The 72,089-nt window shown below is 39.4% G+C and overlaps 1 long non-coding RNA gene across 1 annotated transcript; it reads right to left on the bottom strand.

The window, feature by feature from the left end:
• Positions 1–30,029: 30,029 nt before the first annotated feature.
• On the bottom strand, positions 30,030–52,305 carry LOC137151330 (uncharacterized). Its single transcript, XR_010919258.1, has 3 exons — positions 52,186–52,305; positions 39,307–39,404; positions 30,030–30,317 (listed from the first exon to the last, which is right to left on the bottom strand). It is a non-coding gene; the product is annotated as an uncharacterized lncRNA (long non-coding RNA).
• Positions 52,306–72,089: the final 19,784 nt, after the last annotated feature.

A 72,089-nucleotide genomic window follows, 5' to 3' on the forward strand; every position in this document is an offset into this window, starting at 1 on the left:
ACTCTGCAGCCGAGTACTGTACACCGGTATGGACCAGAAATAGCCATACTCGGCTTGTTGGTGTCCAACTGAACACTGCAATGTGGTGCATCACTGGAACCCTCATGTCAACCCCAACACCTTGGTTGCCAGTGCTATCAGACGTTTCTCCCTCATCCGTTCACCACCATGTCACAACCCTTCGGGAATTCCAGAGGATTGTGGAAAATGAATATCTTCCCATCTACCAGGACCCTAACAATGTCCATGGTCTATTACAGTGGAAAGGGAACTGACTATTGGCAGCTCTGTACATCAGTGAGCATTGAAATTAATGGAACTATATCAGGGATAAAACTAGACCGATTTCTCTATTATGTGCTGATAGAACAGCACTTTAAACCAAAACTTTGACTTTAATTATCATGCTATCACCAATTAATTCATTTTGTCCATTGTTTATCCATTTTTATTACAGATGAGCTAAAAGCATAGTACAACTGAATAAAATCAACTCATGTGGGGTGTCTGCCAGTTCCTTGGTTAAAAAAAGGGAACAACTTTCACTCCATTTCTATCCACACTAATAAACATGGGTGAAGTTCTTCTATATTATCTGGAATGAAAATATATGTACAGCAAAGGTGTTCAGAGGAAGCTGTGCTTCCAGGGAAACAATTTCTCAGGCAGGTTCAGCCTGTCTGTATGTGTGTGTTTCTCTCTTCCTCAGGGACGGAGAAAGCTCTGGGAAAATGGGTGAAACACAGAAAGGAAAACTGAACGTGAAACTACTTTTAATAGGAATAATAAGCTATTTGAGAGTTGTTGCTGTGTATTTTAGCTATTCTTAAACTGAGCAGAATTTTCAAGTGTGGTTATATACCTTTAGAATGGAGGCGTAGGTTGATCCCTATGTCTGCCTTTCTAAACAAGAACTGCAACACTCTATCAATATAAGAAGAATCAGAACTACAGATTGACAAATAAATGACGTGTTTGGTGTTCTGTCACTTACTCAAGAGATTGATGTCATTTTGATGTGACACCTGTTTGGTGGTACAAAGCAGCCCTGAGCCAGCCACAGGGACAAGGTTTCAGTGTGAATCTTCACAGAGCAAATGACTTCTCCACCTGTTCTTCACACCTATGAAGAGGGTGAATGATCTACATTACTTGTTACTGTTTGATTTTTATTCCATATAGCAAATTGCTGTGTGACACCTTAAGTTCCTTGGCTGGGGTAAGGTGCCTAAACAACCAGGGTCCAGCACCTCAACTAGTGCAAAGTGGCAGAGCTCTGCTGAAACCAGTTTATATGCTCCCTTTAAAGTCAATGCAAGTAAGATCAAGCAAGATGTGAGTAAGAGTGACAAGATCTGACCCTCAGTATTAAATGTTAATATATTAGTCAAATGTTCTGTGTTTTATTTTATTTTATTTTGTGGAAAATGTTTGCTTTCCTCGAAACTTTTAAATTTTTGTTGGAAAACCAAAGCCCAAAAGTTTTCAGCTAAAAAACTGAAAAATATCTGTTTTCAACCCAAAAAACTCAGGTTTTCTCTGTGAAGGGGGTAATTTACATAATGTCTTTTCTTGTGATTTTTACTGTTGTTCATCTTGAGTTTTATATTACTCTGGATTGTTGTATGTTGATAAAATGTATATAAAGGGATAAGTGGCCTAAATTTGCCCTTCTTCATAATACACTATGTAAAAACACTGTTATAGCAGAGAACTCCACATTGCTATGAAAAGCTATAAACAGTTGTGGAGACACAGTAAACATTAAAGACACCCTCCAAAGAACCCTTTGTTACAAATAAGTTCCACAGTTATGGGAGAAATATTGAGTATTTCACGTACGATGGTTATGAGCATGGTATACATCCATCTCACATAAGGATAAAAAGCAGAAGTTAAGGAAGGGATAGGTAGTGAGTATGGAAGAAAACTAAGTCATGCATTCACCCAAAGTAAAAAGCTGAGTTATGATCACGGGTCTGATGTCCTTCACTATGTGGAGGATCAAGTCCAATAAATATAAATATTTAGTTTTACATCATAGGGGCCTGTTCTCTCTTTTTGCTCAGAAACCTCCTGACCTGAAAAGCAAAGTGAGTCATATTAAGGCACTGAGACAAATTTATCCCTGGTGCAACTCAGTGGAAATACACCAGGGCTAAAGCTGGCCCATTGTGTACAAACAGAAGTAACTAAAAATGTACAAGTGTTACTCACAGAGCTAGATACAGCAGCAAGTCAGAGGAGAGCAGAGGGCATAAGCTTGAGAGGTAATCAATATGAGTGGGAGGTGGAAAGGAGAAGCAACACCAATGTCGACAGAAAGTCAGAGGAAAAAGGGCTGTCAAAGAGGAAAGCAGTAAAATAAAAACTTTCAGGTTCTCTATGGATCAATCGGTGCATTTTGTCTTTCTTTAATTCTTTAATTTTTAAGGATTAAATCATGCAGTTGGTTGCACTGGTGTGCAAGGAGGGAAGTGATCAGGAAGGTGTTGGACACAATCCAGGATGAGGAGAGGCACCGTCATCCAGCCTTGTCTTAAGAGTCTGCTGGCAGCTATGCCCACACAGCACAAACCGTGGCCTACAGGTGTGGTGGTGTAAAAAGTGCAGTATATGGATAGTCACCCAGCTGGAAGCACATATGCTGCCCTCAACAAGAACTTGCAAGTAGAAGATTAGGAGTACACATTGCTCCTGCTCCAAGAAACAGTAACAGCCTGTGGGGTGGCAGTCCCTTGAGTCGAATCCTGCCTTCTGATAAAGATATAGACAAAGAGAGAGAGACAGAGACACACACACACACACACACACACACACACACACACACACACACACACACAATTGTCTGCTGCTCAAGGGAGGATTGACTTTCATGTAGAGTGTGCAGGGCTATAAATAGCAAGATTCTCAGCTGGTATGAATCAACATAGTTTCACTGAAGTCAGTGGAACTTTGCCTATTTACACCTGCTGAGGCTCTGACCCACAATATCTTTCCAAAACATTTCTAGGTGAGAAAGGGCCAAATTATAAGAACACTTGAGGAATCTAAAACTGTGTGTCCTGATCCTCCTGCACTTTGTGCTGTCATTTGCACCTGTAAAATGAATGAGATCTGGGTGTAAACTCAGGTGGCAATTATTTCACAGTGTGCAGGGCAGTGGAGAAGTGGCCATAAGCTATTAGGGTAATCGTAGAGCCAGCCATATTCTACAAGGGTTAACCTGTGAAGGGGGTGAGTTACCTACATTATTGGTTACTGTGTGATTTTTATTCCATATTGCAAACACCCTAAGTTCTTTGAATGGGGTAAGGTGCCTAAACAATCGGGGTGCAGCACCTCCTTCATTGCAAAGCGCCATAGCTCTCCTGAAGTCGATTTATATGTTGATTTATACCAGCTGACACTCTGGTTCAAAATGATTATAAATAGTAATTAATTATTAGTTAGTCAGCTCTTACTCAAGTCAGTACTAGTGCTAACTTGGTTCTTCTCTCCAATTCAGAGCTCTTCTTGTGCAAAGGGGTTCTTCACATCTGCTTGAACTGTCCTTTTAAAACATGAACTGTAATGTTTTAGATCATGTAGAATGATCGTTTAGAATGTGCTTCAGAGAATTGCTCAGAAATCAGACGAGAGCCAAATTCGCCATTGTGTTATTCCAGTTTTAAGCTGGTGCAGCTCCAGTGAGTTTAATCTATACATCAGACACATAGAATCAGCCAAGATGCAGGATTTGTTGTGTCTAAATCATCCAAGACAGATGGCTATCCAGCCTCCCTTTGAGAACCTTCAGTGAAGGAGCTTCCACAACCTCCCTAGGCAGTCTGTTCCATTGTCCTACTGTTCTTACAGTTAGGAAGTTTTTCCTGAGATTAAATCTAAATCTTCTATGCTGTAGTTTGAACCCATTGCCTCTTATCCTGCCCTCTGTGGCAAGAGAGAACAACTTTTCTCCATCTTTTTTATGGCAGCCTTTCAAGTATTTGAAGACTATCATCATGTTCCCCCTTAATCTCCTCTTTTCCAAACTAAACATATCAATTTCCTTCAGCCTGTGCTCATATGACTTGCATTCCATCACTTTGATCATCTTTGTTACTCACCTCTGGATCCTTCCCAGTTTCTCTACATCCTTTCCATACATTGGTGACCAAAATTGGATGCAATACTCCAGGTAAGGCCTAAACAGCACTGAGCAGAGCAGCACTATCACCTCCCGGGACTTGAATGCTATGACTTTGTTAATGCAACCTAAAATTACATTTGCTTTTTTTTTGTTTTGTTTTTGCAACAACATCACATTACTGATTCATGTTATGGTTGTGATCTACCACAACTGCCAGATCCTTCTCAGCAGTGCTGCTGCCAAGCCAGTTATCCCCCATTCTGTACTTGTGCATTTGGTTTTTTCTCCTCTAAGTGTAGCACCTTACATTTGTCTTTGTTGAATTTCATTTAGTTGCCTACAGCCCAGTTATCCAATTTATCAAGATCCCTCTGAATTTTAGTTATATCCGCCAAAGCGTGGGCAACCCCCTCCGCTTTGGGTCATCTGCAAATTTGATTAGTATTTTCTCTATTCCTGCATCCAGGTCATTAAAGAAAGATATTAACAACACCAGACCCAGAGCAGATCCCTGTGGAATCCCACTTGACAACTCCCTCCAATCTGACATCATTTAATTAATAGTTATTCTTCGTCAGTTGTTGTTTAACCATTTATGTACTGTATCCAGTGTTGGCAATAAATTAATAGAAAAGTTAACAGTACAAGTTCCTTTTACAGCGCTTCTCCTCACCAGAATCTACTTTACTAATAGTTATGTATGTCTGTTTCCTGCAGTTTATTATTTTTTCACATATGGAAAGAGTAAGGGATTTGCCCAAAGTCAGTGGTAGAGTGAGTATTGCAGGGATTTCATCAATTTACACCAGCTGAGGATCTGGCTACATGTTTCCTCATTTCAAAGTGAAATGCAATAAACACAAGTGCAAAGTACTACATTTAGCAAGGAGAAACCAAATGCACAACTATAAAATGGGGAATAACTATCTAGATGGTAGCACTGCTGAAAAGGATCTGGGGATCATAAATAGAATATGAGCCAAAAATGTGGTGCAGTTATGAAAAAGGCTAATATTATTCTTTGGTGTCACATGTAAGATATGGGAGGCAATTTTCCTACTCTACTCAGCATTGGTGAAGCCTCAGATTGACATTAGTGTCCCATTCTAGGTGCCACACTACAGGAAAGATGTGGAGAAACTGGAGAGAGTCCAGAGGCGAGCAACAAAAATTATGAAAGGGTTAGAAAACTTTACCTGACCTATGAAGAAAGGTTACAAAAATGAGCATATTTAGTCTTGAGAAAAGAAGACTGGGGAGGATCTGATAATAGTCTTCAAATATGTTAAGGGTTGTTATAAAGAAGATGGTCATCTACTGTTCTTTATGTCCACTGAAGGGAGGAGACGAAGTAATGGGCTTAATCTGCAGCAAGGGAGAGTTAAGTTAAATGTTAGGAAAAGAGTTTTAACTCTAAAGGGAGAAAAGCTCTGACATAAGCTTCCAAAGGAGGGTGTGAAATCCCCAGCACTGGCAGTTTTTAAGATTAGGTTGGACAAACACCTGGGATGGTCTAGGTATACTGGGTCCTGGCTCAGTGCAGGGGGCTGGACTTGATGACCTCTCAAGGTCCCTTCCAGCCCTACATTTCTATGATTCTATAACCAGACCAATAGTTCCCCCCCAAAATGTCCTTGTTTAGTTATTTAAAAAATGAGCTATCTTGGATATAAGTGTGTGTAAATACTTATGTAAACAAGAAACACTACACAGCCTTTAGCCTTTGTTTGTCTCGGCGTCCTTACCTGTAAAATGGGGGAAATGATACCCACTGTTCTACTACCACACACTATCTCAAAAGTAAATCAGTCATAAATAAAATAAATGTACTGAAAACAGTGGCCAGCACAAAGCAGGGAAGAGAAATGAGGGATTTATGTTATGTAGCTGTTTCTGGAAAGTTCTATCTGGGCATGTCTGGAGTCCTACTTCAAGCAGATGGAGCCAGGTGCTGGGCAAATGTGTGAGGAGAGGGAGGAATAAAGGAGAAATCCTGTCTTCCGGCCTGTGAAGTGGCTACAGAATGGCCCTTCAGAGACTACTGCAAGTTGTTTGTTGGAGTAGTGTCTGTGGTACCTTGAATGCAAGGGTGAAGATCCTGCATTCTGATCCTGCACCTCCCCACATTCACCCAGGTCCTGCCACAACCTGCACCCCACTAGCCTCATGCTGGTGCACAGAGTTCTTGCAAAACAGGAGTCTCCCCCACCAAATCCTGCTCCTCCATATGCAATGGAACAGGATTGGTTTTGCTGCTCATGGACCCACTGCGGAGGCAGAGGCAGTGGTTGCCCTGCTGAACCACTGTATTTCGTTGCATCACCATAAGACCTCACAACTAACTCAGTGTTCGTGCTACTCTTATCAACAGCCAGCAACCAGCTATCTTTGTTATTTAAGGTTTGCAACCTTTGTTATTTAAGGTTTTCACACGTTTTCTTCGCATGTGTCTGTTTGCTATCTCAATCTCAAACTAACACATCAGAAGAAAAAAAATAAAAGCAACACCACAAAGGGCCGCTTCCTGAAGTCACTCCAAAAAGTTGGATTCTCATAGGATTTGGATACCACTTTTGTCACTGCTGCACCCTCTCGCTCGCTCTGTGCTGTCACTTGGTACCATCCATCAAAACAACACCTCCAGAAGAACAGCATAGTGTCAGTGCTGGCTGCCAACCTGAGAAAATCAGCCATAATCTTGAACATCAAGAGCCCTTTGCTTTCCTTATCTGTTACTAAGCAATCTATACAGGACACACTAACATTATGGCGTTCCTTGTGGGGATGTATAAAAGCACACATATTTTGGACTGAAGCCTGTGCAAGTTTAGCAGAGCAGTTTGATTCAGCTGCCTCTTGAGTAACACTATCTGAGTGAGTCCTCATGAGTATTCAGAAGCTTCGTGGCTGGATATAGCCTGTTTCTATTGTCTCTCACATGGGAATGCTTCCTTCTTGTCTGGACAACAGAAGATGTTGGAACAACTGGGTGAACCTGATTAGGGGATTTTTGGTTTACAAGTTACACCGGACATCAGGAAGTAAAAAGGTTGTCTTTGAAGAAAATGGCAGACTACTCTGAGGTCTCTGGAGACAATAGAAAACAGAACTCTCCTCCCTTTGTAGCAAATGTGCTCGTGATGGGCTAAATCCTGCTCATCGTCACCGCTCACCTGCAATCACTTATCTGCACGAGGAAGGTGAGCAGGATCTGGTCTGTTGTAGTTAAAGATAGCTTACCTGTGCACGCTCCTTCAAACAGCGCTCCACTTGTTTGTCTTGTATAGCGCTGTTTGATCAAGTGCTTGATTATTCACAGCACAAGTGTGGCTGTTGTGTGCAGGGCATGCAGGGGAATATGATCCTGAATTAACCAGAGATGTGGGTAGCCATCAAGCTATGAGTCCTGTCTAATATCAGAAGAAGGCCAAAGAAGAGACTGAGTAACTAAGTGCTTGCTAACAGGCTGAAGATTGCACTTAAGACCTATGATAAAATGTTCTAAAGCACCCGAGGGTACGTCTGCACTGTGAAAAAACCCTGAGATGCAGAGCCTAGGACAGCTGACAGAGCTCACGCTGCAGAGCCATAGAATTGTAGTGCAGATGTTTGGGCTCAGGCTGGGCTCTGAGACCCTCTCCTCTTGTGGGCCTCAGAGCACCAGGCTTCTGCCCAAGACTGAACTTCCACACTGCAATTTTATAGCCCCACAGTCCAAGCCCCATGAATCTGCCAGCTGCAGCCATGCTGAGGGCCTTTTATTGCAGTGTAGATATACCTTAAGTGATTTATGAAAATGGAACTTGAGATCCTAAGTCAGTTAGACACTTTTGAACATTTTACCCCATCACTCTTCAAAAACACCTACTCTACACTCACACATCCCCTTTTCAGTTAGTTATTTACTATTCAGTATAGTAAGAAACATTTGTACAGTGCTCTCCAGCTTAGACCTAGGGATCCTGCCATAAAGGAGAACTGGTATAGGTATTACTGGTAAAAGGAAAACACTGCCAGAAAGACGTCAACAGGGTACATTATTGGTGGGTTTTTCAAAAGCACTCAGCATTGGTCTAACTCTTTCCCCTTTGAAGTCCTTGAGATTTTTACCAGGGACTTCAATGGGAAAAGAGCTAGACTTTGGAAATCTCACTTCACATTTTGTTTTTTCCACCTTCTAAGAAGTTGTTGATCCCAGGCAAGTGGCCTGAGAAAAAACTGTAGATTGTATCCAGAAAAGCACATGTCTGAACCCTGCTGACAGTAGCTCAGCAACACAGAACTTGTTACATTAGCATTATGTGCTGAATTCAGATTCCCCATCGAGGTGCTTGAGAGTAGGGAGCAAGCAGACAAGGAGCTTGAGACTGACTTCTGCTCAGTGTAGGGGACTTTATTTGTGCTCATGCATAATAGATGCTTACACTTGCTCTGGAGCACAATAATCCCGTGCACCCTGCTTTGAAAAATCATTTAATATTCAAGAAGTACAACAGTGAAATTCATTTCACAAATGTAAATCAAACAGGACAACTCTAAAATGAAAGACTCAGTTAGTACTTGCTTAGTGCAAAGGGAAAAAAAATAGGTTTCACTGGCTTTAGCCTTATAATTAAACCAGCTGAGTTCTTAGAGTTTTGCAGAATTACTCACATATTGATCTATTGGAAAAAGGTAACACTTCACGGAAATTCTTCCACTTCACAACCTTTATATTAGTGTGTTGTGTGATCCAATAGGCTTTACACCCACCAACAAATTTTTTCCTTCTAATTCATTATTTTAAAACAGAAAATGTACGTTTACAATATGGAATTAAATTTTGTTCCACCTTAAGAGAGTGGAATTGAGACATTTGATTGCAACTTTCCTTCTATTTTTTGCAATAATATTTTTGTTTAATCTAAAACTCCCTGTTTGAAATATTGAAAATGGGGAAGGTTTCACAGATGCTGACTCTGTTTGCAATGGCCTAAAAAAGCAAAGCACAAGCTTTAATCTGATGTCTAGGCTGCATTTAAAAAATTGGATTGAAAAGGATTAGATTAGATTAGACCTTCTGGATTTAAAAATGTTAAAGCTCCATTTACGCTTTAACATAATCTCTTTCCATTCTCTGGAGCCATCAAGCTGAGCACTGGCCCTTGCTAGTATTTTTATAATTATTATTAAATTTGCTCCTTTTTTTCATTTTAACATCCTGGTTTCATATTTATAATAGCAAGAAATCCTCTGAGACAGATCTAAAATTTCTTTTTGACCTGGTGAATGGAAGGGCAGGCACTTAAGCCTCTTTCTTTTACAATGATTTTATGTATTTGTGCACAGTCACAAATGTAAATATTAATAGCTAGTTTTTAAAACCGAATAAGAGTGAGTGCTTTTAAGGACTTTGAAGGTTTGTGAAAGCATGATGATGTTTTACAGCACAACAATTTATTTATAATGCATTATTATGAAGAAATGCTCAATTTAAAAAGCAATCATACACTTTACTAAACCTGAAGTACCTATTACCTACAGCATCTGTAAATATAAAGGAATTATAATATTTGCTACTACCTTGTAGTTCAAAATGCAGATAGGACTGTATTGCTCAGAAAAAATCTGAAAATAAAATACTATTTGGGGTTTTAGGACAATGTGTCTCAGGAGGAAAATTTGATAATAATAATAATATATTTTACATGATCAATATGATATTTACAAAAGCAATTATAACACTTCAGCTGTATTTCTGAAAATTCCATGGGTTGTATTAGGCTATCAGTTTTTCATCAAAACTCCCCACTGATAATGGCCCATAGGACTCAGCACTAATCTCTACAATCAACTCTTGAATGTTATGGAACAATTGACTCCTACTTTTACTTTGCTGTTGTTGCCAGTCTCTCTCACATGCTAGTCCAGTTTTTCCTTGAGTACCTTTGTGCTTTCTCCTCCATAAGAGGAGCTCCCTGGAAAGATTTGTAAGGTCAAATCTCTTCTTAAAACTCATCTCTGCCTGGAAGACTATAAATCATTTGACAATAGCTGGGCAGTCAGTGTTCTCTGAGTGCTGACTCCACCTGTTGGTTCTTATTATCTACTTGATAGCATTTTGGGGCAGGGACTGTCTCTTTTTTTATATATGCATAGTAACTTACACAAGGCGCCTCTAGGTGCTACTGCTATACAAGTAATAAATACACATAGACGATCAGAAAAGCTGCTGTGGAATGTTAGCAATATTTGTTACTGTGCGCTAGCTGCTGTGTACAGAAATATTTAACTATAAGCTAGTTTATAGTATGGTATACACACTCAGACTTATACTACAATTTATGATTTGTCCTGGATAAGTCAGAATATTTTTCATTCTGACATGCGACATAAATAAATCAGAGAAACCCATAGGACAGTATTCGTTTACTTAAGAAGCTATTAATTAATTGCATAACTAGTAAACTAGGAAAATATAAATATAATCTGAGCAGTATTTATGGTATAGAAGCCTTGGTAGCAATACTTCAGTGTGAAAAGGAATTTCTCATTCAGTCCCTGTTTTCAGCTGACCTTGTGGGTTTCTCAAACATTTTCTTTTGGGGCTGAAATTTCAAAAGTCTAAAAGTTTGTGGGTTCTTTTATACATTCTTTTACTTTTTCCTTCGTTCTTATATGTTGTTTGAGAAAAATTGTCTATCATTCCTGAGTTAGAAAAAATGGGGGGGGGGGTGAATGTATGCACTTTAAACATACTTTTTCCAGAAATTTTGGGGTTCAAATTACTTTAAAAAACCTTGACACTTGCCATATTCTCCAACAGCTTTCAATGAGTAATGCAACTCATCCATTTTTTTCAATTTGTTTGCTAATTTTAAAGATTAAGGCACTGATTCAGCAATCTGGATACCTAATTTTATGCAAGTGCATGACGAGGCCCATAGAGTATAGGGGCTTAAGGTAAGGCTCATGCTTAAATACTTTACCTAAGGCCCTGATTCTCTTCTGTAATCCATCTTCTTTGCACCACTCTAGTTGCGGCTGAGAGCTGAGCTCTTTTCAAAATCAGACCCTTACTTTCGGTCAGGACTGGAAATCAAAGTTGAAAACGCTGTAGAAAAAGTTGTTTCAGGTGTGAAATTCACCCCATCCTCAGAGCTAGCAGAAGGCTGATGACATTTAAACTGAGTATATTGACAAACAGATTTCCCATCCCATGGGGAATTCCAATATTTTGACAATTATTTTTTTTTTCTTGAATTGGGACAAAAATTCAAAGTATTGAAATTTAAATGGAACAAAAAGTTCAGAAAAATTACAAATCAGAAACATCAATATGTTTCATTTACATGTTTTTGATCAAAATAGAACATTTTGACATTCCTGCATATTAACCTTTTTTGTTTCAGTTTGTCAACCCAAAATGCTTTCAGGTCAGGTCTCAGTGTCTGGCTGATCCATCACAGTGCCTTTTTGTTATTGTAGTTCTGGGTACCTTGTGCTCCAGTTCTCCCTGATCGGCACTGTGCCCCAGCTGAATTACATCTCCCATCATGCTCCATGGTCTCATTTTATAGCAGAGGTGCCATAGTGCATCTTCAGAATCCCATGATAATGGTGCACCATGTGGGTTTCAATTTTGAAAACCAGTCCTTTAGTATCAGCCATAGCTGGAAACAGGAGTCACATATCACTATAGGAAATGCTATTTCAGGGATAAAATTCCCTTCTGTATTGAGGGTCAGCACAAAGTCTAAGCAATTTAAATCCCATTTTAGATTGAGTGGGATTTTCACCCTGATTTCCAGATGGGATGTTTGGAAGAACTTTGGCTGTACATTTCACTGGCCAAACCCTCCGCTAGTGTAAATTAGAGTAGTACCATTGGAATCAATGGGTCTATGCGAATTTACACCAAATAAGGATCTAGCCCATTAATTTTAAGGTGCTTCAGCACACTTTAGCATATTAAGATTCAACCATCACTAATAAAAGCTATTATAAAATTAGTGACATTCACAAAACAACTTACAGAATGTTCCTGTTTCTCACATGATCTGAAATTATTATACAGCTGGTCATAATGCCATGTAATTTAAAAGGTAGAATACAATGAGCTTTATTATCTTCTCATTTACACTGATGTAAATCAGGAGTAACTCCTCTGGAAGCCAGTAGAATTATAGTGGCACAAAACAAATGTAAGTGAGAAGGACTCAGACTTACTATACTTAAATTAAACATCATTCTAAAGTGTGGCATATTCTTCATAGTGTTTACAATATTAAACAATAAAAAAGCTCATCTAGAAAGTTGTCATGGGTTGGATTTTCCTAGTAGATAATGTGTTTTCTAGTCAATTTCACAGTCTTTTTTTTTCCCTACATGTATGTTCTGGTCAATTGTACAACCTTCTCTTTACATCTTGTACTCAGAGTTTGCTAACTGATATTGATTGACTATATTCAAAATAAATACTTAGAACAGAACCTGTATAAAATTCCAACAATGGGATATGATTACTATACATTTACAAAAAACAACACTACTATCTTTATTCTGTTATTGATTGCTGAAATTATAGAACTGTATATGTTTGAATGATAGGGTTGTATTTATTATATTTAAAGGATGTTAAGTTAAAACCTATAAGCATCAGCTTTCACTATTGCTCTCTGTTTTGTAAATTAACATACTTCAATAACCAAAAAACAAAACAAAAAGCAAATTGAGAAGAAAACATTCCAACCTATTGATTTTACATATTTCTGATGTCCATGGAAAGTTATATGCACACTGCAACAATTGCAAAGGGCATATTGCTTGTAATTGAATAATGCTATATAAAACTATTTTGATAATGATTTAGCACAGCCAGTAGCTCTGACAATTTACTTTTCCTTAATCCTGAGACAGTTTGTCGGACAGCTGGACTGTATGAATTTGCAGAGCTATTCCTCTGACTCACCCTGGCAGTAAGACCAGTTGGCGGTGTGTGTGTGTGTGTGTGTGTGTGCATTTCAAGGAGAAGCCCTGGAAAAAGCCAACCTGTGAGGAAGCTAAGGTTTAGGACAATACTCCTAAATACAATTGTCACTCAGAGCTTTGTGGCTTAAACTAAGTCTCTGAAGAAGCAAAATAAAGAGAAACCCCATGAGGTTGGTGAGTTTGGACAAAAATCTTTCATGTGTTGGAAATGATTCAGTAAACCTGCAAAAACACAACCATATTTTTCTATTATTCTTAAGAAAATAATCTCTGAGGGGTTATAAACCAGCTAGATGATTTTTCTGAGAGATGGAGCTGTTATTTCTCACTCCTAGGTCACCTGATTAGCCTTGCCTCAAATTATTCCAGTGACCAGGGGACAAGAATGGTGTGTGGATCAACCCCAATTGCCCTAGAGATATAATGTCACTAGCTGTGTGTGTATCTAAATATTGTCTTAGAAGCCATAGGAGAGTAAAAAGCTGTCCCCACAGAAAGCAAATTTCATTTTGAAACCAGTAACAGAGATTAGAACATAGCATAATAGAATGTACCCAAAATATCTATATATACATAACTAGGTCCCCAATTCAGGAAATCATCCTTAGTCAGGAATGCACTCAAGCATGTGTTTAACTTTACGCAACACTTTCCTGATCAGGAACCGAGTTTTGTGTACAATATATTACAAAGAATCTAAGATTTGGTTTGGTCAAAAATTTTCTATCAAAACTATTTTATGACAGAAAGTTGGATTTTCTTTTCTTTTTTGTGTGTGAAAACTCTGTGCTTTTCATGGACATTTTCTATTTTTGGTTGAAAAAATGAACACTCAAACACCAAAATATTTTGATTTGGATCTGCTGATGCTGTGCCTCATGGAAGTTGTAGTTCAGTTGTCTCATGTCCCCATGATCCACGATGGGCAACTATGGTGCATCATGTAAGTTGTAGTATGACCCAAGTCTCAGCCATAGAGGAGAATAGGACCATAAGGTTCTGCAGCAGCATTTACAAATAAAAAATGTTCAATATTTGAATTTTTGCCAAAAAACTGAAATTTTCCCCAGAACCACATTCCCTCTATTTTTCAACTAGCTGTAAATGTAATTCTCTACTGCTCCCCATATTTAGCACTTCTCTCCATAAGATAGTTGCAATTTGAGTGGAGTGGCTTATCTTAAATCAATTAAAAATAGAATTAACCAAAATAAGTGTGTTCATGCAGTCTTTTAAAATTATTTAATTGTATCGGTTTAAAAGCAGATTCAAATTATACTGGCATAATTTATAGACAAATCCTTAGTAATATTACTTCCAGATGCAAACTACTCTTAGATGCAGCCTCCAAAAGTCTGATATTATACCACACCTTAATTTTTTTTGTATATATAATGTAAATGGTTTACCAAATGATTCCTGTAAATTCCATCTGTGACCAGTTTATCATGGGTGACATTCACAGCAAAAATTAAGAGTAGTTAATCATTTTAAATTAATTGCACTCTAAAAAGATAATGAATCAAGAAATATCTGTATCATTTACACACACAAGAAAAACAAAAGAAAACAAAAAAACCAGAGGAGCCCATAAATGACCACAGTGAAAACTATAACTTATATTTTGACCTATGACTCACTCCTTGACATTAATTCTTCAGTGTAAGGGATTAATGTACTGGAGAATCAATATGCTTTCAGAGAGATACTACATCAGTAAGTTTTTCTGCTGGTCAGTATTTCCATTATTAACAATTTATGTTAGAAGTATCCTCTGTTCATTTGGTGGTATTTGAATTTATTTTCTAATTGCACCATTCTCTGCTGAGCAGTACTATGTGGAATCTCATGTAGAAGACCAAATTCAAACCATGTACTTTTCAACCCGAGATTTTGAAATCAGATTGCATAAACTGGTTGTTGGAGTTAACTGGATCAGTCATGAAACACAAATGTATGTCCTCATCTGCTGTTGATCTGGTGACTAGGACTGAGTGCTGTGACCCTGACACTTTCCACCACTGATCTTCCCAGCCCTAGTACATTCCTACACAGGGTCCTATGAGAGAGGCAGAGTTTGGCTGCTTATATTGATTATTAATCCTGCTATTAATCCTGGGCTGAGGTAATTCTCCCTATACCCCTTGCAGCTCTTTTATATTGCTTCTATACATCACAGAGCTGGGATGTGTTCAGATTTGAGATTCTGATTCTTCTATAATAATGGCTTTGACTACTGTAGCATCCTTGCTAAAATCTTGGCCATTGATGCGACCACTGCATCTCCACTGGTAGTAGCAACACTGGGACTGCTAGTATGGACTGCCCGCCAGGGTTATAACTACTCTATTGCCTAGACAACCCTGGGCAGGGTTGGTCAACATAGTAGTTAAATCTGCAGTGAAGGCCAGTGGGTAGTTCTTTTTCCATTACTACTGTTGGTGATTGTGTCTCGGTAGAAGAGGGTAACAAAATTGGTTTTGTACACTAAGCCTGTGAGGTGTGCTAAAATATAGCACATGAGAGGCTTCCGGTTCTGATTTAAAAATCCTTCTTTAAAATGGACCAAGACTGACAAACGTAAATACATGGGGCCTGACCCTGAGCTCACTTACATCAGCTTCATAGCAGTGTAATGTTGTTAACTACATCCGTCCACCCTGATTTACATGCTTCCCGGCTCATATTTTATCTTCCATTTACACATACAGCTTTCTGCTCATATTCTGGGCAGGAACAACTCCTCAGAGAAGTTCTTTACCTGAAACTAAATTAAACAACTTTAGTCACAAATACCTCCATTGAAATAGGCGATATGTTGGGAGGGGCTTCTCTTTGCTGGGGGCTCTTTGGTTTGTTTGGATCAGGGCCCCATTTAGTCTTATTAACCTGTCACTGATTGCTTAGACTGTACTTAATACAAAGGATTGACAATAAGGATAGATTGTCACAGCTTAACTTTGCCACTCAGGGGAGTAAGAGAATGTAATTGATGTAATTGACTGATTTCATTGATCACATTGGGACTCCAGGCTTGTTCTTGGAGTAGGGGGCTATTACCTCAATACTCCCCACTCATCCATCCTCTACCTTAGGAGTGGTGGGAGCAGGAGGAGTCTGAAGGGCAATTGAGCCACTCCACAAAACGGGTGAAGGTAATTTACTCCTCAGCACAAGGGAGGAGCGTGACTCTGAGACATAATTCAATCCCTGGTTTGCTCCTGGGAGTGTCGATTTGTACTGCCCCTTACTTGGAGCTGATTAAAAAATTACAATCTAACTCACGTAATTCTCGTCACTCCAGGGAAGAATCCTTTACATAATGTGGTTCTAAAATGCATCCAGCTGCTAATTCTCCCAGATGTCATGTCCACACTCCATACAAACGTTCTGACAGATGTTTTTCTTGCATATTTTTGGTGTGGCTCTTCGATTGATTTTTCTGCTGCATCAGTTAAAGTACACTTCTTTCCACCACCCCATCCCCGCCTTGAGTTTATTATCCTGGATCTCTTATAAGTCACAATTTGGTGAAATTGTCCACTATATACAGCTCCTCATGAAATAATATTTTTCTACCATCTCCATCAGTTTTAATTTCTCAGCCTTTATGAGGAGAACAATGGATTGAACCCCCTGTGTCACAAAGACTACCTATCAGTTTGCATTTTGTGAAGATTTACATAGTGGGAAATTAATTAAGCAATCTTGAGTTAACAGATGCAATTTTGTTTTTTCTCCTTATTCCAACCAGATTTGACAGGGAGGGGGGGGGGGAGAGGAGGTGTGCTAACGAGATAGTGCACTTCTCAAATCTATTCCATTGGTAAACCAGCTGGTTTTACCTTTTCAATAGCAGCCTGTGTTCTGGTGTAAATGCTGTGAACCGACATCGGATTATAAGATTAATAAAATGATTCTGCATTTTTTATAACTCCTACAAGGCTTGCATTTTTTTCCTTATAGGCAGCATGACATATTACTAGGGGATTTGTATAAGTCTGTTGGCTTTCTCCCTGTTTCCACTTTATTTTGAGTTTACAAAAAGCACAGATTGCAGATAGCTTCTTCGATGAATTCCACTAAGGCCTGGTCTACACTAGCAACGTAGGTCGACATAAAGTCACTTACGTCGACTTATGTACACTGGCCTACGTACACTGTTAATTTGAATTAAGTCGCCTGGAAAATTGACTTAATAAGACCACCTCTGCAAGTGGCGTAGCGCCTAAATCGAATTTGTCAGTGTAGACACAACATCACTTAAATCGAATATATTGGCCTCTGGAATGTATCCCAAAATGCCCTGTTTTGACCGCTCTGGATAGTCACACTGTGCTGCTCTTTGGTCATGCTACCAGGAAATGTCCCCTCCCCTCAAGCCCCGGGAAGATTTAAATTTTCATTTCCTGTGCTGCCATGACTCCATGGATGATGAGGAGGAGGAAACTGAGGAAAGCATGGTGCAGGAGAGCAGGGTGTCCGTTCTTCCTGAAAGTCTGGACATATTCTTGACCCCCGAGCAGTTCAGCAGCACACAGGACAGCACTAATGATCCTGGGGAAGACACATCTGGTGAGTTTTTTTTCTTCTTAGCAGTTCTGTCCTTTTACATTGGGGGTGGAGGGCAGGCAGGGGATTTCAGGCATTTCAGTGACTGTACTGTGGGGTTACCCAGGGAACAGTTTATTTATGTGATGAGAACCGCTACGTTTATCATTAGTTGATATCTCCCGGAAACTTTCATGTATGTAATCTGTTATCCTTCGCAAAACTTTTCATGGGAGGGCTGCCTTGTTCCTCCCTCCACGGTAGGATACTTTGCTGCAATCAATGGAGCCTGCATCATGGCGGAAGACTGCTGGTTCCCCGCTGCATCCAGAAAATCTTTGTTTTAAGCATAGACTTCCCCCCCCCACGCTGTCCTCAGATCCTCTCTGTAAGGGCACAGTGAGCAGACCTTTCTGGGACATCAGGAATGGAATGAGGCTCTGGGTTTGCCCTGTGCACTGCATGGCAATTGTTGTCTATACTGTAGCAGGGGATCATTTTCTACATTGTTTCAGGGGATCCTTTTCTACATTGTTACAGTTGTATCATTTTCTTCATTATGCTAACAGTGGCTACTTTGTTATTTTTCTTTCATTCTGTAGATACCTCTACTTTGTACCAACCCTCAAGAAATGCTGCAGAAAGACTATAGCAGATTAGAAAAAGGGTAAAAAAAATCCAGAGGTGACATGTTTGGCGAGCTCATGAATGCCTCAGTGGCCACAGAGACAGAGCAAAGAGTGTGGCGGCTGACCTTGTCCCAGAATATGGATATGGACATGAAGAGTTGCAGAGAAATGATGGAGCATGATTGCAGTACCACGCAGGAGATGCTGCAATCATGCAGGACCAGGCAGACATGCTCTGGCAGTTTGTGGAGCTTCAGGAGGAGCGGAGGCAGGACAGAGTCCTACTGCAGCTCCTCCATAATGCTCCTCAGCTGAGGGCTTTGCTGCCCTCCCTCTCCCCCGCCCCCAAGAAATCTTGGAGGAGACTGTCCAGGCTGCAGTACGTGCTCGCCTCCACCGGGGTGGAGGCAAGCAGAAAGCAGCGGTGGCCACACTGACAGCTGTCCAGCAAGCTACCACCCTACCCCTTGAGACAGTGAATGAACACTCTCTCTCCTCCCCCATGACTTCAATGTTCAGAAATAAAGTATTAAATCATATCTTGTTCTGGAGGGATTTGGCGGGTACAGATATCGATAGGGGGCGGGGGGTGTCACCAAAGGTAAACAACAGACAGGAACAGAAATCAGTCCTGCATCTCATTGCAGAACTTGGTTTTCAAAGCTTCCCTAATGCAAAGCACTACGCGGTTAGTTCCCAGTGTAGTGCTGGCATCTGGCTGCTCATAATCGGTGGCCAGTCTTTCTGCCTCCACAGCCCAACCCTGGGGGAACCTCTCACCCTTCGCTTCACACACATTATGAAGAACACAGCACACAGATATCACAGACAGAAGGTTCTTTTCACTCATGTCCAGCCTAGTGAGGAGACTCCTCCATCTACCCTTTAAACTCCCAAAGGCACATTCTACAACCATTCTGCAACTGCTTAACCTCTTATTAAAACACTCCTTGTCACTGTCAAGGTGACCGGTGTATGGCTTCATTAGCCAAGGGAATAAGGGGTAAGCAGGATCCCCCAGGATCATGATGGGCATTTCCACACCCCCAATTTAAATATTTTGGTCTGGGAAAAAAGTGCCCGCCTGCATATTAGAGAACAGCCCCGAATTACGAAAGACATGCGCGTCATACACCTTTCCAGACCACCCCACATAGATGTCGGCGAAAGGACCCCTGTGATCCACAAGCCCCTGAAGGACCATGGAAAAGTACCCTTTGCAGTTTATGTACTCGGTTGCTAGGTGTGCTGGTGCTGAGATAGGGATGTGCGTCCCATCAATGGCCACCCAGCAGTTTGGGAACCCCATCATGGCAAACCCCTCCACTATGTCCTGCACATTTCCCAAAGTCACTATCCTTCATAGCAGAAGTCCATTGATGGTCCTGCATACATGAATCACTGCGATGCCCACTGTAGATTTACTGACTCCGAATTGATTCCCAACTGAGCGGTAACAGTCGGGGGTTGCCAGTTTCCAGAGAACGATGGTGACTCTCTTCTCCACCATCAGAGCTTGTCTCAAGCAAGTATTCACGCACTTTAGGGATGGGGCCAGCTCCGAGCACAGTTCCAGGAAAATTGCCTTTCGCATACGAAAGCTTTGCAGTCACTGGTCATCATCCCACAACTGCATAACGATGCGGTCCCGCCCATCTGTGCTTGTTTCCCTGCACCAGAACCAGCAGTCTACGGACTGCAGATGATTCGTTACAGCCTGCAGCAATCAGGAATTGTTCTGCTCACTGGCTTGTAGCAGAGCAGCCTCGATGGCATCACTGTTGTCTGTGCTTCGGCTTCTTGCTCTCCTTTGAAAATACTCGATGATAAGCCACGATGTATTTGTAATGCTCACAATAATAGTGCAGAGTTGAGCTGGCTCCATGTCTCTGCAGCAATGGCAAGCGCGGGGAGTAAAAAAAATGGCACGAAAATACTTTTCCTGTTTGTTTGGGGGGGGGGGAGGGAAAGAAGGAAGGGGGAAGCAGCGTTGCATCATGGGACGATAACATTCATCCCAACAGCCACCACGGCTAGTTGCACTGTGGGATAGCTACCCCCATTGCACTGCTTTGCAATTCGAATTAAGAGTGCTCAGTGTAAACACAGGAGACCTGCGCAAACAGCGTAGTGTATACACGCTGCTGCGACTTCTAAAAATCGGCTGCTGAAAGTCGACAAAGTAAGTTGACTTCCCTTGGCAGTGTAGACATGGCCTAACAGTAGAATAAAGGGTCGGATTCTGTTCGAACTGCAGGCAGCAGAAAACTTCTGTTGATTACAGTGGTGGATAGATTGGGCCCCAAATTTTCTAATATCTATCTTTTTTCCATCTCTGCATGACAGTGGTGCTCTCACTGATATCACTCTTTACTTTCCCATGAGCTTCTGAATATTCTTTCTGTATATCACTGTAGTTTTCTTTCAATTAGATCCTTTCAGTCCGCTGCTCTGATAACACTGGACTTGAAACTATTTATAAGGGAAGTTTAAAAGACCTAAGTAGAGAAAGGAAGGACTAGAGATGACATAATTTTCTACAAATATTGTGTTAAGGGTATAAGAGAAATTGTTTGGGGTGACACAAGGAAAAATAAATAAGATGGAAGACCTTTTATTTGGGTCATTTAAAATTAGACCAGACAATGCCCTAGCAAATGTACCGTAGGGAACAAAGCTGCCCTAGACAATCCTGACCTAACAGGTCTCTCTCATCGCTAATTTCTATGGGCCCAATCCTGAACTCCTTACTCGAGTAAAACTCTTGTTGATTGCAAAGGCAGTTTTCGCTAAGTAAGGAATTCAGTATAGGGTCCTAACAGAAAGATACTTGCATAAATCTTTGCAACACCATGACTTCAATGAAGTTACGCCAATTTACACCAGTTGAGGATCTGGACCTAAGATTCTAAAATCTAATTGAATTATTCTGATGAATTTTTACAGGAATATATCTTTGCATTCCCTTTCACAATAATGACCAGATTCATAGAAAGGATCACAATTGGATTTTTTGTTTTAAAAAAAATTAAATCAGACAAGCAACATTTTTCTTCATTATTTATTGTTAGCCCAAATCTACTAAATAGTTCTATCAATTATATCATTTCCATATGCAGAGAAAACTACTGCTTTCAACAAATCAAACTGGATTCTTATCTACCTGTGATATTTTGAAATAGAAACAATTTGGAAATCACCATTACCACAGCTTTTATATTTCAGTGATAAACAATGAACAGAGCTGTTCAAATAATTTATAAAAAAATGAAAATGCCCTGATTTGGGCACCAAAGCATTAAAGTTCACTCCCTGGGAATCATGGTATCATCTCATGTGTGCATATTTGAATGAGGACTGTTAATTCATGAAAATGTTCCCAATTCATGAAAGTTTCATGAAGTTTATCACAAATGTGTATTCATTCAAAAATTCACAGCAAAATTTCATTATTATTCTGTTTAAAATGTTTCTCAGACAGGGACTAGAAGCAATAGCATTAGGTGACATTCACCAAACATAAAATCATAGAAATGTAGAGCTGGGAGGGACCTCAAGGGGTCATCTAGTCCACCCACCCTGTGCTGAGGCAGGATTAAGTATACCTACATGAATAATGTATACCAAACACGGGAACGGTTCATGAACAGCCACAGGCTGAAAATGATTTGTCAAAACTATTCACCCATTACTCATAACAAACATAGTTGCACAAATAAGGACTAGTTTCATGACACACAGGCTCATTGATACTTGCTGACAAAGGGTTCACTGTTTATAACAGCAATTCTTATCAGGCCTGACAAACTCACTACACCAATCACACTGCTTTCAGAATATTTATCTATAAAAATTATCATGTGAGATCTTAAATGAAAACCAAGATCACACAGATTCTCAAAATCATTGTGTGCCGTATGTACAGATATTTAAGAAGTTGTATATATGCACTAAACATATGTTTTAAACTCTAAAGTAAGCTGGCATAAATCATCACAATTCCACTGAGGTGATGGATTTAAACTAGCTGAAAATCTGGCTCCATATATTTAAGAAAAAAAGTAAACAAAGGATAATCATTTTATTTCTCACTTTTATCCCTAAAGGAAACTCAAGAGGGACAAAGAGAGTACCCCAAACTATTGGGCCTGACTCTCCTCTCAGACTAGTTTAAATCAGGAGCAACTCCACTGATGTTGGACATACACGGGTGTAAAAGTCGTGAAAGTGGAATCTGGCCCATTCTCCAACAGGCTGGATTGCACCCCCAGTACGGAGGCCTTGCACAAGGTCTAATTGTACACCACTTAGATCCAAGGCTTGCACGTGGCTTGAATGGTGTATTTCATGTTGAGCCCTCTATACTGGCATGAATTTCACCCACACCGAATACAAAAGTATCTAAATAAATTCCCAAAGTGCCTTGTTTCATGGTGCCTATTGTTCTCTCCATGTCTACGCACTCCATTTTACCTCTACATAATTATTGCACATTTTTCTTTTGTTCAACTTTAATCATTTTTCTGGATGCCACAGTACGAGACGCCTTGACTGAGACCCAACTACCATTCAGAATGTACCGAAAGAAAGTTGTTTCCCTGGCAACAGTAGCTAATGTACATAAACTGGTCCTCTCTGCACGTCTTGCTTTCTTTCTTGCGTTCGTTTTACATATAGACTCGAATATGAAATTAAAACTGGAAAATCAATTGGGTGGCAAGTGACAAGGGAGTATAAGTGAAATAGGAGGTTCATTTTCTGTCAAACAAATATTTCTGTGGCTAAAGTAGCTTTTGCAACTAAATACAAAATGTAGGGCCAGATTCTGGCACCCTTACTCACCGTGAACATAAAAGTTGATTTCAGTGGAACAGCTTACAGAATAAGATGCTACTCACTGCAAGTAAGGGTGCAAGATTCTGGCTCTGAAGCCATATTCGACCACCTTTACTGACAATTAATAGTACCTTACCCCTCCAGTAGTCCCATTAATTTCAGTGGAGCTGCTCTTGGATTAAGATCTGCTCAATGAGTGTGTTTAACCTATGTGCAGAGGATCGTTACAAGGCTTATGCTCCGCTCCTCTCCTCTCCTCCCCTCTGCTCCCTCTGTCCCCAGTTTAAGCCCTTTTCAGCCCTATTTTGCAAGGACTTCAGTAGTGCTCCCTTTGCCTGGGTGTGAATTTCACCCATAGAAAACTCATATTAGTGATCTCAGGATTGCACCTTGAAATGTTTGGAGCTGAGACCATCAAAACAGAAAGCTCTAGATCAAATATAGTTTGCCTTACATATATTCCCTTGAAGACAGTACAACTAGTCACATGAGGAAAGCTAGCAGGAGCTCAGCCCCTTTCATTGTCAGGGATGGGGAGAGGATGTTTGAACTCTGTTGTTCAGACTTCTTGCTCCCTCCACAGGCTGTGGTAATGATGGAATATGTAAACAATTCCAATACTGAAAAGTGGAGACTCACAAAAATGGATAAGGAGAAAACTCTCTGCCTTAATGCACTGGTCCTTTCTGCACTGTGACCATTTGGCTGCCAGCAGAGGTAGCTGAGGCCCTTATGATTAGCATGGCCAAAAAAGGAAAGCACAGAGGCTTCATTTGTCTGAAAACACACCACAGAGGACGCATACAAGGCCCTACGAACTAGCTGAGCCCTTAACATAGGTCTTGAGAGATAAAAAGAACTTTGCAATATTTGAGCAAATCATTAAAACAAGGAATTAGTGTAGTAACTTCACAAGTCCAGTGCCTTAACCAACCATTTGCTTAACAAGAACATCCTACAAGACCTTTACCAAATGGGGCTGACTTACAAAAAACAAGTCCTCGGCATTGATTGAATCCAGTTTTTCCACATGGTAGTGCAGCACCAGTAACCTGATAAACTGCCAAAACCTGGTGGTTGATAATAAAAATATCTCCAAATTAGAAAATACAATTGGATACTCATGTGACACAAAAAAAGTGAGTATTTTGATGGCTTTAGAGATATAGCACTGTGAGAGGTTGTATACCTACACTGGCAGAAATAGGGTTAACTGGAGCTAGAAAACAATTAGTGCATCTGGTTGCACCTGGAGGGTGGGCCCAGGCCCAATTTAAATTTAGGCCCATGTGGGGGAGGAGCTGGGTGGTTGAATTAAGGGTGAGTCCCAATTGAGAGGCACAGGATAACTAATAAAGGAAAGACTTTAGAGCAGTAGAAAGGAGACCTCAGGGGAGAGTAGGTCTTAGGATCCTCTTCTGAGAAGGAAGCACTAGCAAAGGACCCTAAGAAACAGTGTGAAGCCATAGGCGTGGAAGAAGCTCCTGTGGTGAGCCTCGATAAAAGGGCAAGGGAGGAAAGAGACTCAGAAACAGAAAGGATCTTGGGAGACACAGACAGGAGGTGGCTGTCCAGGAAGAAAGCTCTGGGAGGTATTGGTCAGTACAAGAGCCAGAAAGAACTCAGTCGAGCTCAGGAGGAGGCAAAGGCCTGGTCTACAGTGACAATAGTGGTCAACGTAACGTGGCTTACATTGACCACCTAAAGTATGCATCTCCACTGGCATGTCAGTTCTGCTGACATAAATTGCGGTAAAATTCGACTTAATAAAATCACCTCCGCAAGTGGCATAGCGCTGAAGTCGAATTCTATGGGTCGAATCAGCATCAGTGTAGGCAGAGTGCAACATAAATCGACGTCTTTGGCCTCCAGGAAGTGGGAAAAAAAAGCTCGGGATGACATGTTCAATGAATTAATGAAGACCTCCACGGCTGCTGACACAGAGCTCAGAGCATGGAGGATGTCATTGTCAGAAAATCAGCACAGAAGCAGGAGCATGCAATGCAACAGGAGATATTGCGTATTATAAGGGATCAGTCTGACATGCTAAGGCATCTGGTAGAGCTCCAGGAAGAGCAGTGGCAGGATGGACTCCCTCTGCAGCCCTGACAAAATGCTCAGTCAACAAGCTGTTTCCCAGCCCCCATCTCTCCAAGCACTCTAGGAGGAGGTTCAGCAGGTTGTATTACGTGTTGCACTCCACTCCAATGGAGGCGAGCAGAAAACGATGACAGCCCCTTTAAGAACTAGGAATGTGCATGATTTGCTGTTTGCAAACTTTGCACTGGCTGCCCAAGCAGCCTTATGAGAATGTTAAATTCTCTTCCTTCCCCTCCAATAAAACTTTACTGCTTTAAAAAACGTTTCTCTTTATTCACGGAGAGCTTCGGGATTGCTGGCAGGGAAAGAAGGGAAGGGGTCTGATGCTGCCAGGGTGGGGGATGGGAATGGAAGGCACAGCACTGACAGAGACGTTCATTACTGTGGTTCATTCCAAAAACGGGTTTCAATGCTTCCCTGAGGCACAGTGCTCTGCGGTTGGCTCTTAGCGTAGCACTGGAATCTGGCTGCTCCAAATTAGCGGCCAGCCTATCAGCCTCCATGACCCAATCCTGGAGGAATGTTTCAGCCTTTGTTTCACTAACAATATGGAGCACACAGCTAGCAGAGATAACTGTTGGAATGTTGCGTTCACTGAGGTCTAATGTAGTGAGCAAGCAGGACCATCTTGCCTTTAAACAGCCAAATGCACATTCCACCACCATTCTGCACTTACTGAGCCTATTACTGAAACGCTCCTTCTCACTGTCCAGGTACCCGGTGTATGCTTCTTTAGCCAGGGGAGCAAGGGGTAGGCAGGATCCCCCAGGATCACTATTGGCATTTCAACATTGCCAATATTTATTTTTTGGTCAGGGAAGAAAGTGCCTACCTGCATCTTTTTTAACAGACCTGAGTTCCTAAAGATACACACATCATGCACCTTTCCAGACCACCCCACATTGATGTCGATGAAACATTCTCTGTGATCCACAAGGGCCTGCAAAACCCCATTGAGAAGTATTCCTTCCAGTTTATGTACTCTATGGCAAGGTGGTCCACTGCTAAGATAGGGATTTGCATGCCATTTATCGCCCCTCCACAGTTTGGGAACCCCATTGCAGTATACCCATCCACTATGTCCTCTACATTTCCCAAAGTCACTACCCTTCTTAGCAGAACTCTATTAATGGCCCGACACACTTGCATCACAGCAGCTCCCACAGTGGATTTGCCGACTCCAAATTGATTCCCAACTGACCGGTAGCAGTCTGGAGTTGCTATCTTCCACAGAGCGATGACCACTCCCTTCTCCACTGTCATATCAGGTCCCAAGCGAGTATTCATATGCTTCAGGGCTGGGGACAGTTCTGTGCAAAGTTCAAGGAAAGTTGCCTTTCGCATATGAAAGTTCTGCGGCCACTGATCATCATCCCACACCTTCATAACCATATGGTCCTACCAGTCATGCTTGTTTCCCAGGACCAGAAGCAGCGCCCTACCGACTGAAGATAGTGCATTGTAGCTTGCAGCAAAAGGGATTTTTTTCACTGTATGGCTTGTAGTAGGGCGGCCTCAGCAATTTTCCATGCTGCAGCTCCTGTCTTGGCCTTGAAAGTACTGCAGGATAAGTCGTGAGGTGTTTGTGATGCTCACAATGATAGTGCACAACTGAGTGGGCTCCATGCCTTTCCAGCAATGGTGTACATATGGCACAAACTGAAGGGTTTAGAAAAACGGCACGAAAAAAAGCTTTTGTCTGTTTGTTTGGGACAAGAAGGGAGGGGGAGGGAGCACATTGCATCGTGGGAGGACAACAACCTTCCCAAAAGCCTCTGTGTCTAGTTGCACTGTGGGATAGCTATCCACAGTGCACTGCTTTGATTATCAACCCAAGCAGGGATAGTGGGGACTCAATACCACGACACAATGAGAGTGGTGTGATCACGCTTCTGCAACTTCTAAAAGTCAATGGGTGAAAGTTGATTTAAAATAAAACAACTTCACTCTGCAGTGTAGACATACCCAAAGAGTCAATGGAGTAGTGAGTCCAGGAAGAGGCTGGAGAAAAGAGCCTAGAGATAGGCTGAGGTAGGAAGTTGTCTGGGAAGGAAACAAGGCGTCTAAGAAAGTGGCTTGCTGCAAGGTCCCTGGACTGGAACCCAGAATAGAGAGCAAGACTGGGTTCCCCTACTGGCCACTGAGGAAGGTGCTATGGAAGCCACCTACTAAGGACATAAGGATCTCTAAGCCCAGAATTGGGCAGAAGACTTGGCGTAAGGTCAGTGGATTATTGTTTTATGGGACTCTGTTACCACAAGAGGGGTGGGCCTGACCACCTGGCCAAAGAGCTCAGTCATGAGAAGACATAACACTGCAAGCCCAGAGTGGCTGTTGGCAGTGGACTCTTGAGGAAAGCCTGCTATGCCAAGGGGGTGTGCTGGCCAGTGAGTCACTGTTCTGCAAGCACTTTCTTCAGATTGGTACTTGATGATAATAATAGAACAAAACAAACCCAGTTTCTAACAGTTGATTGCAAAATGTTTGTTAATTATATACATTTGGTAGCTGACTCAGCTTAAAAAAAGTAATTAAAGTGAGGTCCAAAACGTTGCTTCTCTATTCAAGCCACTTATCAACCCTTCAAATACATAGTAGATTCTGTGTATGTCAACTCTTGTTTAATCAAAAGAAACCACAATGGCATTTTTCCTCCTACCATAAATGGTAATTTCAATTCAACTAAAAACCATAAAGAATTTGAAGAAATTGATTCATTGCATAAAATCCATTGGTTTTAGAGAGCTTTCAGAAAGCTGTGCAAAGCAATAGCCATCAATAATTCAAAGGCAGCTTGGAACAGATTTTCTTGTACCTAGCACATACACGGTAAATAGTGTGACAGGCTAAGCATTAACATTGAAATCTTGGGACCACCACCATCTTAATCCAGGTAGTTGTTTATGGCTCAGCTCCTTGGAAACGGAGTACATTTGGAAAGCAAGAAATGTCGTGTGTGCCTTTTATCAAAAACAAAAATAAATTGCTGTGATCTTGTAGACGCTGAAGCACTGTCTTGACTAATGGAAGTGTCATTCTGTCCTGATGTTTGCATAAAATGTTTTTACTAATGATATTCTGTAGTCTTCTACATAATGAAAGAGAATTTCCTGCAGATGAAGAAACAGCTGCAAATGTACTATTTTAAATACAGTTTGAAAAGTCTCTGTGTAGTATAGGAATAGCTGCCTCCTTGATTTTATGCAGTATTGATCCTAGAGGATGAAATGGGAAAGGGTATTATGTGATTTTCTCCATTCCCCCAGTGCCGGTTCTCTACAACATATTTTTGGGGGTTTTTTTGTTCTCTTTAATGTGAAATGAATGAACTGAAGAGAAATCCACCTCCCACGGGGGAACTATTCTGCAGTCAGTTAAGAGACTATTTTTTTGACCCAGAGGAAGGATGGCTGTGGACTGAGATTCAGGATATCCATGTTCAGTTACCGGCTGTGCTACAGATTTTGCAGATTATCCTGGATAAATCGTATGATCTTTCTGTGCCTCAGTTCGTTACCTGTAAAGTGGGAATAATGCTTCCTTTCTTCCACCCTTCATCTGTATTGTCTGTTTCTGCTCTGTAACGCTTACCTCTAAATAGTCCCTTACTATATCTATGTACTGTACCTAGCACAATGGGACCCTGATTTTAGGAAGAGCCTCTATGTGCTGCTGCAATAAAAATCAGTCAATCAATCAATAAAAATCAGTTAGGGATATGGAACAGCTTTCATACCCCTTTAATGTTAAATTTAAAAAGTCTGGGACTGTTCAGCTTAGAAAAGAGATGATAAATGGGGGATACAATAGAGGTCTATAAAATCATGAATGGTGTGGAGAAAATGAATAAGGAAGTGTTATTTGCTCCTTCCAAAACACAAGAAATGGGGGTCATCCAATGGAATGAATAGGCAACAGGTTTAAAATTAGCATAAGGAAGTATTTCTTCACACAACATACAGTAAACTTGTGGAACTCATTGCCATGGGATATTGTGAAGGCCAAAAGTATAATTGGGTTAAAAAAAGAATTAGATCAGTTCATGGAGGATAGGTCCATCAATATCTATTAGCCAAGATGGTCAGTGATGCAACTCCATGCTCCAGGTGTCCCTAACCCTCTGACTGCCAGATGCTGGGACTAGATGACAGTGGATGAATCATTCAAAATTGACCTGTTCTGTTCATTGCCTCTGAAGCATCTGGCACTGGCTGCTGTCAGAAACAGTATACGGGGCTAGATGGACCATTTGTCTGACCCAGTGTTGGTGTTCTTAATCAATAATTGACCTATATTTTCCTTTTCTTAATTTTATCACAATACTGTGAGTTCCCAGGTAATAATTACAGTCACAAAAAAAGTGAGAAATTAATCTCAGATTTGTTTTCAGTAGCTTTAAGATAAGGACCTAAAACTTTTACAGCAATTTAAATCTCTTTTCCAATTAAAAAAAATCAGAATGAGTATATAAAAACTTGCTTATTCTGCCTCACTCCTCTCTAATGTATCACTTTACAGATGTAGATTTTGCCCTTCAAATGGATATGAAAGTATCTTGTTGACAAATGTTCTAACTCAGTGCTCCCATGGCCAGAGGATCCTACAAAGAGCTGAGTTTTGAATTGTGCATAGAGTGGAAACCCCTTACTACTGTCTGCCCACTTGTGCAATGGAACCCCACCAGTTCTTTAGGGCTGGTCAAAACCTTTTAAAATTTTCTCTTTCTTTTTTTTATGAAAAACCAAAGACTTCTGAATACCAAAGGACTGAAACATTTTTGGTTTTCAGAAACTAACCATTTTTAGGGTTTTTTTCTTTTGTTGAAAAATGGAAATTTTCCATGAACAAAGTTTCAGCTATAAATAAAATAATCCCATTCCTTCCAAACTTTTTTGCTGAAACTATTTACCATTTTCTGATCAACTCTGCAGTTCAGCTACCTAAGTTGCTTCTATAGACAGAAGAAGGGACTTGGTATATTCCTCAAATGAGCTGTTTTTCCAGGCTACTTCTCTCTCAAGAGCATGCAATGTTGCCAGTCCTCCTGCTCTCTTACCCTTTATGATGTTAATGAAGATGGCTGTCAGCAGATGCTTCATCTTGACCATGAAAGAGAGAAAGAAGTATTACTGTGGATGTTCTTAAGAAAAATGAAGATCATGATTAACAACAGACACTTGGAAGAAGAGATTAGCATAAACACTGTGTTCAAAGCACATTGAAAAATGTGGAGAATCTCATTACTGCTTTCGGGATTAAAGAGACATCTTAAAGTTTGTGTTGGTGTCAGTACAAGTGGACTTGGAAATAAATAAATCAATAAGTTCATATTGTTTCTTTCTCATGTTTTATTTTAAATAAACAAACAAAAAGCCCCTCTTTTTCCTTGATGCACATTTTCTCTTTTCCTTTGTTCCAGGGAAGAATAAATAACTGAGCTGTGTGTGTGTGTTTTTTGCCAGCATTGATTTTCTGTGAACAACTACGCATTTTGAATGCCATGTACATGAGAAGCTCTCTGAAGAAGTAGAACATTCAGAATGGGCAAGCTCTTCAACTCAAATGAAAATTGGAAATGAGATAGAAGAAATGCTAGCAAGAATTAGAGAATTGTGGTCTTGGAAAGATGGAAGATGAAAGGAAACTAGAAGAGCAATATCCTAATTAAGCAGAAGTGGAAGTCTTACAACCAGAGCACACTTCTATAAATGGTTAGAAGACATTAGACTTTCATTTCTGAGGAAAATTTGTGACTACTCAAACAAGAATAAAAAAACATCAGAGACTAAATGGATGGCTTGGACAGCAAATTACTGTTAAATAGCTCATAAGAACAACAGATAAAGGTCTGAACAAAGATGTCCTTGGAATAAATATCTAATTCTGAAAGTCAGAGAAAATAAAATGATATATTAACACAAAAAGGAAAACTTACCAAAAGAAGTAAAACTACTATGCTGAAGTTTTTAGAACTTAGTCTCTGTGGATCTCAATATTCTTTATAAACATGAACAACACTCCATGTGGTATTACTGCATGTTATAACTGTGGGTAACAGATGCCAAATATTTCAAAAGCGGCCACTGATTTTTGGGTGCCTCGATTTTGGGTTGACAAGCATAAGACTTATATTAGGACTGACTTTCGGAAGCGCTGAATGCACACAGCTTTAACTGAAGTCAGTTGGGCAAATCTCTGTAAATCCAGCTAGAGGAACCACTAATTGGTAACCTGAAAATAGGCATCCAAAATCAGTGGTCATATCTGAAAATGTGGCCAGAGCTAATTTCTCCCACGTCACAAAGGAAGATTGTGACAGAGCCAGGAATAGAATGCCCCCTGCTTAACCACAAGACAATCCTTTCTAATTATTTTATGGAGGGGTGGATAAATAAATAATTCAAAATAAACAGAGTTAGCAGAAGCTTGGTTAGAAAATGGCACAACAACATGTTGCCTGTGCATGCATTTGATAAATGTTAAACTGTAAATGTGCTATATAAATATATATATTCAAAAATATAATATAACAGTGTACAAAATACCAGTAAATATCAACCTAAAATAGCAAATAGCAAACAAGAGTGATAGCATAAATTATTCACAAGGAAATGTGTGATTCTTTAAAAGAAAACTCCAAGAAAATGGAAATAAAACTCCCATCTCTTTTGCTATGCCAAACCACAGTCAAGTATGGAAGCTTCTCTTACAATGCGACTTTGTGTGGTTCTTTTTACAACTTGTATCACAGAACACTTTGCAGAGTTAAATAACACAAGATCTGAATGGTATATTTCTGAAAGCAGTGGCATACAAAGATGGTAAGGTGAATAAATTAACTTTTCAACAATGCCACTTCCAGGGAGTCAGGTTGCATAAATCCAAAGGGTTTAGTCAAGAAGCCAATCACAGAAGGCAAGAGAAATAATCAGCTTCAAAGAAGAGAAAATATACAGAGCCATTGTCTTTTCTGATGTAATTTGGTGCAGCTTCTTTGATTTCGAAGGGGCTGCCCCAATCTAAACACACAGAGACTATGACCTATATTTTCTCAGATTATAAACTCTTCAGGGTGGGGACTGTGTTCTCACCCAGCGAATGAAGCCCTAATCTTGATTGAGCCTACTGGGTGCTACAGATGTATAAATGTTAAATAATAAGATCACTGTGTTAAGCTTTATTTGGATTGATATAAAGAGGGACGCCTACCCATAGTGCTAGGTGGTCTTGGCATGGTTTCCAAGTCACAGGTAAAATTATTGAGCAGTTTACAGCCCTATCCCCAAGAGCAAGCAAAACTCAGCACCCTACAAAACACAAAGCTTTCAGTTGTCCTATGACATTTGAAAAGCGAGAGGGTGAAAGACCAGGAGAGAGATACTGAGGCTAGTCCAAACAGTGGGCACTGTAGTGGAGGAGACTCTTACACCAACTAACTATAGTGAGGTTGCACGGAGGGAAAGGAAAGAGGCTGATGCTAGTGAGAGAATGGGCAGCAGAGAGACAGAAAGAGTATAGTCATTCCTCCTTCAGATCTATCTTCCGTCTTTATGGCTGCTTCTACACTAGCAAATGTAATGCCTGTTTCCTGCAGCAGTAGAACAGCAAGACGTAAGTGCTCGTGAAGACTGGGCATGGGTGTTTTCACCACGATGTCATGAGAGCAGGTTTGAAAACCAGCATTTTCAAACAAAAACTGTTTGTTGTCTCGATGTAAACAGTACAAAGAAGAGAAAAGAAAGTGTATTAAACAGATTAATAGGAAACCCTTGCCAAAGGGAATGGAGTCAATAAATCCAAGAGCAATGAAGGACTGCAGCTGGGGTAAGTTTATGCTGTGGAACAAAGGTGAAGCAGGCCAGGGCATAGTCAGGAATCACAGCAAACTGTGGAAGGAATAAATTCCTGCAGTGCTGCACTTACCCATATTAGTTTATAAAAGGAAAAAAGAAATGTGTTCTATTCTCAGATAATCCATGCACTTGTTTTAGTAATGTAAATACAGAGCTGCAAATGTAAGTATTTAATGCCTTAAACTGCCTATGCAAATGCAGCTCTCAGTTATATTGGTGTAAATCTAGTGGCTTCCATTGGAGCTGCACTGCATTTACCAGGGTGTATCTGAGACTAACATGTGGCTTAGCTGGGGATTCCTAAGGATTTTGGGAAAAAAAATTTTTTTTTCTTTTCGGCTCAGGAGTTTTAAAACAGCAAAGCCCAACTATGTTTCACTTTTCTGAAACAAATGAATGATTATCTCAAGATTTGAAATACCATTAAAGAGACACTGACAGATCAATTTAGGACCAACTTTTCAGTTAATAAAAAATATGCTTTTACAAAGCCTAGTGTGAAAAATTCCTAGGATTTGTAAAATTACATTAAATGAAGTATTTTTCGAGGAAAAACTGTACCCTGACACAGTGACTGCAATGTCTTGCTAATCTAGAAGAACCAGAAAGTGAAGCTTACTAGAGACAAAAGTGAAAAAGAATTTCTGCTGCCATCTGAAGCCTTCAGTGGTCTGAGAGCAATTGGATGATATGGAATTGAGGCTCTTTCGTAAACACTTGGAATGTTTTGCTCATACATATGATCCGGGACATACTTAATTCTCTAAGAAGATATATTTCGTATTCTATAATTAGATAACAGACACAAACAACCCCCCCTCACATGCACATTTTTCACAAAAGAAAGTCATAATTTGAATCACTGTATCAGTCGCTCTCTAGTCATGCTACAGTATATGCACCTCAAAAACAATTCCTAGTAGGTTCTTATATTTTAATGAAGGCCTTCATATAATGCAACAAAGCTACTGTCTATAAAAAAAACATGATTTAGTTTTGCGAGTCACTTTAGTTGGATGGCCTTTTTTCTCTTTGTTTGCATATTATCTATGGCAAGCCATATGCTTTACTGCTCTGGAGTGGCAGAATAGCTAATGTAGTTAATGATTCTATTCCATTGTAAAGAGCAATGGGGTGGTCATTATAGGGTATCTTTATGAAACTGAGCTTCAGAAATATTATTATTATTATTATTATTTATAATCAGATAAGAAGCAAATAACCATTAGTTAAATTCTTCAGTATATTTAAGTATGTATTGCAAAGGAGAATGAGTGGCATGGCATATGTAATGGATTCAGAGAATCTGATCAAACTTGGTCACTTGTTTGATACTGGTCAATACTGTCCAAAATTTGGGCCCATCAGTAGCAACCCAAATGTCATTTCCAGCTGACGGCTGCTTGGTTGGCATGTAGAATGAATTGATGGGCTTACTCTAGTTTCTAGGAGCTAGATGTCCTCATTGCCAATGGCACTAATAATCACTTTTATTAGCAGGCATAACAGAGACTGGAGAGCAAAAGGCTTGGGGACTAAATTTCTGTCCTATACCCAGAGCTGATCACTCCAGAACAGTGCTGAGACATAGTTGTGGGGTAATGCAGGGAAATGATGCATTTCTGCTGCCATGTTGTACCTGTTCTGTAGATAAATTTTAGTCTTCAGAGGTGTGTACTTAGTACCTTTCCCTGACACATGCATTCTCAGCCTGGGGGTTATAATCCACAAGGGATCATGGACATACGTCAGGATCACCTTGCCCTGCTCATGTGGCTAATCTAGGTGTCCCAGCTAGATGGGAGGGCAGTCCCAATATGGAAAAGGGACTGGAATGGAGGGCCTGGTATAGGAACAGTTAAGAACTGATACACTGGCGTTAGCTCCCCTTAGAAAAGAAAATATTCACAGAAAATATCAGCTCCAGAAGAAAGCAGAATTTTTCAACCAATATTAGGAAGGGAAAAAAAGAGACAAGAATGATCTGCTTGCAGAGTGTCATTACAAACAACCCTCATTTGTTTCGGAGAATTACTGTGTTTCTGTGTACAGATGGTAAAAATGTTATCAAATCCATTGCTCTTAACTTCGCTGCTAGTGCTGATACACACAGCGTGGCTCTTACAAGCTTACAGCTGAGCAGTTTGTCATCTCATTAAGCCCTCTGGAGGCCATTACTCCTCAGGGGATTCAGCCAATTGACAATGGTAAAGAAGAGCTCCATTTCACATGTACTTATTTAAAGAACTTGCATAAGCAAATACATAAAGTGCTTGGTATCTATTTTTAAACTAGAGATGGGATCCAAATAATAAAATCCTGAATCTGAACACCTGACATCCGAACTAGGGCAAATGATCCACGCTTTAGCAGACATTTCCAGAAACTGACCAGGATCTATCATCAATAGCAGATGAGTCACTGAGTGTGCAAACTGTGAGGCCACTGTTTAGGTGATAACAGTGTGCAAAGTGACCAAGAAAATGGTTGAGGAGGACAACCAAGAGAGTCTGGGTATAGTAACTTGGATCTGAAGGCTGCCAGTGACTGCACACAGTTTTTCTGCTCTTGCTTTGTGCGTGTAAGGAGAACATATCACATCATGCTGTGATCTACAGTGGGTCCCTATCCGCTTTCTCTGTGTGCATACCTACTCTCTTTGTACTGTATGTATCTAGAGCAATAATGACATGCAGTAGACACCTCTAGTTTAAGTGCTATTCCAGTACAATATTTTTGCTGTTCATCACACCACCTTTTTCAATTGCACAATACTTCTTAGGCCTTTCATCCCTTTGCTACAAATCAGATTTACTCTTCATCATTTATTTTCTTCATTTCACTCAATGTGTATAGTTAAAAATAGGCTGCTCAGTTTCACATTTTTGTTCTCAAGTGGTAGCACAATGCTATTGTATTTGGGTTTACAACACAACAGGGGAATATTTAAACTTGTAATCAATGAGCCAGATCCTTTAAATGTAAATTGATGTAATTCTGCTGCAGTAAATAAAGCTATGCTGATTTATACTATCTAAGGATATGGACAACTGATTTCAATTAAATAAAATATCCTGAGTTTAATATTTTTCTTCCTATTTAGCTCCCTCCTCTCATTTGTTTAAAATGAAATCTACCATCTGAATCTAAATTGTACGATGATGTACCTTTAAAACTGCAATATTTGAGGTGTCATGCTTGATGTAAATTTGATCTTCATTACATATTTGGAGGCTGTGCAGGTAGAAGGTAAGTTTTACAGCATTTTCTGAAAAGTGTAAAATCCCCCTTTGTTTTAGCAAAAATGGAGCCCAGATCTAAGAAGCTCATTATTTTGCAAAACTAAAAACATGTTTTTTTCCATTACTGTTCAGTGCAATAGGTACAAGTGTCAAATGCGCTGAGTGAGTTATTGTTAGGTTATTGCTAAAATCTGAAACTGAGCCAAAAGAAGCCTGACCTCCCCTGGCTGATGATCCCCTACACCTTCCTCTTCCCAGGAGCTTTCACCCTTGAGGGACCATCCATACCATTCCCTCCCAGGAACTCCTGCCTCCCCCACCTTACCTCTCACTGTTGGTAAGCCTCACCTTTGGGTGATTGGTCCATCCCACTTCTTGACCAGTCCCTGGTGCTATGAGGAGCCACTGCAATTTCAGCAGCCAACAGGAGAGGGCCTGGTATGCAGGATGCTGCATGCTGCACACAGGGGCTGCTCTAGTTATAGACGTTGTACCAAGCAGCAATACCATTTACTCAAAATTGGCCTGGTCATCCCTCCTGGCCTCCCACCATGAGAGAAGAGCAATCAGGCCAAATCCTGAGCAGCTCTGCAGCCCCACGTGCCAGGTCACAACACCACTCACTCCAGTTTGGCCTGACTACCTCCCTGTCATATTGTTCCACAGGTTTGGGGGCCCCCACAAACAAGGGCGCAGGGCAAACTACCGTTTATGCCCCACCTCCCTTCTCCCCTAAGCTGCAAGTACTTATTTTGTAATGCACTTGAAGATCCATTGAGTATGAAAGGAAAAAAAAACAATTGGTGGTTGTTCCCAGATTAGCAAAAGTATTCTTTAAAAACAAACTTTCCATGGGAAAACTTGGGAGCAGAGAGGAAGAAGCTCCAAATTTTGCATTAGAATATTTTTAATGCAACCAAGCTAATACCAGAGAATTTTCTTTTGCAGAAAAAAAGAAATCTTTCATCATTATATTGGTGTATGCAATCCAGTCAAGCCATGCCTCTGCGTTCTTATCAACCATGTTCAAGGCATGAAGACCTCCAGGAAGTTGAGTCATTTTGCAGTCCTCAACAATATGTGTCATAGTTTGTGGCTGCCCACATTGAAATAGTGGACTGTCTCTAAAATGCCACTGAAGCACAAATTCCAGGTCTGGTTGGAAACCAATTGAGAAAGCCCCATTGCCATCGTGGTAAATCAAACCCAGGTAGACAGTGAGTGGAGTCTGAGACAAGGTAATTATTTGTCACTTTCTTTGCAGACCATGAAGTTCGCCTTGCATCCTCTGTAAATACTGTAAATCTCTCACCCATAAGCTTGCCACAATGGACACTGTGAGGGCAGATGACTATGTGGTAGATTAAACAAGTCTTTAATTTACTGCAGATGTAGCAGGTCACGCAGTTTTTTTACGAGCTTTGCTATGCTTTTCTCTCTATGAACACTGGGTGAAGCAATATTGCAGAGAACCAGTAACCATGGTAAAGGAGTAATTTAAGTGTGAAATAATATGCATGGTGGAACTTAATGGAATTTCATCATTGTCAAATGCTATTTTCTGTTAAAGAAAGTGTTAATGTGAAACAATGGCTTTTTGCTTAGGAACAATTCTACAGAAGGGTACTGTAAAACAGAAACTGAGCAGTGTAATATACTGTATGATTATAAATTAATTACCAAGTCATTTATTAAGAAAAGATGTATGTATAAACACCTTCTCCATACAGACAATAGCAAGATGAACTAGATAGAGTATATACTAATATGCTTCACTAAAGAGAGAATACAAGCAATTAGGTATCTTTTCGCTGAAGAAAGGATTAATGTAAAGACCCTAACTGTATGGGAAACACAGTAAGCATACACACTTCATTTAAATGAAATGAACATCAGCATTCCCAATTCTATGGTAAATGGATTTTATACTGGATCAATACAGTCTTTTAAGAATATAAAGAGTTTGTGTCTGAAGAGAATATATAGGGGCTAATTCTCCACTCACACCAATGTAAGTCAGGAGTAACTCATTGACCTCAGTGGAGTTATAAAGGTGTAAAATTGCTCTGAGAAGTTAATTGGGCCTAGAAATGATTAATTATGAATGGATAAATTGTCATTTGAAATCAGAGAAGTTGAACCAGTCTAAAACTGGAGTGACCCAACGATGAAACAGTCCCATAAAAATCTAACATTTCACAATGGTCACCATTTAAAAATAAATATTTACCCACAGTTACATTTGAGAGACCAGCATTATTACCTGGGAATCTAGAATCTCAGCTATCAGCAAGTGAACAACTGAGTTTTTAAAGGTGACCAATGTACTTCTACAGAACATTTGTATTGTTCGAGGATCTCAGAATGGCTTTAATTAAACCTGTCAGTCTGTGTGGGCAAGTGTGTAACCAATGGTCAGCGTGTTACATGTACTTCTCTGTGTCCAGTCCACAGAGGATATGAGTTTCAGAGCTCTCAGCTACAGAACCTGGTTGTTTAGCTCAGGCTGTCTACACGAACTTATGCTTTCAGTTCTGGACATGCTGCGTCAGCCACAATGAGGGCCACTGCAAATGTAAGTATTAATACCTCTGTATTGCCGATGGAAACACTAAAGTATGGAATAGTTAAGTGATTAGCTAAAGGTGAAACAGTGAGTGAGTGGCAGAGGAGGGAACAGAATACACTGCTGACTCCCATTCCCGGAGCACAATCTGAGACCCCAGCAAACACACCAGATACAATATATTAACAGCTCCCAAAAGGATATTAGTTACTACCAATTATTTTAATCCAGTTTGCAGAGCAGGTTTTACACCTACCATATGCATCTAAAACCAGTTCCCAGCACTGGGAATTAAAATCACTAGTAATAACACTTTGAGTCCACAGTAAGGCTAAAGAGGACAGAAGGATCTAGAGGGTCCTGTAGAAAGACGTAGCAATGCAGACAAAAGTTCTGGGCAACATTCTCTAAATAACACTTAACGTACTGTAAAATCTTCTTAAATGTTTTTCCATTCCAGAGTTTTGATGCTCAGCTGGATGTGCTCTTCCTGATAACTGAGGATCCAAATGTCAGATCAAGAATCTGAGAACAATGTCAAGAATTCTGTGTTAGCAGCAGATTATTAAAAGAATAGCTGTCCTATTTTTTTTTCCTTTCTCTCTAAGCCCTAAACATCTTTCATTCATATTCAGTAAGGAAGTACTCTCCAGGCAACCAAACATTGTACCCTGGTCCCAGTTTGTGATTTCATTATCTAGCTTAATCCCATTAGACACTGATCTTTTAAACAGCAGGAAAACTGCTGACAAAATGCCACCAACAACATTAAAATTCTGTTCACAGGGGGAATTTAATATCACAATTAGCTGCAATGGCAACATAAGCATTATAATTGTTTACATATATTTAACTACTGATTGGGGAATTAAAAAAAACCCAACTAGATATTTGCTAACCAACATGGGGGCTCAGTTGATAGATGTTGTTTGCTCCTAACTCAGGAATCTGCCAACACAGTTCTATAAGGAACCTTCTATATAGTGGCTAGGACTACCTGATACTTCAAAACATTTTAACTAACTAGGTGTATTGCATGTGACTCTCAAATAAAGAACACACAGATTTTATTAACGATGGAGAAACAAACGATCTAAGTATTATAGACTTAGGATAACATTATCAAAAGCACGTAAGTGACCTAGGTGCCTGAATCCATTTAGAAAAAAGTGATCGGGCATTTAGGAGACTAAATCACAATGAAAGTTAAGTCACTTACATGCTTTTGAAAATGTTACCCTCAGAGTCAGCTTCTAATATCCTTACTCATGCTGGGTAACACTTTACAAACAGTACTATGGACTTCAGTGGGTGTACGCATGGAATAAAGTAGTATTCAGTTTGAGTAAAGATAGAACTTGGCCCATTAAACCTCCCTTTCACAACTGTCTAGTATCCTTGACCCTTTCAGTCACTCCATGGGATGCAATAGGGAACTCAGACCCAAAACTGAGGACAAAAAAAATACAAGAAGCTTAGAGTGTGTGACATTAATTTATTAAACAGAAATGTTTCAACTATTTTTGTAATCTCAGTTTCGAGTTGACATTTCTATTGGAAATAACTAACTCTAGGGCTACATGGGAAAAAGGGAGGTTTGTGTATGAAATAAGGGACAGTTTGGAGATCTGTTCTCTTTGGAGGAGAGGAGAGAGTTGGTTACAATGCTGTAGCAAAGTTGAAGCCAAGTACCAGTATTGATACATGAAGATTGCCCAAGAGCACAAATGTCTACACTGAAGTACTCTTTGGTATCCAGCCAGGAACTGAAACAACAGATGCCTTTATTTTTTGTGAATTTGCAGGAGCTCTGCCTATCCCCTTCACTCACTCCCCACATGGACATTTTCTACTGGTTTCAGTTAACATTTAGAACAAAGAAACGTATTCATTGGTTTAGCTGCTCACTGAGGTTGCTGGCCTTCAGTAGAAATGATCTGAGACCAGGAACCAAAAGAGATTAACTGAAGGATTCAAGCTGAGCCAATTGGAAATGCTATTAGGAAAATCCCATTCAGTTGCTCTCCAGTTTCTCCAATGGCTTGCCAGACCCAAAGGCTGCGTGATCTTCCTTGTTGTCATTCACAGGATGTCTTTGTTCCTTCTTTCATTGGCCACCACTCTAATAGAACCCTTCTTCTCTAAAAAGGCAGAACATCAGCCTCAAGCAAAAGAACCGTTCACTGCCTCCTCCATAGCGAGGGAGGGAGAAATGCAAGATTTATTTCACTGGCACAGTGCCCATGTATGGGTAAGAACAGAATTCACTGGGACTAAGCACAAAGCCAGAAGATACTGTTGCCCACATTGTAAACCAAATCAACATTACCAATGGAATGAATTCCGAATTTCCTCCCTCCCAAAACTGACACCTTAAATAGGCTTATGCTATTATACCATGGAAAGAGACAGCAGTCTTCAACCGACTAGCCACAAGAGAATGTGAATGCCTGTTAGAGGATGTGCACAATCTTGAGATGGGGCACAGAATAGACTCAAAGCACAAAGACCCACAAGCATCCCCCAAACATGCTGCAAGTCAAAAAAGAGAGGCAGGAGCTAGAAAACTGCTGATTCTCTGTCCACTGAAGGCAGTCTATAAATAATTTAGTTGGCTGTTCTAAGCTGCATATTCCCCCACCAGTACCTAGACTAAAGTCCATGTGCATAAACATCATTAGTTAATATGACTTGAAGCAACACTAAATAGGCCTGCAAGCTCTGTGGCATCCCATGTGGTGATCACAGACCTTTGGCATTGGTTAGCAGCAAACACCAGCACAGCAGGGTGTCACGTGAGGGGAGCACAGAAGTGTGTGGTTGTGTTTAACTGGGTGAGGATCTGCAGGTATGGAACTGGGATATACACAGAACCATGGCCTCTATGATGGTTCTGCCCACTCCCCATTCTAGGCTACAGCTACCCTTAGAGCTGGGGGTGTGATTCCCAACTTGTGTAGACACACTCAGGCTAACTCTCATAAAGCTAGTATGCTAAAAATAGTGTAGCCATGGTAGCATGGGCAGCAGTGAGTGTCAGCACAGGCTAGCCACTTCAAGTACACAGCTGCCTGGACTTTGTGGGTATGTACTTGGAGCAGCTTCCCTGTGCTGCTGCTCACTGCTGCATATGCTAAAGCAATTACTCTGCTTTTTTAGCACCCAAGCTGGATGAGAGCTAGCACAAGTGTATCTGTGCAAGCTGGGAATCACCCCCCTACCTCCAAGTTCAGACGTAGCTTTAGTCCCAAGGAGCGTTTGGTGGGAAAGAATGTGGCTGTAACAGTCATTTTTTTAAAAAGTAGCTGACCTCTGTGTTGTTATATGGAAGGTAAATGCAGGCCCCCTAAGTTCAGAATCATGGTCAGAGTGGGTTCCTCTAAAGAATCATCCTCTGGGCCCATAGGTATCATACTGGAGAACATATTCATAGAGTTTAAGGCCAGAAGGGATCATCTTACCACAGGTCATTGCATTTTGCCCAATAATTTGAGCTCAACCATTTGTGTTTGACTAAAGCTAAACTAAACTAGTGTTGACCTATATACTATGGACAACATTTCCAGAGTTTTTCAGTAGTTCTGTATGCCTCTATCTTTGGGTGCCCCAACTGCCGGCAGCTTGCACCTGTTTCTCAGTGGAGCTGAAGACCCAGACCTCCATTCAAGAGATTCACAGCTGCTGGTGCTCAGCACTTTTGAAAATCAGGTGCAAGGTGTCTCAAGATGGACACCCCAAAAATGAACGCAAATAGAAGTATTTCACTCTTCTGAAAATGCATGGTGCCTGATGTACTCCGGTCACAGAGCTAGTGAGGACCCCTCATGGCCATGCACTAAGACAGCTGTGAGAGGAATCCAACTCCCCACTGCTCTGGATTTCCAAGAGTTTTAGGGGTTTTGAGCCTCAGCAGGCTACAGTATTGGTTTCTCCTTTGGCCGCTCTGGCACATTTCCTGGGTACTGACTCTAGTCTGCTACCCCTTCATGGAAGTGGAGTACCTCAGCCCATCTGCTTGAGACCCCCAAAGAGCAATTCTGACTGCACAGATGCCCTATTTATCTAAACACACCTGTCCCAGAACTCCACCCTGAAGGAGTGAAGCTTCTGGTTTACAGTCTAATTCTCTCTGGGGCACACAGCAGTTGTGAAGCAGTCAACACACATTCATCCAAACTGCACAGACTACAACAGATTATTGCTCTTTATTATTTAATCATGTAAAGCACAAGAGAGTATAGGTTGTTCAAAACAATAAACATCTTAAACCACTATTTCCTTCACTTTCTAGCTCACCCTTCCCTTTGGAATCCTTAGGAGCCATCAGTGCCCAGGAAGGTAGGCAGGGAAGGTTTCCCCTACCTCATGCAGGCTGTTAAGTGGTGCATGATTTTTCCCTCATGGAATCCCTTACCCACTTTCTGTGACCCTGCTCTCTCCTCCCTCTTCTTCTTTGGCTCCCTCTGTTCCTGTGTTACTTGCTATTTAACACCTTACCAGCAGTTCTTAATTTGTTCCAGGGCTTGTCAGGGCTGATCCCTGGAACCTCAGCGCTTCTGGGTTTGCCACACTGGTTATGAGAGTAAAAAATTGCTTGAGCCCCAGTACCTCTTTCATTACAAATTAAGCATTGCCTTTCATAGAATCATAGAATCATAGAATCATAGAGTTGGAAGGGACCTCAGGAGGTCATCTAGTCCAACCCCCTGCTCAAAGCAGGACTAACCTCTGCTATATCATCCCAACCAGGGCTTTGTCAAGCCGCAGCTTAAAAACCTCTAAAGATGGAGATTCCACCACCTCCCTAGGTAACCCATTCCAGTGCTTCACCACCCTCCTAGTAAAAAACTTTTTCCTAATGTCCAACCTAGACCTACCCCACTGCAACTTGAGACCGTTGCTCCTTGTTCTGTCATCTGCCACCACCGAGAACAGCCTAGCCCCATCCTCCCTAGAACCCCCTTTCAGGTAGTTAAAGGCCGCTATCAAATCCCCCCTCATTCTTCTCTTTTGCAGACTAAACAAGCCCAGTTCCCTCAGCCTCTCCTCATAAGTCCTGTGCTCCAGCCCCCTAATCATTTTTGTTGCCCTCCGCTGGACCCTCTCCAACTTGTCCACATCCTTTTTGTATTGGGGGGCCCAAAACTGGACACAATATTCTAAATGCGGCCTCACCAATGCCGAATAGAGGGGAATAATCACTTCCCGTGACCTGCTGGCAATGCCCCTCCTAATGCAGCCCAATATGCCATTGGCCTTCTTGCCAGCCAGGGCACACTGCTGACTCATATCCAGCTTTTTATCCACTGTTACCCCCAGGTCCTTTTCTGCAGAGCTGCTGCCCAGCTCGTCGGTCCCCAGTCTATAGCTGTGCATGGGATTCTTTCTTCCTAAGTGGAGGACTCTGCACTTTTCTTTGTTGAACCTCATTAGATTTCTTTTGGCCCAATCCTCCAGTTTGTTTAGGTCACTCTGTATCCTATCCCTACCTTGCAGGGTATCTACCACTCCCCCCAGCTTAGTGTCGTCCGCAAACTTGCTGAGGGTGCAATCTACCCCATCCTCCAGATCATTAATAAAGATGTTGAACAAAACCGGCCCCAGGACCGACCCCTGGGGAACTCCACTTGTGACCGGTTGCCAGCTAGACATGGAGCCATTGATCACTACTCGTTGAGCCCTATGCTCTAGCCAGTTCTCTATCCATTTTATAGTCCTTTCATCCAACCCATACTTCTTTAACTTGCTGATAAGAATACTGTGAGAAACCGTATCAAAAGCTTTGCTAAAGTCAAGGTATATCACATCCACCGCCTTCCCTACATCCACAGAGGCAGTCACCTCATCATAGAAAGCAATCAGGTTGGTCAGGCATGACTTTCCCTTGGAGAATCCGTGTTGACTGTTCCTGATCACCTTCCTCTCTTCCAAGTGCCTTAAAATGGATTCCTTAAGGACCTGCTCTTTCAGCTTCCTTTGTTTTGTCTTTTGGGTAACTTTCCACTGCTCCTTCCTTCCCTCACTCCCTTCAGAGGTCAAGCTAAAACAAAATGTGCAGTCTCCTATTCCGCCTAAAATGGCCATTGATTTTTTCTTTGTGTTATTCTTGATATTAAATGTATTTGTTATTTCAATGGTAAAATAATTTGTTTAGGTAGCTGATCAAGAGTACAGAGTTCAGCCTTTAGTAGTTTAAATTCCATCATCAAATAAATTCCATCAATAAATCACCTGAAAATGAATAGTACATAATGTGCCAACTATAGTTATTAGTTCGTAGTTGTACATGGAATCCCTTGGCAAATAATTTCTTGAAAAAAATGCCAGTAACTGACCGCAAAAGTGGTGCAAAATATTTTCGACATTTTGTGTGAAATTTTGCTGTGAAAGATCTTTTGTAAAATATTTTCTAATTTTGCTGTGAACTCTTTAAAAACGAGGCATCTGAAATCTCACAGAGTTCTAATCATAAGAATCAAACCTATTCTCCGTACTTTTTATTTAAGATCTACTTTCAAATGGTTGATTTCACTTTTATCTGACACTGCAACTGTTTTGTTTTCCTTTCCCCAGTTTAAAGATTAGCTATTTTTTGTAATAAGTTCCTGTGCAAAAAAAAAATAAATGAAGAATTGCATATAATAACTGAGGGGAAATTAAGAGACAAACAGGTGTGTCTATATGTGTGTGTGAGACAGAGAGAGAGAGGGAGCGCCTGAAAGTGAGGATTATTGTTTCTGTGCCATTGGGTTATCATTAGGAGGCCACAACAACATGGTGAATACTGAACTTAATATTACATAAATTCTGTATCTTGCCTATTGTACTAATACTATGAAAAAAATAGTTGTTCCCCAAAATTCATGTGTTTTAAGAATAAAGTCTGAACTTAAGCGTCTCCCGTCTTTTACTAACACACATACTTAAGTAGTACTTCTGTTACACGTCCTTCTACTGTACTTTAAATAATCCCCTTTCATTTTGCTCAAAAGGGTGCTATCCAAAGGGATTGTAGGTTTTCTTTTAATGAATAAGGACACTGCAGAAGAGAAAGCAGACCATAAGGAGGGAGCTGTGAGTGTATTATAACAACATGAAAGATATTTTATTTTGACTTGAAGTCTAGTGGAGCCGGATTAAGACAAAAAAAGAATTCCAGTATTTAATATCCGCTTGCTGCTAATATTTTAAATACTATATGTTGCACTATTTCAGCCTATCACTTTTTATATTCTTTAACCTAAAAATCATTTTTTTAAAAGCACATACTTTAAGTTGTGAGTAGAGGGAAGGTTGCTTGAACTGTAAGATGTATCTATCTGTCATTCAGTGACAGATCTTGATGAGCTCAAAATATACTATGTCTGTAATCAGACATTTGCTGCCCTCTTTTGGAACAAATAAGTGAAGATACAGCAGATGATTCCATGTGTTTTGTTATTATCAACTGTTTTCCTTTGCCACGTTGCTCATAGACAAAGGGCTACTAGTCAGCTATTAAGTATACTGCATTAGAAATACATTATTGTTCTTGGGCACTTTACCTTGATTGACCCTTACCAAAACAAAAACAGTAATAGGAGAAAACACTTTAAACCAGGTGGTTCTCATTACATGCATTATATAAATATATTTACATTGAATACATCTAATCAAAAATAGGAGCTTCGTTACTCAAAACGTATGATAATAACTCACATGTAAACTCTTATTTAATAGCAGTAGGATTGATTTTGATTAAATAAATATTAGTTAAATTTGATTAGTGTACAGAAAACATAATGAAGTCAGTCTTATTGTGGCAATAGATGAAAATAATTAGTAAAGAATATTAATTTCTCTTTGTTCAGTAACGGTCATTTTACTGAAAGTGAGATCTAATGAACAGAGGGACAAATGAAATGCAAAGTAAAATTTTAATCTGGAATACTACAGAAAAATATCTAGCATGCTCTCAGAGATGGTATGGTCTATAATGCGTCAGGGAAAACATCAGCAGGCTATCAGGAAATCTAATTGGGGCATTAGGACAATAGCAGCAGGTTCTGACACTGGCCAAGGACATCATGATTAATATTAGATACCCAAATGGCTGTTTAAAGACAGAGCCATTAGTGTATGCTGGGAGAGGATGTTTTGTGAATGGCTGAGTTTCTAAATTAAGGAGATTCTGCTATGTAGGACAGGTTGCTGAAGATAACGTTATTGTATGCTCAAAGAAAGTCCACTTATCCTACAGACAGTCACTGTACACATAGGTTAATCTGTACCAATGTGCTTTCCTGTACAATCTGTCTATTATGATGATAAAAAACAAATACCATTCTCACTACCATTTAAAATCTTTGTCATGGAATCGCCAAGTAAATAAGGATTGCCTAAATTCTCCATCTTTATCCTAAATAAAGATTTGACTTTAAACAACGTGTCATATATAAAAACAGCAATTTTATTGTGCATGTCATTTATTAAAAGCAAAACATGACAATGTAGCCCTTTAAAAAAAATAGCTGCAAAAGCTATTCATAATTATAAATCTACTAGAAGCCAAATGAATAACATTTTCCATATGATGGGACCCAAACCCAGATCTTGCTCCAGACACTTCCCAAACTTTAGGATAGTCAAGATCTGATCATCCTGCCCTGGCCTGTATAATGGACTGAATCAAAATCCTGGGAGTCAAAAAATTAATGGCCTTATAGTCTAGACTGGATATCACTTTATATGTTTGCTATCATTAAGACTGCCAGTTTAATGAAAATTGTTTGAATATGTTATGTGTCAACGTGATCAAATATGAAGAAGAGGATTTCAGGTGGCTGGATATTTTTTTTAAGTTAATTATGCTGTGATATCTATGCTGTGATATCTAAAGTTGACCATTTAAAAAGTTTAAACAACACACACAACTCAAACCTGGCTTACCTGCTGTCCAGTACAATGACCCTAATTCAGCAATATACTTAAATGAGTGCCTAACTCTAAGCATATGAACAGCCCCATTGAAATCGAGTAAGTTGGAGGCCAGTATTTCAAATGCTGTTAGGATTTTGTGAGGCTCACTTGCTTTTGCACACTGTGACAAATGCTGACTCATCATTGCCATATGCTAGTATGTGTTAGAGAGTTTTTAACTGGCAAACACAAAAATATTAATGCAGGGGTGACCATCTTTCCCCATAAGCCTAAAAAGAAAGGAAAATGTTTGAGAGACAATGTGGGTGAGGTAATCAACTTCTGTTGGTGAGAGATACAAGCTTTCGAGTTTACACAGAACTCTTTTTCAGTAAGCTCGAAAGCTTGTCTCTCTCACCAATAGAATATGGTCTAATAGAAGATGTTACCTCACCCACCTTGTCTCTCTAATATCCTGAGACTGACACAGTTACAACAACACTGAACAATGTTTGTCAGGCTGCTGTCTTGGCCAACACCAGAGATTGAACCAGTCACCTCCACAACTAATAGCATGATTCTATACAGCTTGTTCTTAAAACCCAGACTCTATATGTAGCTAAGAGCTGTAATAGAGCAACATCCTTGTGGATCAGCAAAGAGGGAGGATGCATAACATACACTGAAAAGTGGGTTATATTACATACTTCCTCTGGAGACAGGAAGTCCATCCTGAGTATTAGCATGCAAATATTTATATAGCACAGTCAGTGCACACAGTACTGTACGGGAGGTGAGGTGTGCCATGCAAGTAATAGGACCGTATGCCAAAAAGTTTAATTTAAAAGTTCAGTGAGGGGTACAAAACTCTACAAAATAAACAGTGGCATAGTTTTGCTGTTAGGGTTTGAGTCTAGCTTAGAAAAGAGGGATTGTCTTGTGGTTAAGGCTTGGGCTGGGACTTAGAAAATCTGGGTTCAACAGTTGACTTTGCCACAGATTTCCTGTGTGACCTTTATTTCATTAGTAATAAATAATGTGGATGGGGTAGAGTTGTAAGAAAGATATCTTCATTATGTGGGCTGAGTGGCCCATGTTAGAATTTATGAGATAGATACTTAGCCTCTGGCTGCATTTCTGAGCCCGTTCGTGGCACCCAAACTAGGTGCTTCCTTAAACCCGAACTTCTTTCTGGAATAATCTTCTTCAAGTTTCTTCTCATCCAGTTTCCAGTCATTTACTGGAGGTAGGCATCAACAATCTCAACCAACAATGGGCTTAAGACCAGATTTTTAAATAATTTAGGTGCCTAAAGATGCAGATAGGTGCCTAATGAATGAACTACTGGCACTTAGCTGGATTTGTAGGTGCTCAAATGCCTTTGAAAATCTGGCCTTCAGTGCCTCTTCACTTAATTTCCCTAGCCAAAGTAGGCAAGGTGTAATTCACAAGTCACTGGATGAAGTTCTCCCAGCATCTCTAGAACCTCAGTGACTGATGTTGGCTGGAACCCAACCAGATAAGACAATGCCTTTCTTCCGCCACAAAAGGTCAGAAGTCAATAGAAAATTTCCTTAAAGAAGCAGAAATCGAATTGTTACTAGGAAGAGGAAACAATGATTTACTACTCTGTCAGCAACCTACATTTGAAGAATTCCACTGGAATATATTTGTCAGATGCAATGCTGGAAGACAATGTTTTTTCACTTCCATCACAGCTATGGTAGAGGACTTTAAAAAACTTTCTGTGCTGCAAATGCTGTGCAAATTCTGCCAGTGGTCCTCTAATTTACATCCCATACATATGGTTCTTGTCTACACAAACATTTAGTTCGCAACAAGCTGGGGTGTGAATCTAACCTGCACTAGCTGGTTGGGGACTTACTGATGCACGTTAACAGTTCATTAATGTACTTTGATTAGTCTTATTTCAAAGACGACTAAATTCAAGCATATAAACAAAATGTTAATGTGTGTTAGCAGGATCCACAATGGACAGTTAGTCCATGACAAGCTAGCGTGGGTAATTTCACACATCAGCTTGTTGCTTTTAGACAAACTCTCAGTCTGTCATAGTCATCCATAAACATGGTGACTTTTGAAGATGATTTATAGGAAAAAGGAGCTTAGGAGGTGTTGTACAGATGATCTAGGAAATAGATCATCATAATGTCCTGCAAGGCCATTGATAGAATGGCTAATACACTATCTTTGCAATTCTCATTATAGCTATTCAGCTGTACTAACACACATAAAATATTTGTATTAGTGGCATTAGAGTTTCCAAAAAAATATTTCAATAATTTATTTTAAAGTAGCTGTTACTGGGCCCATTTTGATCAGGGTTCCTTAGCTGTACCTGCAAAAATTGCAATCACATATATTTTTGAAAATACGCATTTGTGCATGTAAAATTGGTGAGTGCATATGCAGGTTTTGCATGTACCTGAGTATACGCTTAGAGTCTTTACAATAATTATTAGACAGGCCCAAACTCAAAAGTTATTTATTTTTAAATTGTGTTTTGTAGTTAATGGCAGGAGCAAGCACCTAGAGCCCAGGATAGGCATATTTTGCATTACTGTATTTAAATCCATATAAATAAAATTGCGTGGTGGCTTCATTTTATGACCAAATCTCTAAAAGAGATAAAATTAAGACCACAATAAACAACATATTCACTTGTTTAGTCTACTCTGATTTGATCCCAGCTGTCCATAGGTGAAGGTCTAGTATGTCAGCCAAAGGTGCTATCAAGCTCCTAAACTATATCATAACTTCGTACACATACTTTGTTCAATCTAAAAGTTACTTTTCTATTTACATCTTATATCTTTGCCTATTTACATCTACTATCTATTGATACTAAAAGAGCAGCTTTTTTCCATGCAATCTGATTTCATTAAACTCCAGACATTTTGGTACCTAAAATCCATTGAAAAATGACTTGGATTTCAGAATATACACTGGTGTTCGGGATTCATTACATTTAAGTAACATACGGAGAAAAGAAAAATGAGTGGAAATGGAAAAGGAATCCAATTTAAATAAGATTATGCACAGGTAAGGATATTTATTTTACAGGAGTCTGCAGCACCTTAAATCCTTGTGTGTTACCCCCATATATACACTGGGTCATGTTTTTAGTACTTCAGCAACATTGCAGAAATAAAAAGACATATAATTCGTTTCCAAGGACCACATGAGAAGAGCCGTTTCATCATGTGTACAGTATAAACTCCAGAGATTCTCAAGGGGTTAAGAGAACAGGAAAGAGAGAAAGAAAGGTGAACCACAGCTGTCATTTATTTTATTCTCAATTCTAGTTTTCTTAAGGGGTTTAAAACTGTCACCCTGATCAAAGGCCTGGCACTTAAGGCAGCCTCCAGGCAACGAAGAAGAACAACACTTTTCTGTCTAGTGTCTCCTCTCAGAATCCGTAATTCAGAAGTTGCCAATGACCTCCATCATAGCAGCATTTCCTTATTAGATATAAGATATATTGGAAAATGCATATCCTGGTAGGTGAATCACAGATATCTACTTTTCCTATATATCAATGTGTTAAAGAATATATGGAAATATAGTTCAATATATTGAGGGTTACCATTTGTTTATGTAGGCCCAGGTTCCTTGGTCCGGCTAAGCTGTGCTCTATGAAAGATGAGAGTAGAAGGTAAAGGAGGTTTTTTACCACCTGCTCCATTCCTTCCAAACTCACTGATCCACTTTAGAAAAACTATCTGCTAAACCTGCAGCTTTTAGAACAGTATTATATAGAACTAGTATTACCAACTAGACCTGAATGGAATTCAGAGCTCATGCTAAAAATAGCATACAAACAATCAGAGATTCAATGTTTTAGGGTATGTCTTCACTCACCGTGGCACTGTTGGTGCCGTCGGATCAATTCTTCAGGATTGATTGAGTGGCAGTAGAGACCTGCTCAATCAATTTGGAAGTCAACACAATAAATCCACTCCCACAAAAAGATTAATGCTGCATCGACCAGAGGGCATTTCCCGTTGGTGCAGCATAGCGGGGACGCCATGCTAATTAGAATTTAGGAAGTCACCGGGAGATACGCAAGCTGCACAAGCTACGTAGAGTATCTCCCGTTGATTGCCGCCAAATTTCGCCATGGGGATGTAACTAACCTGGCCTTAGTTACATTTCCTACTGCCACTGCCACTACCTCTTCTACACAAAGCAGTTGTATATTTTCCATATTTTTCAGTTTTAATGTTTAAGCACAAACTGCTATCCACTCCAGATTCATTGTAGTCATCACAGGTTTCAAGATCAAACACACAACTATAGATGCTAGTCAAAATCCCCAAAGATTTTTCTTAAAAAACAAACAAACAAACAAACAAAAAAGACATACAAGTAGGAAATTCTGGCTCACCAGGACTGAAATTCTCAATGACTTGCATTTCAGTTATTTTCTTTCTTCTTTTTATTCCTTCAGTCATAAATTGTTTCTCATGGGAGAACATTCCCCCGAGAAACAGAAGTTGTAGTTCTCCTTAGGTGACTGCTCTCAGCCAAAGCAAAAATCTTTACTGGAAAGACCACAAATGCCAAGAACTCACCCAGCTGCAGGAAATTCTTCAGCAATGATTCCTATTAGGTAAAGAAGTGCCCTAAATGCCTTAATTGTTATGGAGACAAGGTGGGTGAGGTAATATCTTTTATTGGACCAACTTCTGTTGGTGAGAGAGGCAAGCTTTCAAGTCACACAGAACTCTTCTTCAAGTCTGGGAAAGGTAGCTGTTATGAGTGTTCTGAAGGGGAAGCTCTATTTGAAATTGTTTAGAATAGTGACATTACGTTGGATCCTTGAAGGTGAAATGTTCATCTTCTTGACCAATAAAGTGACAGGATAGCCCAGGGAATATCTTGCATATCTCCACATGGGGACAGTCTAAATAATGTAAAACTCTCCAAGGGTTTCCTCTAGAGATTCTCAAATCTGCACAGAAACCTGCACATTTCCAGAAGAAGCCATTTATCTCAGTAATGTGATTCCCTAAAGACACTATCTTTTATCATCCTATATTATACTAGCTTATATCCACAGAATATGCACATTTTGGAGCAAATAATGTGTTCCTATTCTCCAATAGCGTTAGTGCCAGAGTATATTTGTAATGGTGTGCAAATGAATAATATATAAAAGACTGATATGTTGTACATTTATATCCTCATCACTAATCCAGGAACAGTCTTTATTGATACTCAGTGCAAGCAGCTGCATGGAGCATATTGAAAAATTAGCATTCTTAGATTCAAAGTCTTTCTGGAGCTGCATGAGGGAACATGTTTTCCTGTGTATTTGTACATGGCCTAGCACAAAGATCCTGATTGGGAACTACCATAATACAAAATAACAACAATAATGCACAGCATTCCTTTCCATAATCACCATGATAGAAGGAGTCATCACAGGAGCATGGAAGTTGCAGTTTGCAGCTCTCCCATAAAAAAAAAATCACTGTTCAGTCTTCTGACATTTAAAGAAATTGCTGCTCACACAAAGCAGGGTTTTTTGCGCTTGTATGTCAGAGGCATTATCAATCTCTGCTTAGTGCTACAGCTTAAAGAGGATGTGCTATTGACATCTTTTCTTTGAAGTAGAGTGAAATCCTGAAGCTTTTTTTCTGTGGGGGTAAAAATCCTAAAGCAGCTCTGTCAAAAACCCCTCATGAAAATCAAATTAAAGTTGTAAAGATACAAATAACATTTCAGTGCCATTCTATTTTTTAACTGATGTGTACAAGTTAGCTAGAGCTAAGTACTGTGGAACTTCATGTCCTCATTGGCTCATTTCTGTCATGATACATTAGTTGTGAGGTGACATAACTTGCTATGGCACCATAACCCAGTGCAGCTCAATGAAACATAGTGCATAAAAAATTTCACTTAAGTGTTTCTTTTCCCTTTTGATAATGCTTAGGAACACCTGACATGATCAATTCAAATGAATGAATACATGACAGTGCAAAGCACACAGAATTCTAGTGTTACCTCAGGATTCACAAAGAGAGGCACATTTAGCTATCTAGACATGAACATCCCAGAAACTAAGCAACATGGGTTGGTAGTATTCAGAAACAGAAAATCCAGTATTAGAACGGGTGCAATTTATGTCTTGCTGGGGAGGGTCTGAGCAGCAGATTTTTTTTTGAATTATAATTTGAGATCTTGGACTAGAAGCTGCTTTTATAGAACACTCAAAATAGACAATGACACAGAGCAGAAAGCTAAGTCATTGGAGGCAAGGAGCATACTACTTGCTGGGCACAATTCACATAGTGTGGAACACAATGTCTATTAATGGCACTGTTCCAATACATAATATATGGGTGTTATAATAGTTATTTTCCCTGTGAAACTTCCAGTTTTGTACTAAAAAATCTGATTCTTTTCCTATAATGAAATTCCTATAATGAAAATATGCTACAGTTGATCAATACATAATATGCCATTGTCCCTTTTACTTTAGGGGAGGAGGGTTATAATATATTTTATGTTTGTTTTAAAATGTGTTGTTTAATTTTTTAATCATACAGACACAGACTACAAAAAATATCTGCACTCTTTAAAATCATCATTAATAAAATTCTTACAAATTCTCCAAACAAGAATAACATATGCATGTTAATGCATTAAATATAAAAAACACAGTTATGATGATGCTTTTAGAATACCTTAGATTCCTCCCATAGTACATTGATTCTATTCTTGTGGTATCTAGTATATTTTAAATCTGTGGTCAGCAATTTTAAATCTAGAAAGATACAAATATTTTTGTACACCGAATATCATTGGATTTTTCAAGTACCTGAGCCACTAATGGAGTCTGTATAAATAATTTTGACCATAAAATATTACAAGTCTCATTGTAACACAATAAAATATAGATCCTGAGCTAGTAAATTAGCTTAATTCCTACTACACTGATTTACACCAGTTGAGAATTTGGTCTTTTCTACTTAGTCTATGGGGTCTGTGTCTCATCACAAGACACATCAAGAAATATCATTACCAAAAAGCTTTAAAAAATCAGAATTTTACTGTAATTAATAAAAGCCTATAATTCCTTAGTTTGCCAGCACCTTCTTGTCTCAAGATAATTGCAATGCCCTTGCATAGCTAACATGGCATCAAATGGCTCACAAAATAGTTCTGATAATTTTAGCAAAGTAAAAAGAGGCTTGTCTCCCCTCACAAAGAGGAGGCAGTGCGGGGATTTAGGGCACTGCCCTAGGACCTGGGAGACCTAGTTTAAAGTTCCTGCCCTGCCACAGATTTCATGTGAGAAATACTTAGTTTCTCTGTGCCTCAATTCCCATCTGTAAAATGGAGATAGCACTTCCCTACCTCCCAGGGGTGGTGTCTGGATAAATGCATATTAAAGATTATCAAGTGGTACCTATGCAAGTGGTACCTATCCAAGACAGATGCTCTCATTCAGTCATAATATTCACACACTGGCAGTCTTGGATTTATTTTCCTGAGTCTCCAGACTGTGACACAATCCAACAGTATCTCACACCAACCTATTAGAAATACCTTGAAACTATTTAGTTCCATTTTAATTTAAACTTATTCCTTAATTAGTTGTTCCTTATCTGTTCCATTAGCGTGACTGATCTTAGGGAAAATAGTATCTATCTTCTGGCCTTGTTTTTCCTAAAATAAGTTTCACAAAATGTTTTGACTTATATATAGGAAGAAATAGACAGGAAAATATACAGTGACATGCATTCTTAGCCCCTTTGGGAGTTTTGCCATTGACTTCAATGGAGCCAGGATGTCATCCCTAGTGCCTATAGCCTCAGTTTGACTAGGTACTTGAGTATGTACTTCAGGGCTTGTCTACACCGCAAATTACTGTGCTGCAAGCCAGGGTGTGAATCTACAGCACACCAGCTTGCTGCGCAGTGAAAGTCCTGGAATGCGGGTTGGCATATTGCGCTTTCGAGTAGTAGTACGCTAAGCTGCACTCTGCCCACACCTCCAGGTCACTCTAGCAGTGTCCACATGGAATGTCACCGCACAGCAAGCTGGTCTGCTGTAGCTTCACACTCTGATTTGCCGCACAGTAACTTGCCATGTAGACAAGCCCTAACTTTCAGTACCTGCTTTGGTCCCATTGCACTCAATCAGCAATTAAATTGAAGTATTTTGAATTGTTTTAATTTATTTATTGATAATATGCCTAGAGGCCCCACTCCTGGATCAAAGCCTTGTGCCTGGCACTGCACAAACATATAATGAAAAGACAGTCCTTGATCACTGCAATACAGAATACACACCTTAAGAGCGTGTAGCTGTTTACCCCTTTCGGTATGTGCCAAAGTACTAAGTACATAAATTTTTTTTTTAAAAACATCTAATTGCTTATTTATCTGGAACTCTCTCACAAGCAAATGCTTGTTTTATGACCTGCCTCGAAGGACTTCTTTCTTTTAATCCTCTCGATCTCAGAGCAACTAGGATATTTGAATTGAAAGATGGAATATTAGACTTAACTTTGACTACTATAGAGGAATCACGCAAATTTCTTTCATGTCAGTTGAAGGAAGCTCTGGTGCATTAGGAATAAGTACTAGTGGGACTGCAAAGTTTCATTCCAGGTTCTCTTATATCCAAAAAATGCAGCAGATGGCTACCAAGGTGCTAGTCATTATAATGGTGGTGGTTGTTATTTAATTGTCTTGCAGTAGTGGCAAGTGGCCCCCTCACTGTGCTCGGCGCTGTACAATATCTAGCAATTGAGATGTTTGAGAAGTTATTGTAGATGCTACAGACTACAATAAAAGACAAAATGAGAGGAAGGGAGGAATAACTCTGCAGAAAGAACATTGTGTCATGTGGCCCAACTGTAAAATAGAAAAATTGCATGTAATTATTTTCCAAGCCGAGTGTGATGATGTGAAAGGGAAGAACTAATGATGATGCACTTTGCTTGTTAGAGGCTTTTCTTTCCAGGGAGCTCAAGGTTACAAGAAGTGCTCTTCACTTGGGTTGCTGGGTTTTTTTTTTTCCTACTTCCACAAGAAATGTAATGGCCACAAATAAATTCTGCACAGAGAGAGTTAATAATGCTCCAAAGATGTTTTGAAATAATGTTAGTTACCAAAGCCAAGATAGAGGCCTGGCAATAATTTTTCCTGACTTCAGGCATCCTGTATTGATTGATTAATTATTCTACCAATGAGCTAACAAATATTGACCTTATACAGTTGAGCAGCATTTAGCCAAAAGTCAGTAATCTACATCGATCACTTAATGGAACATCAAAGCTCAGCATCTCTGACAGTTTTATGTCATTCAGCAGAAATCTGTCTAGGCTTTGACGATACCTTGACCTTTCTTATTAGGCATCCTTTGCAGAAACTAACAGCAATAATAAAATTAAACCTTGTGGATAATGTTTTGTTATGTGGAGTGAAACTATTACTGTCACATGGTGTTTCCAGCAGATTTATCAAGTAGCAGGATCACATCTTTTTTCAAACTAAAAAGCAATCTTCTAGCATGTGATTGGTCTGCATGATGAGAATTAATTATAACTGACTGTAAAACTGTGAAAACAATAGAAACCAGAAAAAAAAAAGTTATTGTATGTCAGAAACTTTAAAAGCTAGGGACAGAATTGTAAAAATTCTGCCCTTGTAAGTGTGAGTTTTCTTAGAAGGTGGGAGGAAAGGTGAGTGCTAACAGCTGAGTGGAGGGTCTCTGACCCAGCCTTCTTAAGAGTATTAGAGCAACATTCTTCAGCACTCTTCTCTGCTTCTCCAAAAAGGAGCTGTATGTCAGTGCCTGGCACCCGAATACTCCCTCAAGCCAGCTCACCACAAACACTTGACATTGTCAGACGGTAGTGAGACTAGAAAACATGCATTGACTCTTCAAATGCTATGAACACCAGGGTATGAGAAACATCAGGTCCTGCTTAGAAATGGGCTTTCCCCAGAGCTTGAGAAGTCTGGACAAGGTTTTCCCTGAACTTGGTTGGATTCTCTTGGAGTCCAGTGCAGCATGAGCATTGCTGGCACCTAATGGTACAGTGCAGTGGAATGGGAGTGTTTTCCTGTCTCCCAGGTGCCTCAGGGTATATCAGCAAGCCACCCAGCCCTAGAACAGCCTTCCATGAAGTGGGTCAATGGGCTTCTTTCCAGCCACAAACCAAAAATGGAGGGGCGTTCTGCATCTCCAAGAGATATCACAGGTAAGGGATGGCAGCCTAAGGTTTGCTGGGGAGAAGGTGAGATTTTGGGGGCTAAGAGGGGCCTTCATCTTCATTCTCAAATTTCCAGGAGCAATGAAGAGGTTGAAGGAGCTGACGGGGACTGTTCCTTCTCCTCTTCCCTACAAGGAGACAAGGTAGGAGATCCTCTTCTTTCTCGCCTCCAGTAGCCAAAAGGGTGTTCTCTCTCCTTCCCCCTACCTTTGTCATCTATGCACTACTAACTCAGGGCTGATGCTGTGAGCAGCTGCTGGGAACTGGCATTTTGCCAGGCCAAATTGAATCACGAACTCCAAAGGGCTTGATTTGTGTTCTCAGTTTTGAGCAACAGTGTTCAAGAAGGTTTGCAAACAGACAAAATACGCTGACCCATCCTGATCATAGCACTAATGACAAGGCTGCGCTTTGTGTTCCATTCCAAACAGGATCAATAAATTCTACAGTATAGGATATTCAGAGAACTCTGTGGAAACAAGAACATGAGTTGATTCCCATTCAGATCCAAACACTGTGTGAATTACACAGAAAGAAGGAAAGAAAGAAGGCATGCATCTCTAGAGTTGGGTGATCAGGGCAGCCTCAGAGCAGATGGGATATTATTTTCCTAATCTGGGTTTACTGTGTATATGTAGTGATCTTTGCTAGCATAAATCAGAGCTGCTAGCATGGATCTACCATGAAGATAGTTACTTCTGATTAACTAATCTTGGCTGCTATTAATGGCTAGGTAAGTTTGTCTCCTCAATATTGATTCACTGGAGTTCTTTAGTGGAAGTTCCTCTCCTTAGCATTTACCTTCCCTCAAACTTGATGGCATCCAGCCCATTTTGCTTTGGATGGACCGCTTTTCATTGACTCTTTTTATTTATTAGTTCTGTCTGCTTTTGCCTTTTCTTAACAAATACTCCATTGATTGTTGTGAGTTTTTGTAAGAAACCAGGACTGCATGTGTAAACCATAGTTGCCAGCTAAACCACATGCATGCATTGTAATAAGCAGCCTGGGAAACTGAACACAGGAGCACATTCTGCTCTTACTCAGAGAAGTTGTCTGACGTGAGTAGCGCTCTAAGTGCTTAATATCTCTGCAATGAGATCACTTATTGAGGCTTCTACACATGAAAGTGGGGATAGATTTTCAGAAGTGCTGAGCTCCCCTTTAGACACCTAAAAAAGAATCTGATTTTTCAAAATGCTGAGCTCTCTTGAAACACTGGTTCTTTATTTTGGTGCCCAAATAGGAGCTGAGCTCTTTTGAAAATCCTGCCTTTAAGGGCCTAACTTCAGTGCCCAATTTGAAAAATCTGCCCTAATCATTGTCTTAGCTTCCCCAACATGGAGCTATTATCATTCATACCTATCCAGTAAGTGCTTTGACAAGTTGTTTGCAGTGTTGTAGCCATGTTGGTCCCAGCATGAGAAAGACAAGGTAGGTGAGGTAATAATATTTTTATTTATTTATTAAAATGATAATAATTAAAATATTTTAATTAATTAGTTAATATTTGTAAAGTACTACAGAAAGACTCAAATTCACTGTATAGAGAATGCTCTAATGTCCACTGATTTCAATGGGAGTTAGGTTCCTAAATACCTTTGAGGATCTGGGGCTAAGTGACTCCCAGGGTCCAGCTCAAGGAACAACTGGCTCTTGCAAAACTTTTTTAAAATAAATGTTGGTCCATTGTGCATAGATCCTAGAATTAAGTCAAATCTAGTTTAAAATGTAAGCCATCTTTTAAAATAAGATCATCTGGATCACCAAATGACTTGTCTTTATTTGAGTCCTTCCAAATCCCCTTATTTCTGCACAGGAAAAAAATAGAAAGAATAAAGCAACAAAATCAAGTTTTGTTTTTCTGAATATTTAGTGACATTCTGAGTGTTCCAGCTGCTGGCAAATGAAAGTTTATTGCACTATGATACTGGAGAATCATAATTTGCAGAGCTTTAAAAGTATTCATTTCTTTCTCCGTATGAGTATAAAATACACAGATGACTTATTTACTAGCATTACCACTGTAACTGATTGATCCAGTACCCTAATAGTTAACCTGACTTTGTCAGTTATCTGCGATTTAGCAAAATATTCAAACCATTTCACTGCACCCAATGTAGATGAAATTGTAGGCTATTATCAGCACCAGGAATAAAGGACACTATCTGTTTGCTACTATACAATAGATATGCACGTGTGTGCACACACACATAATCTCAACTGAACAGCTACATTATTTATAAACCTTCTAAAAAAAAAAAGGTGAAAGTGTCCTTTTAGCACCGTGCCACCTATAAAACATGGTTTATGCATAGAAAGTATTTTACATGGACAGTAAACTTTACATAAATTGGTTATTTCCAGTGGCTAATTTACTTTTATGTTTTCTAGAGATACCCTTTTTAAAATGGTACATTCTGTTTCTACTTTACTGTGTTCAGCAATCAGTGTCTATTACTGGTGGTTTCCATAGCAACTAGACAGCTAACTGTTCTTAAATCTTCATTTGTCCACTACTTTTACAATACTGTACAGTTAAGAATGGCTTCTTACTAAAGACACAAGAAATACAGGCATGGACAAACGTGTAACCCCTTCAGATGAAGTTTGAGTTAATGTTATGTGAGCTCTTTCTTTGAAACAACCACAATCTCTTCCACATTTAACTCTTTAAAATGCTGCCACATCAGAAATTCAGTTGTTTTTCTGCTTCCTCAGAGATTCAGTTCTACTATTGTTCATTCTTAGTCTGTATTTTACATTTTCATGTTCAACTCTCAAGATCCTCTCCAGTTTTAAAAGGAAAATTAGACCTTTGTCTCTCTTTTTTCACTCAGACCCATTATTGTCTGCTTCTGGATTATTTAGTATCATGGGGTGAGAGTTTTTAGGACCCTGCACAGGAACAAGGTTCCTCTGATGAGCTACTTTAGAATTGGGGCTAGAGACCTATATAAAGATACAGTATAATTACTGCTGTCTCACAATGATTCCCATGAACTCCAATCAGGATATAAGGAGGGCTAGAGTGTCTCTCCTGAGTAGAAGAAATTAGAGGCTGGGATAGAGGAGGCCCTGCAGGGAAACACTGGGAACATACAACTCAAGGAACAGCAAAGTATGGAGAGAAAGTTTTGGTTTAGGATTATGTTATATTACTGCAATGAGTTATCAATAAACCCAAACTCCAGGAAAGAATATATTTGGATTTTAAATCAGGTGCATATATTCCATTTGGAGCAGGACAGGAACTCTACCTCCTTTCACCAAGTAAAACAAGAAATATTACAAACAGGCAGCAAGAAAGGTGAGGTACTAAAAGGTGCTCTTCTGATCATGTCTATTCTCCCAAGTCACAGCAAATTGTGAGAGGATAACTGGATTGTCTGAACACTATGCTATTTTTAATACAGTGTAGAACTGTAATGTATATATTACATGAAGGTAATGGTTTGATATTCTAATGTATTCCATTGCTATTTTATATTCCACACTACACTAAAGGTCACAAACAATCAAGAAATGGCAAAACTAAAGCTGCACAGACAATCTCAACCATGCCTTCTAGTGCATAGGCTTTATAGTTGTATCTTCAGTTGGTGTAAATCAGCAGAGCTCAAACAGAGCTGGACTGATTGATACCAGGAAGCTCTGGGTCTATGATTGCATGTTCATTATGTGATCAGATACCATTTCACAAATTATTCAATGTACTAGCATCCAATATTAAATAAAACCTCAGATGCATAGCATTAAAAGTGATGCAGTGGACTTAGCAGGCTTTGTTATATAGTGTTTGTCAATCATCCCAGTTTCTAAAGAAATATATGTGTACTATAGCATGTGTTTTCACACAATACAGAGTACATAGCCCCGATCCTTTAAACTATCCTACTCTTCATCGGAGCACTGAAGAGCACATCTGCTAGATAGCAAGTGTGAAAAATCAGGGCAAGGACTGGGGAATAATAGGCATCTATGTAAGAGAAAGCCCCGAATATTGGGACTGTCCTTATAAAATCAGGACATCTGGTCACCCTAGTTAGGATCTCTTGTCTTTCCCAGATTTCCAGTTTCTACTGCTAAGGCATGAAAACTGTTCAAATAAATGTTTCCTATTTTCTTTTAATAATGGAAATTTTTTTTCACGCTCTTTGAACCGATTTTGATAAACCTTCCCCAAAAAATGTACTCCCTACTGAGAATATACCTGCCAAATATCAGTCTTGAAGAGAAAAAAAAAAAGATTGAGAATGTTTCCTTAGAATAGAAACCCTCAAATAACCCCAACGATAGTCATTGCTGTGCTTTCCTCCTGTAATACAATTTGTAAAATACTCTGGGATCGATGATACTTTAAAATACACTGACATGAAAACCCAGATTTCTGTTTCTATTTTAGTGACCATTAGATTACAGTTGAAATTGAGTTCTGTTCTTCTGCAGTGAAAGAGGTGGTGTGTGTTTTAGCCTAGGCATTTGCTTGGTTGCATATGCAGATGCCCCATTCGCTTGGATAAGTGTCGTATGTGTAACTACTTGTTTTATGCATCCAGTGCCTCTCTGAGCATTCAAATATGGGTTTCCGCACGCAGTAAGGGCACTCACCAATGTTGTCTGTGAAACTTAGGTAGGCAGATTTGAAGGTTTTGTCCACATGATTATTTTCACTCTTGGCTTGGGCATCAGTTGCCAGGGATTCTCAAAAGTAGAAGTCACTTGACTGACTGCTTTTAGGACTCGTCTACACGATGCTTTAGTCTACATCAGAGGGGGTGTAAATTTTAGCCTGCACTAACTGGCCCTTGGGGACCCTGCTGGTGTGCACTGAAGTTCCCTATTGCCTATTAATGTAGTCCCGTTTCAAACAGTACAGCATTAACATGCACTAGAGAACTTTTATTGCACACCAGCAGGATCCACACCCAGTTAGTAAGCAACACACTAGTATGGACTCAAATGTATACCACTCAGATACGGACTAATGCAGCACGTAGACAAGCCCTTACTGTATACAAAATATAAGTGTTAAATATTTGGGGTATAAAATAAACACTGCATGAACTCTATTGCTATTGTGTTTTGATCTTGATGTTTGTCTATGCCCTGTCGAAATGCAATCCATTTATGACATGGACACTCTCTTTTTACCAGAGCACAGGTGGGGCTTCCTACTGCTCTCCTCTCCCAGATCACAAGCCGTCAGTTCCCTATTCTAAAATCCAAACCTGCCTGGTGTGACTTTCTTTAACTGTACTTTACCATTGTCAGAAGTGCTTTATCTGTAATATGAAAGTTATAGAAAACTTCACACTTAACAGTAGATTATTTTGACATGTGTAAGGTTTTTTTTCTGAAATAAAGTATCTGAGCTGTGGTTGGGTCCCTTATGGGGGTTATTTGTCCCACATTTGGTAAGCTGAAAAGAATGTCAGGGTTTACTGTCTACCAAGTACTCCTTTATCAAACATTTCAAAGAAAAATTTTAAAACCCCAGCTGGGCTGTAGATAAACTCTTTTGTTTATCTGCAGTGGAGCTGCAGGCATGAAATACAGTGGTAAAATGTACAATAGAACAAAGTAAAAGGCCCCTATAACATATCCATTGTCATGCCACTACAAGGGTTTTATAACATATAGCTACTGTTTTTCTCAATATGTCTCAGCTAATGGAAAGAGACATGGAACATAATGTACCACCTAAACGCTGGACAGGAAACCATAGATGGGATCAAGAATCCAGCTTCCCCCACCCCCAACTAAAACAGGCAAAACTGAATAGCAGGGAGACTAAGCTATTTTTGCTATTTTCCCTTCAAGACATAGGCCAAAAAAACTGCATTGAAGTATTTTCCTTTCCTGGCTGCCTGCACTATCGTGAAAGCCAGCCAGCCATGCTCAAAAACGTTTGCTTTTAAATGAATCATGGCAATACAATAAAGATGCAACACGCAGATTAAGTTCAAATCAATGACACAAGCTGTAGCTTACATCAGTATGTTCCAAAGTGCAAAAATTGCTCACAGTCAGAGAAAGTTCATCCAATAATATGCCACAGGGGTTGAACACAGAGCAGCATGCTGAGCTCTGTGTGATGGCCGTGCTATCGCTGCTGTTCTTAGTATGTTAAGTGACTTTTGGAATTCGGTAATATTGTCAGTGTACATTTCCACTCATAAAATGTAGTGGAATGGCTGTTTAAGGCTGCAATCTTACCACGGCAACTTATTACATCCTTGGCTAGAAGATGTACTATATTTTTCAGACTGTAATTCTACTGTAAATTAATTGTGCTGCTACCTTCTAGATAAAAGGGATACGGTAAAGTTGACATCTCTATTAATGAAAAATATTATATATTTATTTATTTATGTATACATATATACATGCTTCCACAGCTTGGAAATGTGTGGAGCTACAGAGAGAAGAATCTGTAAGTGTCTTCATGCTGATAAACAATTAGCTCCTCCACAAATCCAACCATTTCAACGTGTCAGTCTTCAATACCTGCCTTGTTACCAGCAAATGTACTGAGACCTGATCCTAACTGGCAAAAGCTGCTGTAAATTCATTGTTATATTCTTCCAGCAATTCTTCCAGAACTAATCTCAGGACAATGAGTGAACAGGTTGTTGTCCTTACCTGCTCAAAGATACCGATGCCAACCTGCCAGTTGTTTTCAGTTTGCAGTACTATTCAAAGCTGGTGCTGAGCAGCAGAAAGCTTGCTCTTCAACAGCCTCAAAAAAAGCCTCAGACATATTTATCAGCTGCTGCACAAGGCCACTGGAAGGTGATAGGTTCTGCAGGAGCGTGCATCAAAGGCTGAGCTGAAGGGGTAAGAACACTTTAAAGACACATCTGAATCAAGTGTAACCCATGCAGTGCCTGGAATCAAGGAAAGAAGTCACAATCCTGACTGCAAGCTAGATCCAAACTTTACAATTGGCTCCTTTTTACATCTAATGAAGTAAAAGAAAATCACAGACCAGAACACTGCAAACAAGGAAAGTTCAGATCGGGATCTCAACTCTGGTACACAGGACTATATCCATTATAAAAGAAGCCCAAAATTTTCAAACTTGGGTGCCTAAACTTAGGAACCTAAATTCAGATAAAAGTACCTCAACAATCTGCCTGATTTCTAGAGGCATTTCTTTCTCTACACCTCTGAAAATCAGACCCTTATTGATACCTAACTTAAGGCATTCAAGTTTGAAAATTTTCACCTTAGTGTCTTTTGACTAAGCCCTTAAAAGGGAGGGAACATATTTAAAGTATGGGTCTTGGAATATTTAGGGCACAATCTGGTGATAGAGGCTTTAGAATGTGATTTACTAGCCCAAGACGCTTTAAACTGAACTCTGGGTGTGTCTTTAAATGAAGCCAGTTAGAAAATACAGTAAGTCTGCTTTTTCTTAATACATCTCTGTGTGGGAAATATTGGTCTGAAAGTCAATTAAAGTATATAGCACAAAAATACTTAAGGCTATATTTCCTGAAGCAGGTAAACAGGTTTTCTGGAAATAAAGTTAGCCCAAATGGTACATACGATTTGGTCCTCTCGGATAACTAACTACTCTATTTTCCAACAGCTTTTGAGCACTGTGCTCTGAATTTGAGCATCTGCCATGGCAAACATGAGTGTGTAGGGTTTCTAGAAGGTGTTTTGATTTACACATAGCTTACTCTATATTTTCCATGAGCACATTAGCCTTTTTATGCTTTCCTGTGTTAGTAAATTTTACTCCTGCTGACAGCTTGAGTAATTGCTGTATGCAGAATGGATTTAATATTTTTTTTAAAAAAAGGTTACATTTACAGCACATTTCACAGTTGCCATGCTCCACTGGAATTTGAAAAAGACAAATATTCCTGGTGTTTGCAATTTTTTAAAATTTAATTATATTCATTTTTTTTCAGAATGTGCTGTTGTGGGCTGCTATACAAAGGTAAAAATAATAGGGTTATTTATTCCATAAGACAATACCTTTTATTTCCTATTTCTTTGTATATTGTTGTTATCTTAGGTTAAATTGTAGTGGCATTTTGTAGTTACTCTAAAGGGTAAAAACAAATTGTGTTTTGGAAAAATCATCTGTTTTAAAATTGAAACTGCTTCCTGTAACAAATCCTGGGCTGTATATATAATGTATCAGCTAAGCGGTACTGAGTGTTATGAAGATTTTACTTCAGCTATCAGTACTAACAACTATTCTATCTTCTGTAAATCAGCCAGTAGGGGGCAGTGGCATCTGGTATTTGCTTCATAGAGCCCAACTATATAAATCTTCCAGGTATGGTGGAAAATCCATTTCTTTTCTCTGACTTTTGACAGTGTGATTAGTTTATCTTGGGTGAGGAAAACATGTAAATGTTTTGTGTTTTGCTTGGTTTTCAGATGTCATATATGTTAACGTAGTTACCTGTAACCAAAAACATTATATGAGGCAAATTTTATAAATTAAAAATATTAATAAAGAAAAGTACATGCACCTATTAATTGTACACATATAGAGTTTATATCCACTGGACTGTACATGTGTGGCATTGAAGACAAAACTAGTGGACTGCAAAAGGCCTGAGGATAAATCCCAGACCATGGTGAATCTGAGGGTGGACTACTTTGTGTGTATGCTATGAAACCTACTGGGAGACATTCCACTGGTTTGCATTTTTCCCAGTCAGTTTTGGATACTTCCCCTCCAAATCTCTAAGATTCATTAAACTGAGATGAATCTTGGGAGGACCCAAAAGCTTCCATTAAAGCTCTGTCTGACACATTTGGACAGTTTCATGAACTCCACTCAAGCTCCAGCCATCACAAGCCAAAAGGTAAATAAAACCTACAAGATTTCAGGTTCATGCCAGGTTTCACACATCAGTAAATACAGCTTGAGTTTTTTGACTCCAGAAACATGGGCCAATACCAACTCAGCAAAGAAGAATTCCTATTCACTATTGTACCAGTAAGACTTCTACTGTCTTCGCGGGCCAGCTTTTTTAGATTGTTACTAGTAGGTTGATCACAAATCACAGCTTGATCACAGATCAAGGTTGATCACTTGAGCAAATCTTGCATTCTACCCAGTAGAGGGCAGTGTTACACCTTAGACATACTAGTTAGTTGACTAAAAGGCGGGTGAAGCAGGCAACACAAACAACTTTTTCAAATGATTGCAAACATCAATCACAGCAGTTTCCATAGAGGCTGAGTCAATACTACTCGGGTTACTGTTCCTTAGAGCTCCTAAAAGTATTGGAAAATAGAAGTACTTAAGTGGTGAGCTAACAGAAAAAGTTTATCATCAGTTCAGGGCTGTGGTAGGAGAGAGAATGGGTTTTCAACTCATTTCCCCCAATGCATAGTGATTTCTGAATTCAACACTCTTACAAATGATTGTATAGCCACATACATAAAAATAAATTATCAAGGTCGAATAAGAACCCCCACATTTATAGAAATATTTGCTTGCAGTCTTATACAATTTCTCCCCTTATGTTAAACAAAAGACCTAATACCTAGATACTAATGGCCTGTTTATTAGAAATCTGTAACTGTTTCATAAAGACGTTCTTTGTTTTCTTCAGAATTAAATATGCCATGTACATGGCCTCCTGGGGTTTACCAATCGCTGTGAGAAGTCAAGACATATGGTACTTTATCCTTTCTGTGAGTACAGGACTAATTTCCTCTGATTAGGGATGCCTTATCAGATTGAGATGGATTCTAACCCCATAGTAAAAAACACCTGTAAGATAATGTGGACTCACATTACTAATAAAACTGCAGACAAAGATTTCCTCCCCAGGAAATTAGCATTGCCATCTCTCTCTGAGTGAAATGACATTAGGTAATTCCTTGGCATATCAGATATGCCAGAGAAAGAGAAACCTATTGCAGTAAATCTGAAGAAAACCCAGGAGTCACCACTGAGCTAATTGAATCTGGGATGATATGATCATAAGAGATAAAAACACATTAAACAAATGAGGATCATTTACAATACAGGACTTGATTTAAAATTCGCCTCTTTCCAAAGCAAGGTGAACCACATAGTCTGAATAAAGATGTTAAATTTATTAGCAAAGTTTTAGATTTCAAAGTGCAATTAGATTGAGAGAAAAAATATATTTGCTTGTGGATAAAATGTTGGAGAATCAGTTTTAAAATCTATATTTTCTGCTGTTGTTTCTCTTTGCTCCTTTTGTTTAATTCCATATATTTTTCTTTTTTAAAATGCAATTTTAAATTGTGTTCTGTGTTTTTTAATTTTATTTTTCCATTTTTACCATAATAAGTTTTTATTCTCCTTTTTTCTCCATTTTTTCCTTATTCCTATATTTTCCTGTTTAAATGTGTTTGTGCATTTTTTATTCATCAGTAACTTATCTGTACAGTATGGAATATTTTTCCCTCCCTTTTCCTGTGTTTTCATCTTTTGGGGGTGGGATCAAATTTATCCTAGTGGGATCCTTGGGAGGGACAACTCAGGCACATTGAGGATGGTTTTGTTGTACATCAGGGGGAGAGGCATGAAAAAGGAAGAGAAGCATAACATTGCCCAATTCTCATTCCAGAAGCCCCATGCTCTTCTTCTGTGCCACTATGGATTTGTCTCTATATTCTGCAGAGAGCTGGTTCACCAGGCTCATGCAGAGAGGGAAGAGAAACACTGGAAGGTAGGCAATGTGTCAGCAAGTAGCAAAAGGGTGGAGAAGGTCCTGTATATGAATTCAGCCAAACGGTCGTCCATTTTACCAGTTCAGCAAGCCAATGGTTCCTTCACATGGCCTGTCCATAGGGATTACAAAAGCAAGGACAGAAGGGAAAATTATTTGCTTTATAATTCTGCTTCTCTCCCAACAGTTTCTCTCTCATGCCCTGGCCTCCCTTCTTTGGAGACTACCTTTTTCTAGCTTTTTTCCCCTCTTCTCTTGCACTGTTTTTTTGTTTTTCTTTCAAACTTGACCAACTACATTTCATGTACAGGTATATTAATTAAAGTGTAGCTAAAATGTGATGATTTCTGGAACCTATGGATTTCTATGATCCAACTAGTTGTCCCACCCTGTTTCTCAACCAGCACAGTTCAGTATGTTCTATGATTGAATATAAATTAAAACTACCATCTGCAAAAGTCTCAACTTGTTCTCTTCCAAGGGAGTTACATGCACTAGGACATAATTCTGGCCTTCTTATGTTATGTATTTTTTCTTTATATATGCAGACCCACGTAAATGCAGACCAAATGCAACTATTTCCCTAAAATTATATGTAATTACATCAGAATTCAGTGAAATAGCAGTTAAAGTACTCCATTTCCAATGCAGAAAAATAGAATATTAGAATCCAATTGCAGATGTAAATACAAAGTTCAAACAGAACCTATACCAGAATAAGGGTTTGCTTCAAAATATAGCAATTCAGCCATAGATTTAAACCTCTGACAGTATGATTTTGTGATAAGTACATATATCAGAAATTATAACTTCAGAGAGATTAGTTTAACTGCCACTTAATATACCAGAATTCCAAAATATGTATATTAATTAAGAGACTGAAGAATTAATTATAGGTAATTCAGCATTTAAGTTATGCTTATGGATATGTGAATCAGTCACATATAAATTAGACATAAAAAATTAGAACCACACTGTAATTACAGTGAAACTACCCAATCATGGATGCACCTGTATTACAAAGTATATCTACTGAATTATATCTTGAACATCAAGAATGGACCCATTCTTCTGGGAACTTCACTTCCCACACAGTTGAAGGAAATGACTGAGTCATTTGGCGTGTGGCATTTATAATCAAGAAGTGGTGATGTCCAATGGCCAGAAAAGTGCCTGGATTGTGTACTGTGACACCACTGCTGCTCTAAACAGTCAAAAATCTTAAAAGCTAAGAGTTCTACCAGTCTAAAGCTAAGGAGCTAATGCCGCAGGAGTGAGAATTCTGCACAGATGGTATCTTTATAGACCCCTAGTTTTTTGTAAAAGCAAGTATGCTCCCATTTGCAGAGACACAAGGTCCTCAGCCTTCTGCTTTCTTATCCTCTACACTCTACAGTAGACCTTCTCCCAGGCTGGTCACACTTGGGAAAGATTGTATACATCTGCAAGCTGTTGTGGTGAGAGTCAATCCCAAGACTACTGGAAATCTGACAGTTCTCCTGGAATTTGGGTAGAATTCAGATTCAACTCTCATCTTCATGACTCAAATGCATCTACACTTTTATTTTATCAGGGCAAATTGTAAGAGTCTAGGAGGTAATGGTGCATTGAATTACACTCGTAATTTCTGCAATTGCCACCCAATGAGTGAGAAAATTAGTTTGACTTAAACCAACCTTCCCCTTACAGGTTTCTCTGGCATGGGCAACCCTGGTCAGCTTGTCAGGATATTTCTAATGAATCTCTTCATTATTAGGGGATTGTTAAAAGGATATTTTAATGTAGTTATGGCTACATTTTGAAAGCAATAGGGGGTATTATGAAATCTAGTATGAACTGAAATTTTCCCATGATATTTAAAAAAGGTAATGCAAAAAAGTTTTAAATGTATTTCCATGTAGCATTGGACACCTAACCATAGCAGTATTGTGTTAACAATTGGGAAATAAATGAAAGTGTCTAGAAACTGAAAGGAAAACTAGCCAGTTTGGTTTCACTTTCCAATCTGCATGACATGCAAAAAAATTAAACAATATAACTGGTGAAAATTACATTTTTCAACTTATCTCAGTTTGTTCTAATGTTATTAGTACAGAAATAAGTGGAGAACAAGTAAATGTATATTTTGTGGGCCAAATACTCCAAAGGTATTATTCAGTCTAGAGTTGTTGACTTCAGTAGAACAGGGCTGCTTTACACCAGATGAAGATCTCGTGAAGGATAGTCCATTGGTTAGGACACTAGCTGAGAAGTGGGTTCAAGACCCTGCTCTACCATAGACTTCCTGTGTGACCTTGAGGAAATTACTTAACCTCCCTGTGTCTTAGTTCCCCATTCCTAGAAATGAGAATTATAAACTTGCCCTATCCCACAGGGATGTTATGAGGTTAAAGATTGTAAAGCACTTTGAGATCCAGTGGTGGAAAGCACTATATAAAAGCTAAGTATTATTATATCTTGTCAGTGTCACTCAAGCTAAACTGCATAGCAACTGCAAAATATTTAAATACTGAGCATGACAAAGGTTTGAAGCATAGACATAACAAGCAGGAAAAGTAGGAGCATGTGGCCTTTTGTGTTTATGCTTGTTTATTAACATGTAATACTAATAATGGTGGAACTTCCAACAACAACATATTAAAAACACATTTCCAAGTCTGTTGCATTCTTACTAGGATCTGTTTTCACCAGAGTTTGGTAATACACATCTCTGCTAAGAAAACCACGACCAGAGCTGTTGTCTAAAAATAGCCAACATATTAATTACTTTTTGTATACATTTGGAATCTAGGTTAACAAATTGTAAAGGTCATGGTTAAAGAGCCTAGAAAGAATATTTACATTCTTAACCAATTCACTCCTTTCATATACATATATGTTTCTTTAAAGAAGCAGGCTAGATAAATAAAGGTATTTTCACGAACATCTATGTTAGTTAATCTGTAATATAGCGGAACATATTCCAACAATTCTACATAAATTATGTGAGCATTATTATTTTTAAAAATCATTGAAATCAGCATGAGTTCTAATCAAGTGACAAATAGTGGTTTACAATATTTATTACTAACTATTATTTTTATTATTATTTAATATTTATACTAATGTAGCACCCAGAAGCACCAATCAGATTCAGGCCCAAGTGTGCTAGGCAATGTACAAACACACAGAGTTACAGAATCCCATCTCTGAAGAAGTTATAGTCTAATATTCTTTGCCATTACAATCTTCCAGTTGTTCATTCTTGTCACCTCTAAGATTTGAAAGCGCCATGTTATGTATAGGGTAGTATGTGATGAGCACAGCTGTTCTTAAGGGAAGGTAGATGTGTAAGACAGCAAAAGTGAAAGATGGTGAGGAATGAAAATGCTG

This window comes from Emydura macquarii, unplaced genomic scaffold (genome assembly GCF_026122565.2).
Source record: "Emydura macquarii macquarii isolate MOO-44397 ecotype Brisbane River unplaced genomic scaffold, CSIRO-AGI_Emac_v2 contig_1045, whole genome shotgun sequence".
In the NCBI taxonomy this organism is placed as follows: domain Eukaryota; kingdom Metazoa; phylum Chordata; order Testudines; family Chelidae; genus Emydura; species Emydura macquarii.